This window comes from Euphorbia lathyris, chromosome 7 (assembly GCF_963576675.1).
Source record: "Euphorbia lathyris chromosome 7, ddEupLath1.1, whole genome shotgun sequence".
Classification (NCBI taxonomy): Eukaryota; Viridiplantae; Streptophyta; class Magnoliopsida; order Malpighiales; family Euphorbiaceae; genus Euphorbia; species Euphorbia lathyris.
In genome coordinates this window covers 37911416-37983504 of record NC_088916.1, presented here as the reverse complement: position 1 = coordinate 37983504, position 72089 = coordinate 37911416, and the positions used below count along the sequence as shown (strand labels likewise).

The 72089-nt window shown below is 38.4% G+C and overlaps 1 protein-coding gene and 1 non-coding gene across 2 annotated transcripts; one reads left to right on the top strand and one right to left on the bottom strand.

Annotated features, from left to right (window-relative positions):
* The first annotated feature begins 20528 nt into the window (after positions 1-20528).
* LOC136201726 (small nucleolar RNA R71) lies at positions 20529-20635 on the top strand. Its single transcript, XR_010674068.1, has one exon. It is a non-coding gene; the product is annotated as a small nucleolar RNA R71 (small nucleolar RNA).
* A 21266-nt stretch (positions 20636-41901) lies between these two features.
* LOC136234784 (ubiquitin carboxyl-terminal hydrolase 17) lies at positions 41902-49826 on the bottom strand. The gene is made up of 11 exons (XM_066024258.1): positions 49138-49826; positions 46846-48202; positions 46671-46759; positions 45827-45912; positions 45562-45724; positions 45332-45455; positions 45048-45205; positions 44346-44430; positions 44053-44265; positions 42857-42918; positions 41902-42779 (listed from the first exon to the last, which is right to left on the bottom strand). Exons 1-11 carry the CDS (start codon positions 49419-49421, stop codon positions 42143-42145), a joined length of 3258 nt encoding a protein of 1085 aa, XP_065880330.1. The 5' UTR covers positions 49422-49826; the 3' UTR covers positions 41902-42142.
* Between the last annotated feature and the right edge of the window lie 22263 nt (positions 49827-72089).

The window sequence follows — 72089 nt, the reverse complement described above, 5'->3', positions numbered from 1 at the left end:
AAATCATCCATAAAGACCTCCATGAATTTTTCTATCATATCAGAAAATATAGCTGTCATACAACTCTGAAACGTAGCAGGTGCATTGCATAACCCAAAGGCCATCCGTCTATATGCAAATGTCCCAAAAGGGCAAGTGAAAGTGGTCTTTTCTTGATCGTCAGGATCCACTGATATTTGCATGTAGCCCGAATACCTATCCACACAACAGAAGAAAAACTTACCTACCATGCGTTCAAGCATTTGATCAATGAACAGAAGAGGGAAATGATCCTTCCTGGTGGTGTCGTTCAATTTCCTGTAGTCCACGCACATTCGCCACCCGGTAGTTTTCCGCACTGGAATTAGTTCATTCTGAAGGAAAATAGGCAAACGTTTGGCAGCGGAAATATAAAAATTTTAACCTATTTCCTTTAAACCAAGATCCGTTAATCGTTATTTCATATAAAGAGGAATAGAAGAAAATACCTTTCTGAAGAACTATCTACTGTTGCTAGCGAAGTGCCCTCAACTCTAGATCCGAGTTCATGAGCACAAGACAAAAACACAAGACCAAATCAATTAGAATTTCAACCAATGAATAGCAACCAAAATAGATTGCCTCTAACAAATCAACACAAGATCAAGGATAAAGAGAAAGAGATGAAATCAATAGAATGGAAGCGAGCGGAGCAATTTCTTCCTCTACAATAGACTGGTCGAAATTCTCTCTCTATTAGTGGGATTAACCAAGTACACCTATAAAGGGGGATATATATAGCCTCTTGTATCTAAACCTTAGTTAGATAGAATTAAGTTACTTCTTTTGAGTTTTATTCTAAAATAAAACTTCATAAATATTATTTATGGTTTTTTTTTTTTTTGAAGTAATTATTTATGGTTTTTAGATAACTTCTTTAGAGTTTTATTCCAAAATAAAAACTTCATAAATATTATCTATAGTTTTAGATAACTTCTTTATAGTTCTCTTCTAAAATAAAAACTTAATAAATATTATCTATAGTTTTAGATAACTTCTTTATAGTTTTATTCTAAAATAAAAACTTCATAAATATTATCTAAAGTTATATCTAAATATAAAGATAATATTAGGTTGTTTGGTAGAATAATATTTAGAAGCAATTTAATCACTTTAAATCTTCTAACTTAATTATTCCATAATTAATTTATCCACAATTATAATCTAATCATAATTGACTAAAATAAATTAATTCTCACATGTATATATATATAATACATGTATTTCCCCCTTTTATTATTTGGGCCTTTATATTGGGCATCCATCTATTAATTAACATCCATTCCTCTTTTGGTTCCAAGTCTTATGTGTGGCCCATTAGGTTCTTATTGCTTCTAGTCGTATACAACTATTAAATTAATTTTCTCAGAATTATATTTAATCTTTGTATAACGGAATGAGTGCGCGAACTGTGATTGGCAGATCCGAAACATTCCCCCAGAGCTATAAGAAGACATGTTGATTCCGTCGTTGATCTTTCCGTATTAGTTACAGTATAATTCGATCCTTTGTCAACTACATCCTTGAACTGAATCTTATGACTATGGGCAATGTCAAGTCACATATAGCGAGACGTTCGTTTTACTTGTATAGGCCGAGTTAACTCCAATTAGATAGGTTAAGTGAAATCTGCATTTCAAGTCTTAAGCTATCACCTTGCAAAGAGTTAAGTCTTCCACAAGCGATCCTTGGACGTATCTCCCATTTATCAGGAGTGACAAATGCTCAATCCAATTATAACTATCCTGCAATTACTTCCTGTGATACCCAACATCTGCCGTACACACCCCAGAGTCATCCATGTTATGGATCGTGTTACAACAGGATCAAAGTATCACATTCCATAATTTAGAATCACTAATTAACATTCCTTTGAGTCTTAGGATTACTTATACCTATTAATACCAATGAGATGAACAAGTTACAAGGATAAATCTACCCATCCTGTTATCTCAAGTCGGGTCCCCAATCCTAATGAACTCCATTCATTGGATCCATGTAACTGTCCAGATATCTGCATATCTGAAGCTTGTGAGATCAGCTCTCTGTCTCGACTGAAAACATTGTTACATGCAAGTCTCAACAGTGTTATGTCAATCCCTATTCAAAACATATCACTTGACTTGGGGTGGCTTTAAGTTTATTAGTTTATTATAATGTTTCGTCTCACTTCATGCTTGTATGGACACTTTATAATCACTTTAAATAAACTCATAGATTTCCTTTTATTAGACTTATTTAGTTCTTTAAAGGAGGTTGCCTTTATACAGTTATGAAACCATATCTTATTAAAACAAATGATATAAAGAACAATTCATTTACATTAAGTTTATATCCTGGAACAATTGTCTATTGGACACTAAACCCTAACATACTCCCACTTGGACTAAAGCCAATTATTTCTACAACTTATCCCAGTAGAACTTAGATGACGATCATGTACTTTCTGGGTTAAGGGCTTTGTCAACAGATCTGCAACGTTGTCCTCTGTAGGTACTCTTTCTATTCTCACATCTCCTCTTGCAATAATCTCTCTTACAAGGTGGTATCGCTTAAGGTAATGCTTGGATGCATTATGAGACCGTGGTTCTTTTGCTTGTGCAATGGCTCCATTGTTATCACAGTACAGAGTAATGGGATTCATAATGTCAGGCACCACACCAAGTTCTGTAATGAACTTCTTAATCCAAACTGCTCCCTTTGCCACTTTCGCAGCAGCGATGTACTCTGACTCGGTCGTAGAAAAAGCAACGCTTCCCTGCTTGGAACTCTTCCAACTGACCGCGCCCCCATTCAAGATAAACAGGTATCCTGATTGGGATCTAAAATCGTTCTCATCTGTGAGATGACTGACATCTGAAAATCCTTCTATTTTCAGATCCCCTTCTCCGTATACTAGGAACATATCTTTAGTCCTTCTCAAGTACTTAAGAATGTTCTTGACGACATTCCAATGCTCGTCACCCGGATTACCTTTGACAACGACTCGTTATGCTTAACGTGAACGCTACGTCAGGTCTAGTGCAAAGCATAGCATACATAATCGAACCGATTGCGCTGGCGTATGGAATTACAGCCATGTGTTTCTTATCATCTTCGGTTTTAGGACATTGATGATTGCTTAACTTTATCCCATGTACCATGGGCAAGTTACCTCATTTCGATTCAAGCATGCTAAACCGCTTTAGCACCTTTTCAATGTATGTAGCCTGTGAAAGACCAGGCAGTCTTCTTGATCTATCTCTGTAGATCTTTATACCAAGTATATAAGCTGCTTCACGAAGGTCTTTCATGGAGAAGTTACCTAATAACCATACTTTCACCGACTATAGTAGAGCTATGTCATTTCCCATTAGTAATATATCGTCCACATATAATATGAGAAATGCAACTGAGCTCCCACTTTCTTTCTTGTAAATGCAAGCTTCTTCGCAATTTTGTTCGAAACCAAACTGTTTTATGGTTTCGTCAAAACGCTTGTTCCAGCTTCTAAATGCTTGCTTGAGTCCATAAATGGATCTCTGAAGTTTGCAAACCTTGGTTGCATCCTTTGATGTGAAACCTTCAGGCTGCGTCATATATACATCCTCAAGCAGGTTTCCGTTCAGGAAAGCTGTTTTCACATCCATTTGCCAAATCTCGTAATCGTAGTGAGCGGCAATAGCATTATTCTGATTGATTTGGACATGGCTACAGGAGAGAAAGTTTCGTCATAATCAATTCCTTGCTTCTGACGATATCCTTTCGCTACTAACCTAGCTTTGTAGGTACTAACCTTTCCATCCATGTCGGTCTTCTTCTTGAAGATCCACCTGCACCCAATGGGTTTTATCCCTTCGGGTGGACCAACCAAAGTCCACACTTGGTTAGTGTACATGGAATCCATTTTAGAATTCATAGCCTCAAGCCATGCTTTAGAATCTGGACTGGTGAGAGCCTTTTCGTAGTTTTCAGGTTCGTCGTCTAACACGGGAACCTCATCATCATCTCCCACTAGAAAACCGTATCTAACTGGGAGTTCACGAACTCTTTGTGATCTACGAGTAGGTGGTGGCACTTGAGTCTCATCTAATGGGACTGCTTCGGGTTCCTCAACCGCCTCTGTTGTTTCAGCAGGTGTTTCTTCTTCTTGAACTTCATCAAGTTCAATCGTGCTTCCCTTTTTTGTTTCTTCGAGAAACTCTTTCTCTAAGAAGGTTGCGTGCTTGGATACTATTACTTTCTGATCATCTGGATGATAGAAGTAATACCCCATAGTTTCCTTAGGGTATCCTATGAAGAAACATTTATCAGATTTTGAATCTAGTTTATCTGATGCTTGATGACTAGTGGAGAATTTCCGATTAGTTTCCGTCCCTGTGGGGGCGTCGTTGGGTTCGACGGGGGGAAGCTCCGATGCCAAAGTCAGTATCAAGTATGGGGGAATAAACTGAATTGACGAAGTAGGGTTTCAAGGATTGTGAGAATGTGTACCTTGATAGCTTGAGATGCAAGCTATATATAGTCATGAAGTTGTAACCCTTAGTAACTAGAAAGTCTCCATTAATGCTTCATTAATGGCGGTTACTGGTTTCCTTTAAGTATGTCCGTTAGCTTATTGATAGCTCATTAATTGCCTTTATTGAGGAATCGGCTCAGCTGTTCAGCTGGCGGATCGAATGGTGATAGCGGATCTAACGTAGGTTTGACTACGGATCTCGTGTGGCAGAGTCTCGGTGATCCGCCCATCGGATGTCTTTGCTTGATACGCAATGGCCTTCTTTGACCGGTTCAATACGCGGTCGTTTGGGTAAATATCTCCTTTGATCCCTTGTATAATATCTCGATGTTATCAGAAGCCCCCCTAAAGTTCCTTTAAAGTCCTTTAGGGCTTTTGAGCTTCTTCGCGCGTCGTCATGATGATTTGCATTGATGGCCACTCTGTTCAATGCCATTCGTTGGGTGACAGGTGTCATAGGCGCGCTGCTCAAGGGAAGAGAAAACACCTTCTTCCCTCTCCCTTTTCTCTTTCTACTTCATTTGCGTCTTTCTCCTTCGTCTTCCTTTGAGCTTTTTACAGAGCTTTTTCCCGAGTTGAGAATCCTCAAAGCCTTTAACTCTCATGTAAGTGAATCCTTTCGCTCCATTTTCTGAATGTTTAGGAGTTCTTCTTCTTCTGAGTCTACCTTCGAACTCTTTAATTTGACCACTTCCTCTAAAACTGTAATTAGTTGGACTACTTCTTCGGAAAATTCCGATTCTTCCGAAGGTACTCCCAGTTGCGACCTAGCCGAGTTGTGTAACTCGGTGTGTAGTAACTATAGAACTCGTTTAAGTAGGACTCAGAACCTTCCCGTCGCCGTTTCTCGCATTGCTCCGGCAATAGATTTTAGGCAGTTTTCTGGGATGGAGACTTCTTCTTCAGCTCCGTCTAGGAAAAAGGCGCCACGTGCGGAGTCCACTCCGTCTCGTATGAGCGCCGCAGATCTAGCGAATCTGGCGGATCGCTATCCATGGATTAAGAATTACGAGACTAAATTGGCGGCTGCTCATCAGCGACCCGCCTGTCCACCAAGTGGATATTTGTCTGTGTATAGTTGTCATGTAGAAAGAGGGTTCCGGCTTCCTCTTCCTAAGGTGATGGCGGACATCTTGGCGTACTTTGGAATCATTGTCTGCCAGCTGCATCCGAATGGTTGGTTAGATCTAGCTCTGGATTGTTATTTATCTTCAAACTTAGGGGTAGTATGGAACCCTCGTGTCTTTCGGTCTCTTCACAAACCGACGAAGCGAAAGGCCGAATCTTTCCTCACCTTCGCTAAATTCAAAACTTATTCGCCTTTCTGCGGTAAGATGTCAAATGTCCATCTTTGGGATGAAAATTTTTGCTTTGTAAAGATAAGAGAGGGCGAATCTCTAGGATTTCCGTCGGTTTGGAATGCCAAACCTTTGCATATGGCTGGAGACATGCGTATATTGACGGACAATGACGAGGAAGTGGCGGATCTCCTGAAAAGTGTCAAGGTGGATGCCTGGACATACGCTGATGCCTTGGACTTTATGATGAATGGCATTCCCTTGATCCGCCGGGAAGGGGACAAGATCACTTACGTGAAGTTTACACAACTTGATGAAGGTAACTTTGTTTTTCCTTGAACCTTGATTATTTTATTGTTCCCTTATCAGGGATTTGTCTGAGGCCAGTCGTGCCCTTGTAGAGATACGCAAGAAACAAAAGAAGGAGGAGGCTCAAAAGAAGGGGCAGGTAGCGGATCCCCGTAAGAGTTCTGAGAAGTGTCCTGCTGGTGATATGGTTGATCCTCCTCTCCCAAAGAAGAAGAAATCTGTGTCTAGCAGTGGAGGGAAGCTACTGGCGGATGCCATGAGAGCCGAGAAACCAATGGCGAGGCTTGAAGAGGTGCGTCTATCTTATCATTTTCTCTTCTCTTACTTGGATCTTATTTTCTGCTTTTTAATGTTTGTATAGGTGGTGAAGCCGGACTTAGGAGGTTACTGGTTCGCCAAATATGGTGACAAAGGATCGTTAAAGAATGAATCCGTCATCAATGATTTGGACGAAGCTCTTGGTCAACTAGGCGAGGTTCGGAAGAGCCAGAATAAGATCTCGGGATCAGCCCATGTCCAGATGGGAAAAACAGAGCTTCTTATGGTAAGTTTCTTCTATCCTTTTTTGCATTTTTGGATGAAAGAGTGATCTCCTTTAGGGAGAGTTTGCTGTTTATTCTTTTGTTTGAATTAGCTTTTGCTTTGATAGGTATACACTCGCATACGTGCTATGGAAGCGGATCTCCTTCAAGGAGTGACGGATAAGGCAACCATAGAAAGGTTGGAGAAAGAGGTCCCAATGCGAATGTTGCTTCCGTCGTTGCTCTTAATGAGAGTAAGGATGCCGAGATCCTTAGATTGAAGGAGAAGATAGATGCGGATGCTAAATAGCATAAGGCTGCCTTACTGGACACGGAGATCCTGGCAGGGGAACGAGCTTACTACTATGGCGAGTGGATCATGGCGTATGTTCAACTTGCTCACCCCGAGATTGATTTTACTGATCCGGAGTACGTGGTTCCTGACGTGGAGGTTTGCCTTAAGTATCGCAAAATTCCAAACGTCAAGGATTACATCCGTGACCACATTCGCAAAGTGATGAATGGATCCGTCGAAGAGAGTAAACCCCTTGTCGATCTTGAACCAGAGGACCTTGATGAAGTGTCCCAAAAGGCGGGTGATAGGAGTGAGGAGCTGATAACTGATTGTACCATTCCTCAGGAGGGTACTGTTTCTGTAGAGAAGGAAGCCCCACTGGAGGGCGCATCTGGTGTAAAAGATGCTAAGGAGGATGCTCCTTTAGATGTTTAGTTCTTTTGTAAAACTAAGTACAATTTTTAATCCTTGCTATAACCATTTATTTTTACTTTACGCTTTATGTTTTTCCGCAAGTAAATCTATAGGTTTTAGGATTGAGTTGAAGTAGGTGGCCAGCCATACCTCAGAGTGTGAGCCTTTGTGAAGGCTTGGAGCTTTTATTCCTTTAGAGGAAGTTAAGCTGCCTTAGGCGATCGATTGGCTTCCTGTCTTTGAGGTAAATCGATCCGCCACTAGGACTTTAGACTCTTTTTTGGAAAGAGTATATGAGAGTGGAAAGATCTCACGTCTGAGAAATGTTTTAACTCTATCTCTGATGGGGATCAATTTGTTTCCTATCTTTGAGGTAGATAGATCCGCCGTTGAGATTGTTCTCCTATCTTTGAGGAGAAAGTAGTGTATGCCATGATAGCATTATCCTATGTGTGGGAATGCGTTTGTTGGCCCCCCTTCTTTTTTAATCTGGAATATTTATATTGCTACAAGAAAATACTTAAAAAAGAATTGATAGGACAAAAGTTGCTTTTTATTGAATGGCAATGTGCCTTATTACAGCAAGTGGGTCTTACATGTGAGCCTCATTAAAACCTTTAATAAGAAAAACCTCATGGGATAAAAACTTACTAAAGGAAAAAGAGTACTCAAGACCTTGATTACATTCTATTCTCTGGTGAAATATTTGCGGAGGTTCTGGATGTTCCACGTACGTGGCAGTGTGTTCCCCTCCATGTCTTGAATTTTAAACGTGGCGGATCCAATCTTGGTGATTATTCTGTATGGACCTATCCAGGTGATCCCCAGCTTTCCTTTTCCTTCTACAGATTGGATTTTATCCGCCTTTCGGAGTACGAGATCTCCAACATTCAGATTTACAAGCTTTGCATTTTTATCATGATAAGCTGCGATCCGTTGCTTGTAGGCTGCCATGCGTACATACGCCTTCTCTCTTTTCTCCTCCACTTGATCGAGACTTTCTTTCAACCTTCGGCTATTTTCATCCTCGCAATAGAATGCAACTCTATCACTAGGGACCTGTATTTCAACAGGGATTACAGCTTCCACGCCGTGAGAAAGGGCGAATGGTGCCTCGCCCGTGGCCGTTCGTGGAGTGGTTCGGTACGCCCATAGGACGCTCATTAACTGATCCGCCCATTTTTTATCATGCTCCCCCAACCTTTTCTTTATTCCTTTAATGATCGTCCGATTTGTAACCTCGGTCATCCCATTAGATTGGGGATAGAAAACAGAGGCGAACCTGTTTTGAATGCCCAGCTTTTCACAGAAAATTTTGAACTCTCCACAATTGAATTGTGTCCCATTGTCTGTGATAATTGTGTGGGGAACCCCGTACCTTCCAACGATATTATCCTTGACGAACTCCACCATTCGTTCGGCGTTGATAGAGGAGACATCTTCGGCCTCTACCCATTTAGTAAAATGATCCACAGCCACCACTACCTACTTTCTTTGTCTTTTGGTAGGAGGAAAGGGACCAACGATATCAATTCCCCAAACTGCAAAGGGTCGACCTTCGATGATGGGCCTTTGAAGGTGTTTAGCTGTGTGGGATTCATTTGCATGCACCTGGCAATTATGACAAGATCCCACTAACTTTTGGGCATCAAGTTCCGCTGTGGGCCAATAAAATCCTGCTAACCTGGACTTCTTCAAAATGGTGGCAGACGCCTCATGGGCTCCACATTTGCCTTCATGCAACTCTTTGAGGATCTGTTGTCCCTCTTCTATCACGATGCATTTCAACCAGGGGTGGCTAAAAGACTTTCTGTATAAGCAATCATTTATCACGGAGAAATAGGCGGCCTTCCTTACCGTCCGTCGAGCCTCTTCTTTATCCTGGGGCAGAGTTCCATCTATCAGGTACTGGCGAATTGGTGACCTCCAATCACTTTCGACGGATGCAAGTAAGGATACCTCTTCTGAGGCGAATGCCGGGGCTGTCTTGACCTCGAACGGGCACTGTAGATCCGCCCAATGCTCCTTGCTTGAAGCCATTTTAGCTAGGTGATCAGCCTCGGCGTTAGATCCTCGGGGCACATGGATCAGTTCCCACTTGGTTTCTTTGGCTTCGAGGTGGTTCAGCAATTCCTTAACCTCTTCAACATATTTGGCCAGAATGTCATCTTTCACCTCAAAATTTTTGATTACCTGGTTGACCATTAATTTGGAATCACTGTAGATTACGATCCGCTTGGGAGTGATTTCCTTCAACAGGCGTAGTCCCAATATTAAGGCCCCGTACTCCGCTGCATTATTGGTTGCGAGGAAGTCCAATTTTGCTGCGTAATGCAGTTTTATATATTGGGGACCTTTGATCACGATGCCTATCCCTGCACCTTCCGCCGAAGAAGCCCCATCTGTATACATCGTCCATTCTTCGACCTTAGATTTGGGGAGATTCATACCTTTTTCAGTGAATTCATTTACAAAGTCTGCCAAAACTTGACTTTTCAGGGCAGATCGACTTTCGTAACGAACATCAAATTCGCCTAAGCGAATTGCCCACTCCATCAATCTCCCCGAAGTTTCTGGCTTTTGCAATACTTTCCTCATGGGTATGCTTGTGCGGACTATGACAGTGTGTGCCTGAAAGTAGGGCCTGAGACGTATTGAGGTGGTGACAACGGCCAGTGCCATTTTATCCAATTTGGAGTATCGGGTCTCGACGTCTTTTAACACTTTACTCACATAATAGATTAGATACTGCTGTCCATCCGCTTCCCTGATCATGACTGTGCAAACAGCTTTATCTGTAACTGAAACATACATGTAAAGATTCTCACCTTTCAAGGGCCGACTCATCAGAGGTGGTTCCGTGAGAAATCGCTTGATCCCTTCGAAGGCTTGCTTACAGTCCTCATTCCACTCGAATGTCTTTTGCTTTTTGATCACCTCATAGAAGGGTTGACATCTACGAGCCGAACAGGAGATGAACCTGCCCAAGGCCACGATACGCCCATTCAGACGTTGCACCTCTCTGATGTTCTGTGGTGTTTTCATATCCAGGACTGCTTTAACTTTATCCGGATTTGGGCTCACTCCTTTCTGGCTGATCATGAATCCCAAGAATTTTCCATATGTCGCCCCAAAGGTACATTTCTCTGGATTCAATTTAATGTTGTGATGCCGGAGTACACCTAGGATCTCTCTTATATCATCCGCGTGCTTTTCTATAGTGGAACTTTTGATGATCATATCATCCACGTAGACAGAAAAGTTATTACCTTTGCTTTCTTCGAATATTTTGTTCATCATCCGTTGATAGGTCACTCCTGCATTTTTAAGCCCAAAGGGCATGACCTTGAAGTAGTAGGTTGCTTGGTGCGTCACGAATGAAGTTTTGATTCTGTCAGAAGGCTCCATCGGGATCTGACGCGTTTAATGGTGTAAACGATGGTATGTATGCCGATTTTTTCTTAGAGCCTCTACGCCTGCCTCTGGATGACGAGTCAGGATGTTTGTCCTTCGCTTTATCCCGTCTACGAGATTCGCCTTTGTCCCTCCTAGGCGGAGATACTGACTCCCTGCGGATGTCATCCACCTCCATGAAATCCTTGCATCTTTCTATCAATTCTGTCATATCTCTAGGCTTCTTTCTGATCAGATCTTCCTGCAAGCTTTTACACGTGGTGTTTTTCACTAGAGCTTCCACCGCCATGGAGACATCCACATCAACAATTTGTTGAAATTGTCTACATATTCTCGAAGGGGTTCATTTGCTTTCTGTTTCAATTCAAAAAGCTTCCGCGATTTGACCACTGGAGGGATGCACCCGGCGAATTTTGCACAAAACTCTCTACTCAACTGATCCCAATTGTCTATTGATCTAGGAGGTAAAGATTGGAACCAATCATAAGCGGGTCCGCCAAGCGTGGTGATAAACATCCGACATAATACCGCTTCATTGGCTCGGTTAAGGCTGAGCAACATGCGGTACTTCCTGGCATGGGCTTCAGGATTGTCCACGCCCGTATAGACTGGGATATTAGGAATTTTAAAATGCCTATCCATTTCCTCAGCTTCGATCCATGCTGTAAAGGGCGAATCCCTATTGGCGAATGGATTATGTCTTATATTCTCTTCATTCTGGCGGCGCACCTCATCTCTAATTAGATCCGCTATATTCCCGGGATTCTCCCTAGAGCGTCCTCTACGTGGGGATCTGCTCGGAGAAGATGAAGAACTGGAATTAGATGAAGGATCCGATGGCGAACCACGCCCGTCACGTCCACTTGGTGGAGCCTGTCCATTAGCTCTTTGATTCGGAGGTGGGTGTTGCCTATCTTGACGAGGTTCCTCAACTGGCCGCTTACTTCTCCGACGCTCTGGGGGTGGAGGAGATCTACCTCGTTGGGAAGATCTATGCTTTAAGCGAGATGGATATTTAGATCGTCCCTTGTCATCCGTTTTCCTACGCTTTTTGTGTCTCCGACCCTCTGGTCCGCCCACTGGGGGGTTAGACCTGGCGTTATTAAGAGCTCGAGACCCGCCAATGTTAATCCTGGGGTTTGCAGATCCCTTAGGAAAAGTTTGATCATTCCTCCGACTCCCTTCTGCTCTGTCAGAAAACAGTCGCCGATTTATTACGGGTCACTGGCTGTCACGGGAGTAATCACCGTGGAATCTGCAGGGTGAGATTGAAAAAACGAAGAATCACGAGCGTTTGGTCCTATGGTTACATTTTGCCATTGGGATGTCGTAGGAGTTCGTGCCGTACGTCGAAGCGGGGGAATTAACATATACGACCTTAGGCGGCTTTCCATCTCAGGGCCAAACTCTCTTCCTATGGATCCCGCACATATTTCAAAAAATGAATCAGGTGACATACTTCCCTCACTATGTACCGTAGGAGCGTCAGGATCAACACGACCAGCGTTCGCAACAGGATTGGCTGATGGTGTTATTAATGGTGTTTCAATCCCTGTTGAGGGATTAGACCCTCCACTCGTCATATCTTACAATGTGAACGAAACCCTTATTTGGTTAGGGCTCCACGATCACCGCACCAATTGATGACTAGGGGAGAATTTCCGATTAGCTTCCGTCCCTGTGGGGGAGTCGTTGGGTTCGACGGGAGGAAGCTCCGATGCCAAAGTCAGTATCAAGTATGGGGGAATAAACTGAATTGACGAAGTAGGGTTTCAAGGATTGTGAGAATGTGTACCTTGATAGCTTGAGATGCAAGCTATATATAGTCATGAAGTTGTAACCCTTAGTAACTAGAAAGTCTCCATTAATGCTTCATTAATGGCGGTTACTGGTTTCCTTTAAGTATGTCCGTTAGCTTATTGATAGCTCTTTAATTGCCTTTATTAAGGAATCGGCTCAGCTGTTCAGCTGGCGGATCGAAGGGTGATAGCGGATCTAACGTAGGTTTGACTACGGATCTCGTGTGGTGGAGTCTCGGTGATCTGCCCATCGGATGTCTTTGCTTGATACGCCATGGCCTTCTTTGACCGGTTCAATACGCGGTCGTTTGGGTAAATATCTCCTTTGATCACTTGGATAATATCCCGATGTTATCAATGCTATTCGTTTTACAAATGCTGAACAACCCCATATTCTCATAAATGAGAAAGTAGGTTTCCTACTAATGAACAGTTCATATGGCGTGGAACTGGCGGATTTAGTTGGTACTCGATTTAGGGTGAAGAGGGCAGTTTCTAAGGCATAGCCCCAAAATGTCTTTGGAAGTAATGCTATGCTCATCATAGATCGTACCATATCTAGTAGGGTACGGTTCCTCCTTTCGGATACACCATTGTGTTGTGGTGTATAAGGAGGTGTCCATTGTGAGCATATCTCACATTCAGTTAGATAATTCAGAAAATCATCTGAAAGATATTCACCACCTCGATCGGATCGAAGTATCTTTATTTTCTTTCCTATTTGATTTTCTACTTCATTCTTGAAGCATTTGAATTTCTCAAAAGCTTCGGACTTGTGCTTCATCAAGTAAACATAACCATATTCGGTATGGTCGTCTATGAATCTTATAAAGTATCTGAATCCTCCTCTTGCTTAGACTGACATAGGACCGCATACATCTGAATGTATTAATCCTAGAGTGTTTGATACACGCTCGCCTTTATTGCTAAAGGGTGTCTTTGTCATTTTATCTTTTAAACAGGCTTCGCATGTTTCCAATGATTCAGAATCAATTGGATCTATAAGCCCATCATGATGTAGCTTAAGCATACGTCTTTTGTTTATATGGCCTAAACGACAATGCCACAAGTAAGTCGAATTATCTGGCTTATGTCTTTTGGTATCAATTGCGAATACAGAAATTTTATCATCTAACTCATAAATCCCATTTAGTGATATTCCAGAAAAATAGAAATCCCATCTTTATAAAACTCGCAATGTTTGTTCTTTATTGAAATATTAAAGCCGTCGTCAACAAGATAGCTAATAGAAATAATGTTTCTGGACATCTCTAGAACATACAAACAGTTCCTTAATTCTATTACAAGCCCAGAGGGCAAACTCAAAGAATAATCTCCAATGGCGAGTGCGGCAACTCTTGCTCCATTTCCTACTCGCAAGTTTATGCTTCCTTTCTTCAATTCCTTAGTCTGTTTTAGTCCCTGCATATCTATACAAATATGAGATCCACATCCGGTATCTAATACCTAAGATTCAAACTGTGAAATTGTATTTATTTCAATATAGAACATACCAGATGTTGAAGCACCGTCTTTACCCTTCTTGAGGGATGCTAGGTACTCCTTGCAATTCCTTCTCCAATGCCCATCTTTACCACAGAAGTGGCACTCTCCTTTGGGCTTCTTCACTTCCATCCCTTTTGCATTGGTGAGCATGGCCCCCTTGTCCTTCTTGGGATAGATAGGATTGGGAGGGTTCCCTTTCCTCTTCTCTGATCCCTCAATAGCAAGGGACGGTATTCCCTTGTTTTCCTTTATATTGGGCTCGACTGTCTCGAGCATATTTGCAAGTTCTTCAAGAGAGGTTTGCAAGTCATTCATCTAGTAGTTCATGATGAACTGTGAATAACTCTCGGGGAGGGATTGAAGAAGTAAGTCTACACTTAGTTCATGATCCATCGCATCTCCAATACTAGAAAACTTGGTAATAAGGCCAATCATCTTGACACAATGTGTCATTACAGATGTGCCCTCCTGCATCCTGCATCGATATAACTGCTTCGATCTCTCGTAGCGTTTGCACCGAGTTTGATTTCCAAACAACTCTTTCAGGTGCGCGACCATGGAATAGGCATCCATCGCCTCATGTTGCCTTTTCAATTCCGGTGTCATCGATGCAAGTATGATGCATCCCGCATGATCGTCATCAGCCTTATGCTTCCGGTAAGCATTGATCTCTTCGATGGGAGCATCACAAGCTGGGGTAGGGGGTATCGATGTATCAAGTACATACCCTATCTTATCGAACTTCAAAATGATTTTGAGGTTACAATACCAGTCGGTGAAGTTTGAACCGTTCAACTTGTTATCGGTAAGTATATTTTGCAGATTGGTTTTAGTCATGATTTTAGGAGTGTTTTAATTTAACCCGAGAGTGAGAAAGAGTAAACGTATGTTATTCATTTGTTTTAACGTGTATCAATCTAAAATTATAGGTCTTTAATTTATTTTAAATTGCTCCCACTATTTTGCCAAATTAATAGCCCTCCATATTAATTCGAAGAATTTCACAAATCCTTTAGTGAGCTAGGATCCTAACTCCTGAAATTTCACCTTGAGTTTACTCAACAAACTAGTCTCATTTGTTAGGTAGATTCATACATTCAATCACATCAAAAATGCGATTCCTAGGTTATTGGGTTACTAAGCACATTAGTAACTAATATGTCATTCATATTAATCCCAACCATATTGCCCATTAGTTTATGACAACATGAATTTACCCATCCAATTATCATAATCTAATTTAAGTATTACCCCATATTCATGAAAAAGCGATTTTCGATAATTCAGGTGTTACCATAACACCCCGAGCTTGAGTTTACTCAACAACCCAAAGGCCCCCAGTACTGCCTGCTGAATTATAATATTAGGGAGGGGCAACCGATTTTAATAACTTGCTTATTTACTTAACTTTTAATTAGTGAGGGATTTTTATTTTAAGTCTCATAATCTATCCTAGTCTTGATTTGCTTTAGTATACATCAGACACATACATTGGCGTTATGGACATATTATCTAAATTATTCTGTTGAGCCAGAAACGGAATAAAAGGTCAAACCTAGGGAAATACTAACTATTACATATTTCTCTTTAGGTCCTCCATCTTCTCCATGGCGCCTCGAAATTACATCAATATTAATTTCTATACTACTAAAGAAAACTTCAATTGACTTGAAGGGAATTAGATGAGAGGAGAAATTACAATAGATAGTAGATAGGCAGGACACGCAGACCCTATTTCAAAAATACCAAAAGACTAAACAGAGGGTCCAAATATGTCCATAACTCCAAACATGTATAGACTCAATTAAATAAATTTAATTAGTTGATTACATAAAATATTTATGTAATATTTAGGTTAATCACATTAACTTGTCAAATTAACTTTCATCCAATTTTAATTCTATCAGTTCTGTATCTTATATATTTAATCTAATTAAAATGTAACAATTACATGTTAGATTATACAACTATACAAAACTTTTGTTACGCATATCCCGGTTATTTTGTTTTAATTCATTTAACACTTTTGATTTACAAATAGGTAAAACAAACTTTTAAATAAATTCTTTTATTCGATAATCAAAATAGAAAACTATTAATTTCTGAAACATATATATATATATATAAACGATTTTCAGAAAAGAAGAAAATCCTTTAAAGATTTTCTGTTTTATCTTTAGAATCAATAAACTTAACTTTTATCAATTTAGCTATAAAACTAATAGATTTTGTTATACTGATTATCAATCAAAATAATTAGGAATATATGCATAATCAATTTTAATTAACTATTAATTAAAACTTATTTATCTTTTAGAATTAATTAATCAAAACAGTTTTGTTAATTAACCTAACAATAAATATTTATTCAATCTGATTGAAAAACCTTTTAATTTTCCTACATGAAATAACGGATTTAACGCAGACTCTGATACCACTGAAGGAAAATAGGCAAACGTTTGGCAGCGGAAATATAAAATTTTAACCTATTTCCTTTAAACCAAGATCCGTTAATCGTTATTTCATATAAAGAGGGATAAAAGGAAATACCTTTCTGAAGAACTATCTACTGTTGCTAGCGAAGTGCCCTCAACTCTAGATCCGAGTTCACGAGCACAAGACAAAAACACAAGATCAAATCAATTAGAATTTCAACCAATGAATAGCAACCAAAATAGATTGCCTCTAACAAATTAACACAAGATCAAGGATAAAGAGAAAGAGATGAAATCAATAGAATGGAAGCGAGCGGAGCAATTTCTTCCTCTACAATAGACTGGTCGAAATTCTCTCTCTATTAGTGGGATTAACCAAGTACACCTATAAAGGGGGATATATATAGCCTCTTGTATCTAAACCTTAGTTAGATAGAATTAAGTTACTTCTTTTGAGTTTTATTCTAAAATAAAACTTCATAAATATTTTCTATGGTTTTTAGATAACTTCTTTAGAGTTTTATTCCAAAATAAAAACTTCATAAATATTATCTATAGTTTTAGATAACTTCTTTACAGTTCTATTCTAAAATAAAAACTTCATAAATATTATCTATAGTTTTAGATAACTTCTTTATAGTTTTATTCTAAAATAAAAACTTCATAAATATTATCTAAAGTTATATCTAAATATAAAGATAATATTAGGTTGTTTGGTAGAATAATATTTAGAAGCAATTTAATCACTTTAAATCTTCTAACTTAATTATTCCATAATTAATTTATCCACAATTATAATCTAATCATAATTGACTAAAATAAATTAATTCTCATATGTATATATATAATACATGTATTTCCCCCTTTTATTATTTGGACCTTTATATTGGGCTTCCATCTATTAATTAACATTCATTCCTCTTTTGGTTCCAAGTCTTATATGTGACCCGTTAGGTTCTTATTGCTTCTATCCGTATACAACTATTAAATTAATTTTCTCAGAATTATATTTAATCTTTGTATAACGGAATGAGTGCGCAAACTGTGATTGGCAGATCCGAAACATTCCCCCAAAGCTATAAGAAGACAGGTTGATTCCGTCGTTGACCTTTCCGTATTAGTTACAGTATAATTCGATCCTTTGTCAACTACATCCTTGAACTGAATCTTATGACTATGGGCAATGTCAAGTCACATATAGCGAGACGTTCATTTTACTTGTACAGGCCGAGTTAACTCCAATTAGATAGGTTAAGTGAAATCTGCATTTCAAGTCTTAAGTTATCACCTTGCAAGGATTTAGAGTTAAGTCGTCCACAAGCGATCCTTGGACGTATCTCCCATTTATCAGGAGTGACAAATGCTCAATCCAATGTATAACTATCCTGTAATTACTTCCTGTGATACCCAACGTCTGCCGTACACACCCCAGAGTCATCCCTGTTATGGATCGTGTTACAACAGGATCAAAGTATCACATTCCATAATCCAGAATCACTAATTAACATTCCTTTGAGTCTTAGGATTACTTATACCTATTAATACCAATGAGATGAACAAGTGACAAGGATAAATCTACCCATCCTGTTATCTCAAGTCGGGTCCCCAATCCTAATGAACTCCATTCATTGGATCCATGTAACTGTCCAGATATCTGCATATCTGAAACTTGTGAGATCAGCTCTCTGTCTCGACAGAAAACATTGTTACATGCAAGTCTCAACAGTGTTATGTCAATCCCTATTCAAAACATATCACTTGACTTGGAGTGGCTTTAAGTTTATTAGTTTATTATAATGTTTCGTCTCACTTCATGCTTGTATGAACACTTTATAATCACTTTAAATAAACTCAGGGATTTCCTGTTAGTAGACTTATTTAGTTCTTTAAAGGAGGTTGCCTTTATACAGTTATGAAACCATATCTTATTAAAACAAATGATATAAAGAACAATTTATTTACATTGGGTTTATATCCTGGAACAATTATCTATAGGACACTAAACCCCAACACATTCTTCTCATTCAATGTCACTGTTGTGCCCCCCTTCTTCGGCACCATATGCACGGGACTCACCCACTGGCTGTCAAAGATTGGATAGATCATCCTTGCGTCAAGCAACTTAATTAACTCAGCCTTAACTACTTGCTTCATTTTTGGGTTGAGTCTTCTCTGTGGTTGAGCAGTCGGCTTCACCTTATCCTCCATATAGATCCGGTGTTCGTAGAGAGAAGGGTTGATTCCTTTGATGTCAGACATTTTCCATCCAAAGGCTCCCTTGTGCTTCCTCAGCACCTCCACCAAGCGATCTTCCTCAGGACCTGTAAGTTCAGCAGAAATAATTACAGGTAAGTGTACAGGAGGTGCTAAGAACACGTATTTTAAATGTGCAGGTAAGGGTTTCAGATCGAGGGTTGGTGGTTCTTCAATCGAGGTCTTAGGCCTTGTCTTGGTTTCTCTATCCAGGAGTTCGTTGTGCCGGGCCCAATGACAACCCTCTTTACTTTCTACCTCAATGTCTACATCCGACGGCTCTTCCTTTTCTAGTTCAATATTCAAATTCTTGTCTTCATTTTCCTGAAAAGTATTCTCAACCAAAGAGTCAGTTAGGCTCAGAAAATTACAACATTCATCATCAACAGGAAATTTCATAGATTTTAAAATATTGAATTCTACTTCCTCATTCTGCAATCGGAGAATTAATTTACCCCCTTCAACATCAATCAGTGTCCGCCCTGTGGCGAGGAAAGGCCTCCCTAGTAAGATAGGGACCTGATCATCTTCTTCGATATCCATTATCACAAAGTCAGCCGGGAAGATGAACTGATCTACCTTGACCAAGAGGTCTTCCACCACTCCTACCGGACGCCTTATCGACCTGTCAGCCAGCTGTATTGTGACTGATGTTGGTTTCGGATCTCCCATTCCCAATTTCCTGTAAATAGACAAAGGCATCAGATTAATGCTTGCACCATGATCACATAGAGCACGTTTAAAGTGAACTTTACCTATTGTACAGGGTATGCTAAAACTACCAGGATCCTTAGATTTTTTTGGAAGTGGATTTGTGAGCATTGCAGAACATTCCTGGCTTAGCATTACAGTCTCATTATCTCCTAATTTTCTCTTTTTAGAGATCAATTCTTTCAAAAAAATTCCATACACAGGCATATCCTCAAGAAGTTCAAGAAACGGAAGGTTAATCTCTATTTTCTTAAACACATTCAACATCTTGGAATAATCCTTGTCTAACTTAGCTCTTCTAGAAGTATGATAAGGCAAGGTCACTTGTGTTGGTGGTACAGCAGTGTCAGTTATCGAAGCTGGATCAGAAACACTTACTTGTGGAGCAGACGGGGTAGACAAGATATTACCAGGAATGGGGTCTGAGGCCTCGTCTCGTTGAGACACAAAATTTGGTCCACTTACCTGTGTTCCGCTCCTAAGCGTGATTGCTCGTGCTTCCTCCTCTACCAATTCACTGACCTGCGTTTGAAGTCTTTGGCAAAAAGCTTCATTATGTGCCAACCTACCTTCTATGGCACTCAGGATCTCTATCAGGACATCTATACTTCTCTCCAATTCAGTCTCAAAACCTGAACCTCGGTATATGTCCTGCTGCCAATGCGTGCTATTTGACCCATACTGTTTCAGATAATGGATCTGTTCAAGTACCATTGGGCACTCCACGCTCTTGTGCCCTCTGCTGCAAACCTCATATCTTGCTACTGGTTCTGGTGATTTCAGGTGACTTCCCAGCAGATCCACTTTTTCTGTAAGTGCTGCTATCTGAGGATTTGATTTTAAAGATGTTCCAAGGAACTCCTCGGCTGTTGTACCTCTTCTCGGAGCCGGCTTCTCAACTTGCCAACATGCACTCCGTTCAGCTAATTCTTTCACCAGATTGTAAGCTTGAACTGCAGTCTTGTTGAATAGATTTCCTCCCGCTGCTGCATCTAGAAAGGCGCGGCTGACAGGAGATATTCATGAATAGAACATGTCAACAAGATGGTACCGCTGGTAACCATGGTGGGGGCACCGTCTTAACAACCTCTCGAACCTCTCCCAGGCTAGATGCAGGTTCTCACTGTCGGACTGCCTAAACGAAGTGATTTCGCTTCTGAATTGTGCAGTCTTTGATGGAGGGAAGTACTTTGCTAGGAACGCTGATACTGTAGTGTCCCAGTCAGTGAGAGAGCCTGGCTCGACGGATTGTAGCCATTCTGCAGCTTCTTCTTTCAAATAAAATTTGAACAGCTTCTGGAAGATTTGTTCAGATGTGGCGTCTTCGCACTTGAAGGTGCTACAGTAATCCACGAATTTGTCAAGATGTGAGTTAGGATCTTCATAGTAATCCCCACCGAACTGTCCCGAGCTCTGAATCATCTGAATCATTGCTGGTCTGATTTCAAATGACATTGTTGTTATTACCGGGTCGAGGATGCCAGAGGTGCTTGTAGGCCACTTTGCCTTCAACAACTCCATGACCGAAAGATCTTCGGCCATTGTGTCCTCCTTTTATGTCCTACAAGAACAGTTTCAGCTTAAGAGTCAAGATGCAATGACCAGTGTGTTGGTCCCGTGTAACGTGACAAGATTAGTTCCAAGGGGGGGATAGGAACTATTCAAAAAATTTGTCCGTTACGACTGACTTCTTTTCTTTAAGAAAAGGTTTACACAGCAGTGCTGAGTAGTTTAAGACATAAGCTTAGTCAACTGGTGACTAAGTTTGTTTCTTTACTTGAGTCAGGAGATATCACTTGAGTCTATTCCTGAACTCAGCTTCTCAATGCACTTAACTCAGCGTAAGTTCGTTACTTGGTCAGTTTTATAGCAAGCAATATATAAAGGAGTTAAGGGTTAGAAATACGTTACTCAGCAGACATATCCTGGTTCGGCCTCTCCGCCTACGTCCAGTCCCTGGAACTCGTTCCGAGCTTTTTGAATCCTCTACTGAGCTCTTTAAAGGTAGAGCACGAAACCTTTTACAACAGAAGCTGAGTATACAAGAGTACCTTCCTCTATTCCTCTACTCACTCCTATTACTACCGCTGAGTACTATAACCGAGTACTCAGCTTCTCCTTTCTATACTTCTAGAAATGATAAGTGTTTGTCCTAAACAACAATTACTAAGACACTTTAGATGAATAAAATCACTCTAGACTTTTACACAAGATTAGAATTGGTGTAAGATTTGCTTTGCTTTTCTCACAGAACTTCAAGTATCAATTTGGTCATTGTTTCGACTTAATTGAAGATCTGCTTCGAATGAAGCATTTGAGAGGCCTATTTATAGTGACACTTCAAGCACCGGTGATTTCGAATTTCAAAATAACCATTGGAGGCAAACGGCTTCCTATCACTTTCACTCAGTACGTGCTTCGTGTCCTCGGCCAATCAAATTCTTGTATCTTTTGTCTTCGCCAGTGCTCAGCAGCTTTTCGACAGTGGAACAGAATGTTTCCACATTTATAGTAAAGTCTTCCAGACAGCTTCCTACATCTTCTGAGCTTTACCCAAAGTAGAAATACTTTGTCTTCAAGTTTACTCTGTTCTGCCGCTGACTCATACTTCTTGTCGTTCAACTCAGCAGCTTCATCTTGAAGAAATTGGTAGAAGGCTTCTCGATCCTTCTTCATGCTGGGCTGGCGTTTTTCTTAGAACGACTGTGTTTTGTCTCCCTGGGCCGTGAGATCTTGATCTGTTGACTTGGGCTTGACTTTCTCTTATGGGCCTTTAGGCTTTTTATCTTAATGTCTTATAGATCAAATAACTCAACATTGAACAAACACATTAGTGTAAATAAATCAAAGCATTTAAATTTAATGTGTTAGAATATTTTTATCATTTACATAAATAATTTTGTCAAATCAAAATCATGTGGAAAGGTGTTTCAACAAACTCCCCCATTTTGATGTTGGCAAAAAATTCAGTAAGGAACTTAGTGTTGAGCTCCCCCATGATAGTTGACCTTGTTTTTATCAAGAAACTCCCCCGTAAGGGTTGAGCTACTGACTTAGTTTTAATTTAAACATTTCAAGGTTTAATCAAGTAAGTCTAAGGTCAGTTTTCAGGATTAGGTCAGCTCATGGAACATATTCTTTTTACTCAGTTACGTTATGCGGAAGATTGAGTTTAGATATCAAAGTGCGCTGAGTGTATCTTAGTTCAATGAGGTTTAGTTAAGAAGTCATATAAAAGAGGTCAACGTTTAGATCAACACAGCAGACAATCATAAGGCAATGTGAACAAATAACACAGTTGATTTAATGAAGATACGTTAGTGTTTAACACAAGACATAAGTAAGCATCTCATATGATTAATCAATTTGGATAACAGATGCATAAATTTAGATTAATGGTCAGCACAACAAAATACGTCAGGAAGAGAATACAAGTCTTAAAAACTGACTCTAGCGAATCTAGTCACGCTATTTTTTTCTGTTGACTTGGGCAGAATGATCTTTGCCTTTTCCCTTTGATTTCTGCTGACTTCCAGATGCTTCTCCTGTATGCTGAGTTCTATCAGCTTGGTCTTTCTCCCCCGTTTTGCCAGCATCGGGCGGAGGAGGAATGAAGGTGTCGTTGAGAGAAGCACGAGTTAACCTTACAGAATACGCCTTAAGCTTTCGCGTGCTTTCATTGAGACCATCAAAAACTGGAACACCATCGTCCAAGACAGAACCAGGAACCCTGACCGAGGCACTGAGCATACTCAGAATATATTCTTGAGACTTTCCAATCTAGGTGATAGTATCAGTCAGCATGGCATAAGCTTGATGAAACATATTAAGCAGAGCCGAATCATAATACTGACGTTGAGCATTCGTGTGACGCGCATGTTTGAAGATGGATTGGGAGTATTGCAGAAGCTCATTTGTCTTGAGTTGGTCAGTTTCCATCTCTTCCTTACTCAAGTTGAGTAGACGAACAACCTCACTAATTTGCTCAATGGAGCATTGGGAGGTGGAAGAGAGTTTCTCGTTGGTTCTGGCTTGTTCAGAATAAAGCTGGGTAAAGAGGTGATGAACCTCAGCAAATGTTGCATACATTGAGTTCGCAGCTGACAGGTTTTGAAGTTGACCTTGGAGAGAGTTTATGTGATTTACCATAGTCAGCTGGAGTTCAGCCAGCTTTACTAGTGATTCCTGCTTGGGCTGTTGAGACTGGAGAGATGTCATAACACTCAGAAGATCCTTAAGACCTTTGATTTCGGTGAGAAGCTGAGTGACAGAGGAAAATTGAGTTTGCTCAACATGAACTGACCCAGCGGCTTCGACATTGGATTGATGAAGGTCCTAGAGTAGGGCTTGAGCTGAGTCAATGATTCTTCGACCAGACTCAGTTTGCTCAACATAAAACGTTTTTGTCTAATATTGCAAGAAATTATAAATCCCCGGCAACGGCGCCAAAAACTTGATGGCGTGCCGTCTAGTGGTCGTATTTCTATGACAAAATATGTATGATAAGTGCGCTATGACTATGGATGTGATCTTTCTAAGTGCTCTACCTTTACTAGACGTCACTACTTAGGGGCAAGTGTACCCCGTCGTATCAAGTAATAATCCGGTTAAGACCGGGTATCGAATCCACGGGATTTATAACTGCAAGTATTAAACGACTCGGTTTTATACGTTATTTAAGCGGTGAATACTTTGGGGTTGATGGGGTAACCAACTACAAACTACTCCTAACTACGGGTGAGACAAATTTATATAACTAAACTCTAAGAAATTATATGGATGGCGATAAGTTATAACTATGACAAATAACGACTCCTAATGCATATACGGTTGATGGTTTGCTCTTGCAAAGACGACTACGTGTAGTGTAACCGACCCGTGAGGTACTTAGACTACGTGGTTCCTAGTCAAGGCGTGTCTAATGCTTGGGACCAGAAATTAGGGCCCATAAGTTTCATGGCTTGTCAATTCCTACGGTTTCCGGAGTGTCACTTCCGGTAAGGCAACACCTATATGAATCCCTAAAGATAGCCCGAATGGCGTCGGAAGTCGCGTTCTCCTACACAATAATCAATTATGAATATCAAAACAAGTAACAAACATCAACACATATATAGAAAAAGAGATTATGAATCATAAATTATAAATGTGGAAAGTGTAAATATGAATTACAACCAAGCCTAGTACATAGGATGAGATCAAGCTAATTAGCAAGTGTAAGGGAAGAATCCACCCTCGGAACTAGCTAACCGGACTCAAAAGCCGTCTCTTAGGACTTGGATGGTGGAGCTTTCGAGCTTGGTGAACGGAGAAGGAACGGAACTTTGACGGAATGCCGGAATCAACGAACAAGCCCGAAAGGTGATAGAGTTTTGCTAAAATAAAATGAAATCTCAAACTATATAACAAGAACTTAATTTATACAAAAAGTTGTATATCAAAAGGGTTGTTCAAATGAGTGCTAGTCACTCTTATTTATACACATCAAGCTAGGGGCAAAATCATAATTCCACAAGATACAAGCATGGAGCAAAGCATGGAGCAACATGATTTTGTGCATATTTCCCATTCCTACAAGCATGGAGCAACATGATCATAATGACCCATTCCTTCAATAATTTCCTCCATGTGGACTTAATCCGGGTCTTGTTGTCTCAACCACGCCCCGCGTATAGTGATATACGCCGCGCGTGTTTGAGCTCCTGGCGTTTTATTGCTTGAAATACACCATTTACGCCTTGCGTATCCTAAAACACGCCTCGCGTACCGATGGTTGACTTAGGAGACAATGCAGTCTGACGTTTATGATTTGGCTCATCATTGCATCTATGCCCCGCGTAGATTGGGGTACGCCCCGCATATCAGTGGTTGGATCCCACGTGGAGTCTGCGGATAAGGCAATTATTTCTGACTAAGTGTTTCACGCCCCGCGTGAGGAGTGATACGCCCCGCGTATTTTGGTAGATTTCCACTCCTTGCTCGTACCTGAAATACAATTCTCGAAAGCCGAGTTAGCTTGATGTTTTTATTTCCTAAACTAATAAAAAACAAGGAGAATTAACCGAAAGTACGGAATTTATTATTATTTCATTATTTTATTAAAACACTCTATTTTTGTAATTAAACTTATTTATTTCTTCTAAAATTAACCCGTAAATCACGCTAAAAGATAGGGGTAAAATACCCCTATCACTTGTTCGTCAACCTGCTCAGTGTTGGTTATCTCATGTTGCTCAACATCTGCTGTCTCCTCAGCATCAAATTGTCCTCCGAGATAACCCAATTCTTCCTCATCTTAGTTAGTGGGGGTTTTCTCAAGATCAATGCCTTGACTTCTCATAAAATGTGAGTCTTCAGAGATGACGACATCAAGTGGGGGTGCATCAATAGGACTCAACACATAAGAGATCTTCTTCTTCTTTCTCAAAGGCTACTCAAGAGTGTCCTCTTTTTCTTCTTCCTCAGGCTCAGCTTGCCTTTTGAGGTTTTCTCCTGACTTGGGCCCAACCTGACCTTGTTCAACTTGAGGTTTTGTTCCTTTGGACACAAACCGTATTTTTTTTGGGGCAGCATCAGCGTCTTTGGAAGAGGTTTGAACAGCTTTCCTTTTTCTGTCTTGCTTATCAGCTTGAGCTTTCCTTACTTTCTTTCCTTCTCTAGTCAGCATCCCCTCTGTTTCCTTAACAGCAGCCCCTTTTCCTTTTTTAGGTACAATGGGTTGGTCATAGACCAAGCCGAACAATGCAGCTGCAGTAATCTCAGTCCCCCAGACATTAATTTCCTCAACCAAGCTCACCTGATAGCCTTTGAGGATTTTGGTGATAAGTGAGCCTAACCTAAGGGTTCCAGTGCTTCGTTGAAAACCACCGATGAGAAAGACTGGCATGTTGATCGGTTGGTAGGTCAGCATGTGCCAAATAAAGCACTGCTCGAAGTTAGATGCTGAAGATGTTGCGTTGATTTTAAGGAAGAGGAAGTTGGTCAGTATGTAATGAACCATCTTCTGGTTCTGTCCCATACAAGTGCTTGCGATCTCTCCCTTTTGAGTCTTGGGTTTACAGAATTCGACAGGATAATCAATCTTGCCGTGATCGGTGGTGGTCCTGAGTTTAGCACCTTCGGTTTTCAGCTTGAGCAGTTTGGCGTGGTAAGGAGGGTTGATAAAGATGTCCTTCCCTTTGACCTTGGTGACCATGTAGTCATGGTTATCATCAGCGGCTCTTAGGTTAGCGTAGAATTCCATCACCAACTCTGGGTAGGTGGCTTCCCGAATGGAGAATAGCTCTTTCCAGCCATTCTTGGAGATCCATTCGCAGAAGGGTTGCTCAGCTTCAACAAATCCCTTTGAGAACCAGCGGGAGTGGTCAACCTTATATCCCCTGACACTCTCGTAGACCAGTGTGTAGGTTCTCTCGTTTGGTTTATTCCCCTTGTCCTTCTGTTTCTTTGACGATGTAGCTTGGTCAGTCTGGGGTCCCTTGCTTGGGGTAACGACCTTAGAATGGTCACGCTGACTTTGTTCTTGAGACTTGGTGGGAGTCTCGCTATATTCCTGCTGAGTAGGAGATGGAGGGTTTTCATCGGAGCGGTTGCCATCATAACCATCACCGGAGATGTTCTGAGAATCATACATGATTTTCAGAGATTTTTGAGAGGTTTGGGAATTTTAGAGATGAGGATTTGAATACCAGAAACTTCTAAGCGTAAAGACGTACAAGTGAGAATTCGTTCACTATTTATAGAGGTGTCGAGTTGATCTGAAGCGTTGAGGTGGTGGTTTGACCTCGAGATACTCAACCGACAATGATTCTGGCATTTATGACACAATCGGCGCATGTGTTTTCTAATTATTGCGCTTACGTCATCCTAGGTGGCTATTTAATTCACGTGTTAGCATTAATTGTGCAACGGATCTTTACTCAGCGTTAAGAATTCTAACCGTTTGATGTTCTGAGTAGTCAGTTTTATGCAAAAGAATTATTCATGTGCTTAGTAGCTCAGCTTAAGATAATCACTCAGTGTGTACATCTACTCAGCATGGGAAATTTTTATATCATGTTATACTCATCATGCTATATTTACTAATTTATCACGAATCACTCAGCATGGTAATCACTCAACGTTTAATTTAAACATAGAATTTTATTGAAGAGGATTAAACATATTGATAGCTTCTCTAAGTATGTTGAATTGCTCACGAGCCAGTGGCTTTGTGAAGATATCAGCAAGCTGCTCATCCGTTGGGATGTAGGTCAGCTTGATCTCTCCCTTGAGTATATGGTCTCTGATGAAGTGATGTCTTATGCTGACGTGCTTCATCCTGATGTGCTGGATTGTGTTCTTTGATAGGTCAATGGCACTTTTGTTGTCACATTTGACTTCAATTATTTTAGTCTGAACACCATAATCTTCCAGCTGTTGCTTAATCTATAGGACTTGAGCAACACAGCTTCCAGCAGCAATGTACTCAGCTTCAGTGGTTGACAAGGCTACTGACGACTGCTTCTTACTGAACCAAGACACAAGATAGCTTCCAAGGAAATGACATCCTCCTGAGGTGCTTTTTCGTTCAAGCTTGTCTCGTCCGTAGTCAGCGTCAGTGTATCCAATGAGTGTGAAATCATAAGTATTGGGATACCATAAACCTGCATTCACTGAGCCTTGCAAATATCTAAGGATTCTTTTTACAGCTATGTAATGAGATTCCTTAGGGTTAGATTGATATCTAGCACAATAACATACTGAGAACTGAATGTCCGGCCTACTAGCAGTTAAGTAGAGTAGAGAGCCAATTATACCTCGGTACAGTTTGCTGTCTACTGACTTACCATTTTCGTCAGCGCAGAGGACAGTGTCAGTGCCCATTGGAGTAGATATTGACTTACAGTTCTCAAGTTCATACTTTTTCAATATCTCCTTAGCATACTTGGTTTGACTGATGAAGATGCCATTTTTCCCTTGTTTGATTTGAAGTCCAAGGAAGAAGTTGAGTTCTCCCATCATTGACATTTCAAACTCAGTCTGCATCTGCTTACTAAATTCCTTGCACATGGACTCATTAGTGGCACAAAAAATAATGTCATCAACATATATCTGAGCCAGTAGGGTATCTTTACCCTTCCTCTTAATGAATAAGGTTGTATCAGCTTTACCCCTAACATAATTTCTAGTCAGCAGGAAACTGGTCAGCCTCTCATACCAAGCACGTGGTGCTTGCTTGAGACCATACAGAGCCTTTTTGAGCTTATAAACGTGGTTTGGGAACTTAGGATCCTCAAACCCTGGAGGCTGATTAACATAGACTTCCTCGTTTATAACTCCATTAAGGAATGCACTCTTAACATCCATTTGAAATAACTTAAAGTTCATGTAACTAGCATATGCACATAAAATTCTTATAGCCTCTAGCCTTGCCACTGGGGCGAAGGTCTCACCGTAGTCAATACCTTCTTGCTGACTGTAGCCCTGAGCTACAAGTTTTGCTTTGTTCCTGACCACGTTCCCTTGTTCATCTAGCTTGTTGCAGAAGACCCATCTTGTTCCTATGGTCTTCTGGCTCCTTGGGTTTGCATTGCACCCATCCAGAACTCATCGTGCTCAGCTTCAGAGAAGTTCTTTGGTTCCAGAACTGAGACGAATGCTACATTGCTGAGGTATCTCCTGAGTTGATTTCTGGTCATCAGGGTGTTTTCAGCAGCATCAAGAATAGCACTCTCTGAGTGTCCTCTTGGTATTCTGATTTCCTTTGGTAGAGTGATGTCTTGAGCTGGTTGTGTTTCAACAATCTCTGCAGGTATAGATTGGTCAGTGAAGACAATTTAAGTTTCGCTTTTACCTTTGGTCAGCCCTTGAGGTAGTGACTCAGCGGCTGTTTCTTGGTCAGCAGGTGTTGAGTGTGGATCATCCTCAGTCAGCTGCTTGTCTTTTCCTGTAGGGTTAGTTTCATCGAACTCAACATGTACGGACTCTTCTAAGACCTGAGTTCGTTTATTGAAAACTATGTATGCTTTGCTGTTTGTTGAGTAGCCTAAAAAGATAGCTTCATCAGTTTTTGAATCAAACTTAGCAAGGCTGTCTTTAGTATTTAAAATGAAATATTTACAGCCGAAGGCACGAAAGTATCCAATGTTGGGTTTTCGTCCTTTCCAAAGTTCGTAGGGAGTCTTCTTTAATATGGGTCTGACTAGAGCCCTATTAAGTATGTAGCAAGCTGTGTTGACAGCTTCTCCCCAAAAGTACTTCGGAAGCCTATTCTCACTCAGCATTGTCTTGGCTATTTCAACCAAGGTTCTGTTTTTCCTCTCAACAACCCCATTCTGTTGAGGCGTTCTAGGAGCAGAAAAGTTATGGTCAATGCCGCTGGCTTCACAGAATTCAACAAACTGTTGATTTTTTAATTCTCCACCATTATCACTTCGGATGTGAGCTAACTTTAGGTCTTTATCATTTTCAAGTTTTCTTACTAATGTTGAGAACGTCTCAAAGGTTTCATCCTTGCTACTCAGCAAGATGATCCAAGTGTACCGAGAAAAGTCATCTACAATGACCAAGGAAAATCTCCTACCACCCAAGCTCAGCGGCTGGACTGGTCCGAAGAGATCCAAGTGTAGCAACTCTAGTGGACGCTTAGTTGAGACGATGTTTTTACTATGAAAAGATTTTTTGGTTTGTTTTCCTTGCTGACAAGCATTGCACAATTGATCTTTTTCGAACTTAAGTTCGGGCAGTCCCTCAACTAATTGCTTTCTTGCTAATTTGGCCAGGAGGTCCATGCTTACATGACCAAGTCTCATGTGCCAAAGCCAGGAATTTTCTTCCTTTGACACTAAGCATACATTTTTTGAAAATTTCTTTTTCAAATTCAGCATAAAGATATTATCCACACGAGGGGAAGTTAAAATTACTTCATTTGTTTTTCCCTCGAGTATTTTACATCCAGTGTTATCAAATATAACTTTTCTGCCGTTATCACATAGCTGAGCTACACTGAGTAAGTTATATTTAAGTCCACTGACTAGGGAGACTGGATCAATAGTAGGATTACCACCAACGGTTCCTGACCCTACTATCTTACCCTTTTTGTTGTCTCCGAAACTTACGCTTCCACCTCGTTTACGCACAAGTGTGATGAACTAAGTTTCATCACCGGTCATATGCCTCGAGCATGCGCTGTCAATGTACCACATTTTTTACTTCTCAGCACACCTCAGGCCTACCTGCAATATAGCTAGTTATCTTTAGGTACCCAAGTCTTTTTGGGTCCTTGTTTGTTAGGCTCAGCAGGTGAAACATCATATTTAATCTTATGACGACACACTTGGATAGTGTGCCCATTTTTCCCACAGAAGTCACAGCTGACCTTCCGTTGGGGATATCTCACTGGCTGGTCAGCACCCCAATGCTGAGCATGCCAACACACCTTTGTGGTGTGTCCTTTCTTCCCACAAAAGTCACACTGGACATTCCGCTGAGGATTCCATCTCTGCTAACTAGTACTTCGGTACTGAGTGTTCAGAGGAATGTTTCTTTTATTCGGAACCTTGAATTGGTTCTGAATAGATGTGATGTCCTTTCTCAGTTTCTTAGAGTCTGATTGGACCTCAGAGACAAACTTGTGCATAGTTTCTATGTTGCTATGCAAAGTTGAGTTGTCTTGGAGAAGATATCGAAGGTCACTGAGTTTGACCTCTTCAATCTCGTCACATCGCCTGCTGAGTGCTCTAACCTTCTTGTTACACTTTTTGATAAGTGTATAGAGGTCACTCAGGGCATTTATCATTTCATTTATGAGCAGGGGTAGTGAGATTACCCCAGTTGAGTGTGCCTCATCGTCAGATGCAATGGAGGGGTCAGCATGCTCAGAAACACAAGGCTCAGCAAGCTCATCAGTCATGAAGCAAATCTTTGCTGACTCAATGGCATCAGCTTCTGATGATGATGACTCATCACTGTCACTCCAGGTTGCCACCATTGCCTTCTTGCTGTTCTTCTTTTCCTTCCTCAAGGTAGGACAGTTTGATTTGATATGGCCAGTTTGATGACATTCAAAGCATGTGATGGGCTTTGAGCTGTCCTTCTTGTACTTGTTGTCGCTGGACTCAGCCTTGTACTTGTCAAACTTCTTGTAAGGCTTCTTGGAATATTTATCATTTTTTCTGAACAGCCTTTTCATTTTTCTAGTGAACATGGCCATTTCTTCATCGTCGGTTGAGCTCCCATCAGTGGAGTCAGCTTTCATCACAAGAGACTTTTGCTTCTTGTCCTCAGACTTCTCCTTCACCTCAAAGTTCTTCATTGAGATCTCATAGGTCAGCAGAGATCCAATGAGTTCATCATACTTGTAGGTGGTCAAATTTTGAGCTTCCTCAACCTCAGTTTTCTTGGCTTGCCAGCTTTTGGGAAGACTCCTCAGTATCTTCTTGACTTGCTCTTCCTCAGTAAAGATCTTGCCAAGTCTTTTGAGCTCGTTGATTATGTTTGTGAATCTTGAGTTCATTTCAGAGATTCCTTCATCATCGTTCATTTCAAACAGCTTGTACAACCTCATGTGCTGGTTCACCTTGGACTCCTTAACTTTGTTGGTTCCTTCATAGGTGACCTCCAGTTTCTTCCAGATTTCCTGTGCTGACTCACAACCTGAAATTTTGTTGTACTCTACAGCATCTAACGCATAGTGAATCATGTTTATAGCCGAAGCATGATTTTGTAGCTTCTTGAGGTCATCTTCTATCCACTTAGTCTCAGCTTTAACAACCGTTTGGCCGTCAACAGTTTCAACAGGAACAAATGGGCCTTGGACTATAGAAAGCCATGCACTCATATTTGTTGCCTGAATGAAGTTTTTCATTCTGTTCTTCCAAAAGGTGTAGTTAGACCCGAAGAACAGAGGAGGCCGAGTAATGGACAGTCCCTCAGGAAGAATCTGAGTTGTCTGATTTCCTGGGAGGAAACGAGTGTTATTCTCAGCCATTGTGGGGATCAGCTCAAGATAATTATATCTTGCTCAGTGAGCTTTTAAGCTCTGATACCACTTGTTGGTCCCGTGTAACGTGACAAGATTAGTTCCAAGGGGGGGATAGGAACTATTCAAAAAATTTGTCCGTTAAGGCTGACTTCTTTTCTTTAAGAAAAGGTTTACACAGCAGTGCTGAGTAGTTTAAGACACAAGCTTAGTTAACTGGTGACTAAGTTTGTTTCTTTACTTGAGTCATGAGATAGCACTTGAGTCTATTCCTGAACTCAGCTTCTCAATGCACTTAACTCAGCGTAAGTTCATTACTTGGTCAGTTTTATAGCAAGCAATATATAAAGGAGTTAAGGGTTAGAAATATGTTACTCAGCAGACATATCCTGGTTCGACCTCTCTGCCTACGTCTAGTCCCCGAAACTCGTTCCGAGCTTTTTAAATCCTCTACTGAGCTCTTTAAAGGTAGAGCACCAAACCTTTTACAACAGAAGCTGAGTATACAAGAGTACCTTCCTCTATTCCTCTACTCACTCCTATTACTACCGCTGAGTACTATAACCGAGTACTCAGCTTCTCCTTTATATACTTCTAGAAATGATAAGTGTTTGTCCTAAACAACAATATCTAAGACACTTTAGATGAATAAAATCACTCTAGACTTTTACACAAGATTGGAATTGGTGTAAGATTTGCTTTGCTTTTCTCACAGAACTTCAAGTATCAATTTGGTCAGCGTTTCGACTTAATTGAAGATCTGCTTCGAATGAAGCATTTGAGAGGCCTATTTATAGTGACATTTCAAGCACCGGTGATTTCGAATTTCGAAATAACCGTTGGAGGCAAACGGCTTCCTGTCGCTTTCACTCAGTACGTGCTCAGTGTCCTCGGCCAATCAAATTCTTGTATCTTCTGTCTTCGCCAGTGCTCAGCAGCTTTTCGACAGTGGAACAGAATGTTTCCACATTTATAGTAAAGTCTTCCAGACAGCTTCCTGCGTCTTCTGAGCTTTACCCAAAGTAGAAATACTTTGTCTTCAAGTTTACTCTGTTCTGCCGCTGACTCGTACTTCTTGTCATTCAACTCAGCAGCTTCATCTTGAAGCAATTGGTAGAAGGCTTCTCGATCCTTCTTCATGCTGGGCTGGCGTTTTTCTTAGAACGACTTCGTTTTGTCTCCCTGGGCCGTGAGATCTTGATCTATTGACTTGGGCTTGACTTTCTCTTATGGGCCTTTAGGCTTTTTATCTTAATGTCTTATAGATCACATAACTCAACACTGAACAAACACATTAGTGTGAATAAATCAAAGCATTTAAATTTAATGTGTTAGAATATTTTTATCATTTACATAAATAATTTTGTCAAATCAAAATCATGTGGAAAGGTGTTTCAACATCCGTAGATCCTCGGTTCTAGGAATTCCAAACAATTATATAAACCTCTCACTAAGAGTAAACTAGTTATAAACAAAAATAGTCCCCGACAACGGTGCCAAAAACTTGATGCTCGCAAAGTATATAGCAATAAATAGGACAAGTGTATCCTATCGCAACAAGTAGTATAGTGCTTAAGCACAAGATCGAACCACAGAGACTATTTGTCGCAACTAATTGGTCTCAGGAAGGAAACGCAATCATTTGGAAGGTTGAATATATTGTGGAGTGATTAAAGAGATAAATTTCTAAAACAAAAGATGAAAGCGGTTGAAAGGTAGGATTCGAATTAATTGATGAAATAATCTAAGATGGGGATGCTCTTAATTGGATTCCATGTATGACTAACTGGGATTCGGGTGTATATCCTAATGATAATTGACGGCAATCACCTAATTAACCACATGGATATGGTCAATCACATGTAGTCTATTCGCATGCAATCGGTTGACGGCTTGATTAGGCATATAACCTAGGGCATGCCAAGCATTAGGGTCTGTGGTGATTGAGGCTAAAGATGTAGCCCAGCCTTTAATCCGCACTCCTAGTGGTCTCTAGCGAGGTTAGATCATGCTAGTTCCGATTAGACAGTTCCTTGGTCAGGTAACTCCCTATCTGCGATCCTAAATTCATCAGATTCAATGCATTAGGTTCATTAATTTCGGGCTAGTTGGTCGTCATCGAGTCTCATTCTAGCAACGGTCCTATTTCTGATAAACCTAGGACATTAAGCATGCACAATCTAATCAATCGGAAGTGATTCCATACCCTTAAAACCCCAATTATACAAGGTTACACAATCAATTTCATCCCCATCCCAGATAGGATGGGGATTAGTTCATAACTAGACTAACCAAATGATTGATACACAATTCATCAACAAGAATCTCCATTAATTAAAGCAAGCAAAGAGTAAAAGACAGATTTAGGGATTAGAAATCTAAAACCCGGAGTGTCTGATTCTGATTACAACAATGGGGAGAGAACTCTCTCCTCTACCAGTCTTCAATGAATTCCCCATAAAATATGCTAAAACAAAACTATGGTTAAAATATGCTAAAAAGGAAGAGAGAGTGGAGAAGGAAAAGAAAAAAAAAAGGGAAAAAGAAGCCAACCCTAACAAAGGAGGCAAAATGTTCTATTTATAGCCCTCGGGATGTTTGGGGGCGATTTGGGAATTTTATAAGCTGAAATTCGCACCTGGTTTATGAGAAATCGCTGGGAAATCACTCCCCAGCGTCTCGTCTCGTCGAGACATGAGGTGTCTCGACGAGACGAGTTGGTGTCTCGACGAGACACAGTGTCTCGTCGAGACACCACGCGATGGTTCCCTTTTGGGAACCATCAGCCCGCCTTGTCTCGCCGAGACAGGCTATGTCTCGACGAGACGAGGGCCTATCTCTATGAGACAGGCAGTGTCTCGGCGAGACAGCCACTGAAATTGGCAGCTCCTCTCTGGAAAGTAACCGTTTCGATCCCTGGACTTCCGGAATTCGCTCCAATAGGCCCTGAATTGTCCGAAAATGCTTCAAAAGGCACGGGCCTGGTTCGGAAACGCTCAAATAGCCCTGGAAACACCTGAAAATACCGAAAAGACTATAAATAACTGAAATTACTAGTTTTAATTAAAAGATAACAAAATGATACTGAAATTAAAAGGAAATAAAGCAAAAACGAACTAAAAGGATACTGAAAACCCTATACAAATGGGAGCTATCAGAGAGAACGAGTTTATTTGTCCCTGTTGATGAATAAGCAAAGCCAGTTCCTAGGAAAGATGAATTGACCTATCGGTTTTGGAGAAATAAGGTTGGAAGGAGGGAAGTCTAAAAAATGCCTAAATGTCTCGTTTTACTTTTTACTTCATTTGCAAATTTCTGATGTATTCAATTTCCTGATGTAAATTACCTTGCAATTTTTACACTTGTAAATAAATACATACACCAAAAACATCACATAAGTCCTCACTTAGTGTGTCCATTCTAACACTTTGTTATGGCAGCCATTTTAGGACAAAGTCTTAAAGTTAGGTTATTATGTCCATAAATTGAGAACTAAAATCGGTCTTGTTTTGAAATATCCTTCGAGTCTGGAGGCATATCAAATATGTCATAGCATACACACATGTCTTTACCAAATATGATCTTCGAGTCATTTTCATTCAAGTCAATTAGGCATACCCTGAATGCCGCTAACGACTTATGATTCCTCGAGTCAATTATATGGAGACATTCAGAATGTCGCTTCATATGACTAATGCATTGTCGAACCCAAGGTTCACTCCATATTCGTGACAAGATTCCATGAATTTTGTCTTCTCCGTTCATGATTCATGGTATCAGTTTCGACTCTTGGTCTACCTAGTAGACTGTCAGTCCCATGGTGTTATATAAATTCCCCTGTCTTTCACAAGAGTCATTTCACTTGAGTCTCAGTCTGGTGTATCCAATACGCCAATTCTACACTTAACTTTGCAGAAGTGTGTTTTCTCTGTTTATCTTAGAGTCTGTGTCATCGGAGCACTGGTCTGATTATTCCACTTGCTTTCAGAGAGAGGAAAAGATTTAAGAGTAGCCAAGTAAACTGAGATGTCACCAAATTCTGGCGAAGCATCTACTGACTCAACAAACGGAGGAATGACATATACTCCACTGGAATTCCAAATGCCTCCAATCTTTGCTTACATGGGGACTGGGTAGGGGTGAGCAAAACCGAACCAAAAACCAAAAACCGAACCGAAAAACCTGAACCAAACTGAACCAAACAATAATTTGGTTTGATTCAGTTCTTATTTTTCAAGTGTTTCGGTTTTCGGTTTGGTTTGGTTTAATTTAAAACCGAACCAAACTTATATTCTATTTTTTTCCTTAAGTTTACTTGCATAGCTACATTACACAACCTTTTTTTCCACTACTTCTAATTTTGTATTGATAAAATAGATGGTTAATATCATATTAAAAAACACAATAATACAACAATTAATCCTACTTATTGGTAATTTGGGCAGTGCTTTTTTTTTTTTTTTTTTTGAAAGAGGCAGTGCTTTTCTATGCTTCTAAATGTAATATTTATTCACTGTTATTTATTTCTACCTTTTTTAATATTTATTCACTATTATGTCCACCTTATTTAGACATTTCCTGCTCTTTCTTTTCTGATGTTTGCAGGGGCTTTTTTGGAATTATGTTATTAAATGAGTTTACTCATAAAATCCAATTGGAGTACCTTATACAAATAAAAGAAAATTAAACAAATAATAATCACAACATATTGAAAGCTGATATATATATCAAACACCAACATTATTAATTAAACTTTTCAACTCAATTATAGACCTGTTGGATTTTTATTAATATTAATCACAAAATTATATAAATAATAATCAGCAACATTTGAGACTTCTATTATAAAGTGACAAATAGAATTTATAAGATTCTTATTTGGTTTTGACATGAACCAAACCAAACCAAACTGAATTAGTTTGGTTCGGTCCAGACCGAACCGAATTAAAATTCGGTTTGGTTTGGTTCGTAAAATTACTCTTATTTGGTTCGGTTCTATTCAGTTTGGTTTGGTTTTTGGACCAAACCGGACCATGCTCACCCTTAACTGGGAATCCATACGAACATATGAGGACATATCTGCGTAGGATGGCCACGGTAGCACTGAATTCTTCCCAAAATCCTTGACCGGGGAAGCCTTAACGTGGTATGATGAGCAACCACTTCATATTCGCCAAGATATTCATCTCATCATACCTGCTTTCATCCGGAGATTCAGGCATCTTGTTCCGTCTCCAATATGGTTATCCAAGCTTGTAGCTGTCATCCAGGATGACGACGAGTCATTCCAAAACTATTACAAAAGGTGGATGGGCATGTTGCAAAGTCTTCGAGACCCACCAGCTATGTCTACCTTGGTGGTTATCCTTTTATGTGGGGCACATCCAATGTTCCATGGGCTGATGAATCATGACACCCTTTGCTCGCTGGAAAGAGTCTGTCGGGTTGCAACCTGCATAGGGGTGTGTATCGATTCGGTTTAAACCGTATACCGAACCGAACCGAGTGAATTCGGTTTTTTGGTTTGGTTTTTTAACAATGCGGTTCGGTATCGGTTTTAATTTTAAGTATATTTCGGTATTCGATTCGGTTTGACAGAAAATGTAAAAAAACCGAACTGCACCGAATTACACATATTTTGCATTTATATATACACACACACATATTTGATTATACAAGTTTAATTTTTTTTATTATTGTTAAGATAATAACCCAATATAGATATATATTTTAGAAATATTTCAATTTTTTTTTGTTGTTGTTGAGATAAATTTAATGAGAAAATATAATGATTTTTATTTGTTATTTTTAACTTAATTCGGTTTGTTCGGTTTAAACCGAACTGAACCGTATTTTTCGGTTCGATTTTAATTCAGTTTTACCTATTATTCGGTTCGATATCGGTGTTAATTATTCTGATCATTTCGGTATTCGGTTTTGTGCCGATGCACATCCCTAAACCTACATGGAAAGGTTCATCGAAGAAGAGGAAGATGAAGCTGATCCAGAACTAGGGGTGGTAATGGGGCGGGAAAAATCTGAAAATCGTGGGGATCCGAACCGACAGGGTCGGGAAAAAATTGAAAATTTTAGGTACGGGGCTGGGGGTGGGGGAAATTTTTGCCCCGAACATTAAAATTGGGCGGGGTGGGTATTACTATCCCCGAACCGCGGGGATCCGCAAACCGCCCCCGAAAAACCAACCGTAAAATCCCCGAAAAATCCTCGCAAAATCCCCAAACAATAAAATAAAATATTATATCTATATCTAAGATAATTAGTATTTAAATGTGACTAAAAAAATAATCAGTATTGTCATAAGTTAACTAATACTATTATCTACATCTACAACAGTTTAATTTAGTTTTATTGCTGCTCTTGGTATATCAAATGTATTTAGATACATTGGTACTGAATGCTGAGTTTTTTATTATATCAGTAATTTAATTTTGTTTTATTGCTACTATTGGTATATCACATTTATTTAGATATATCAGTACTGAATTCTGAGTTTTTTTATTATATCAGTACTGATACTGAATGCTGAGTTTTTTTTTATTATATCAATACTTTAATTTTGTTTTATTGTTGCTCTAAAATTATATTTTATAATTTCGTTTTATTGCTGCTCTAAACTGATACTTTATACCAGTAACACGTGGTGAATTTTAAATTTGGGGATTGGGTAATTTTTTAATTTGGAGAATTTTTTAAATTTTATTTAGGGATGGGGGATTCCCCAAAACCCGTGAAGAACCGTGCGGGCGGGTGTGGGTGCCAAAAAATCTCCGAACATTTTTTTGGGGATTCCCCGAAACCGCTCCTGAAAATATTGGGGGCGGAATGGAGGATGCAAATCCGCCCCCACCCCGCCCCGTTGCCACCTCTATCCAGAACCTCCCGCTCCTGCAACTTGAAGTGCAGTTGTCTTATTTTTATTCTGTTATATGTATCTTTCCCTTCAGTAGTGTGCTTTACCTTTTCATGTAAATACGTACTATCGTGTCAGTCTTTTTTAATGAAAAATTCTGTGTGTTTCCATGTTATTTTGTTATTTCTTAGAGTCCAGTCTGTCGACTTGAGTTAATCCATTCAAACGATTTGGTTCTCGATTAAAAGAACATAAACATAACATAACGCATAAAGCATAGCATAACGCATCACAATACATATCATGCATAAAAGGTCTTAGGCAGCATCTGACAAGCATCGCCTGTCTCAGGATCGACAAAAAGTGCAATTTGGTCTTGACAAGGCAAAGGCCGCCTTAGCAGAAAATCAATATCCGAACTAGAGCCTCAGAATTTCTGTGAGGGTGTATCACCCAGTGATTCAGACGAAAGCTCAGAATCAAGTCAGGGCTTCACAGAACCAACCAAGGTGATGTCTGTTGAGGATATAAGACAGATGATGGAGGATATGCTTCAAGGGGACACCTTGAAGAAAGTAGTATCTGAGGTTGTCAAAGCTAATGTATCCACTTCTTCTGGTGGGGATATACCTGAGACTTCAAGGCCTAAACCCAAGAAGAAAGTTCATATCAAGTATGACGAGAGTGGAAATGAGATAGTTTCCTCTGATGATGAAGAATCAGAAAGGGATAAGAAGTTTAAGCAATAAATGGCTGAAATGCAGAAAATCCAATGTCGCTTCGAAGAAGAGGAGAAGAGCCTAACCAAAGAAGTTTGTATTGATGTTGATGCTCTTTATGTCAAAGGGACGGACACAATCTCTACTGGTTTTCAGATTCCAAGGTTGCCAACCTACTCTAGTAAGGGAGCACCTTCTTCTCACGTCAATTGCTACTCTCGGGTCATGATGAGAGCACACGCCTCTAAAAGTCAACTGATTAACCTATTCTCCACAACACTTGCTAATGGAGGTTTGCTTTGGTACAACAACCTTCCATAAGAAACCCAGAACGACTGGAAATCACTTTCAGATGCATTCCTGGATCATTACGGGGATCAAGCCCGGATTAAAGTCAGGTTGAGTGACCTGGATCTGATTAAACAGAAACACAATTAGCCTTTCGAGGATTATTACAACCAATGGATGGACAAAGAGCTCATAGTTAAGAACAACTACAGATACCCATCTGCAAATCAGCGAAACCACAGGGCATCTATATGTACTTAACCCTTGTATTAATAAAAGAAACACTAACAAAATTATTGGAACCTCTTTCTTACCCTTTCCCAAAACTCCTGAAACTTAAAAAGCGCAAAGAAATAGGAACCTATCATCATCAAATAGCAGGTGAGAGACACTAGATGCTCCCCCGCAAGATACTGCAGCCATGAAGCATGACATTCCCTTTAGCATTGTGAATAAGTTGAGGTAAAACTTTAGAACAAATGATAAACAGAAAAGATGACAAAGGGTCTCTTTGACGAAGACCTCACCCATAAGTTGACCATTAATAGAGTATGATCCAAGAAATCCACTATTAATTAAAATTCATACGAATCAAGACATCATGTAAAAAGTTTCAATCCACCTTATAATAGCCTTTACTAATATTAATCTTTAAAACAACATCATCACATAAGTCTCTATCTTCCTTTTCATACAGTGCAAAGATTCGAAAGCAATCTGGACATTATCAAAATGAGAAAACGGCCCAACACAAACGTAGACTGACTTTCATGAATAAAGGTGACACTAACTTTAGCATTTTAACAAGAAATTTAACAATAACTTTGTACAATACATAAGTATGAGATCTTTCATTAACTCACGATTATCACACTTAGAGATAAGGACACTAATCGTATCACTAAAAATAGGCATAACATCTATTTGGCTCCGCCAAACTAAAGCTTCAAAGTAAATTAGGAACTTAGACTATTAAAATCATCAATTGGGTCCCTAAACTAAGCAAAAATCATCCATTGAGTCTTCATCTTAAGCAAAAATCATTAATTGAGTTTTCATCGAAAATGATTCGATTGAACAGTTTCAGACCCTCTTCCCCAAATCCATTTTGAACCAACACAGATCATTATAGTTCCTGATCATTATAGTTGTCGAATAGTTACATTTTCTTATTTTAAGATAGGATGAGGATTCAATGGATGAGTTTTGCTTAGTTCAAGTACCTAATTGTTGATTTTGATAGTTTAAAGTCTTAATTCACTTCTAAATTTTAGTTTAAAGGTTCAAATGAGTGTTATGCCTTAAACATAACATTACACATAATAATTTTAGGTGTTTCTTTTAATTTTTTATTATTTAATATTTTATTTAAAATTTAAAAAAGAAATTAACATGAAATTTTAGGGCCAATTTTTTCAAAGGGCCGTCTAGGGCCGCATTGATCCACCTAGAAGCAGCATGAACAGTCAAAAATCGGTAAACCATTTTATACCACCCAACTTGAAAAATCGAAATGGTGTTCTAAAAACCACCTGTTCTGAATTTTAGAGCACTGCAACTTACTATTACTCAGTTCTAAGGGGAAAACAAGTACAGCAATACCTTTTGATTAATATAATGTTCTGGATTCAACAATTGATTGGGTACAAACCCCTCTAGAGACTCATTTTGGGCACTATACACTATAAACTTAGAACTTAGAATGGACAAAATGGTGATGGCTAATTTCTTTAAATAGAGCCAACAACAAGAGTACAATACATACAGCCCCTGTTTCCCAATTATTATTATTATTTACGCCTCTAATTAATAATTACCTGACAGAAAAATGCTTAATCTGTTCTTTCGCTCATCGATCTTCTAAAGGATACACCAGATTTTACAGGGTTAACCCATCCTAATCTTCTCGAGTCAGTCTCCCTATAACTAACACTAGTATCTAACTTTCTACATTGTTTGGTCGTGTCAGAGTGCAAAAACTTCACTTCCAAATCAACCACTCTGCTGGATTGCCTTTCCCATTCACCATGCTCCGTCACTGAATCAGTTCCAGACCTGCTTGTTTGTGGTGAATGCATCGAGGAGTACAATGGGGACGAAGAAGATGAACAAGTGTCAGAATCAGATGCGTTCCTCCAACCATTGTTCCAACCACCAAATATATATTCTGAAAGGTCCTCTGTGCTTGTAGAGTCTCGGGTACTCTCGGTACTGCATGAACCCTCATCTGAATTGCTGCTAGTAAAAGAGTAACTGTCACTTGATGAGTCCTCTTCTAAAATCCTTTGAAGACGCTGGAACCTCATATTGAATGATTCTACGCTTTCAGGACTCAATTGTGCAACATTTGATGTGGATCTTGAATTCAATGTCCAATTTCTTGCATTCATTCTCGATGGACTGTTGTTCACTTTTGGATCGATAGATGCTATTCCGCTCCTAATCAACCTCGGAGCCCTTGGTGAGCACCTGCAACAAAAATTTTGGTCAAAGACGAGCACTTACTTGCTAACATACAACAAAAAGAAGATTACAACATTTTTCACCTAGCATAAAGAAGCATGTAAGCCCCCTTTGTCAAGACCCTCTCAAGTTCCACAGGTGTTACCTGCTCAACCACCAACAAAGAGTTGTAGAAAATAATGTTTATCTGAAAGCTGCTAGGGAGGCATGAATTATATAAACTATAATTCAACAAGTATCCAAGGAGAAAACATTCGACTAGAAAATTTAGCCAGTACTCCTTGTGGCTGCTGAACAAGGCTGGGACCACATAGACCAACCAAGCAAGACATACAAATGAGCTTTTTTTTCCAAATTTCCTCAAGCTCTTTTCATACACTTCCCTAAAGAAGATGGTAAAATAAGTTTATCCGCAGTATAAGCATGCCAAGGTGAAAACTCAAAGGTCAGCCAGAAAAATAACAAACAAATCCCAAACTAAAAAGGACTGATTAAACTAGAGGCCTTTCTCGAAGGACCTATTTTTGAGACTCAATGGTGATTTATAAGAGAGTTCTTACTCGGGAAAACTACTAATTAAGAAAATTACTAGCATATCTCTTTTCCTAAAGTAAATACTACTGTCTGAAAAAAAAAAAAAAAGGGGCGGCCCGGTGCACTACGCGTCCCCACTTACGCGAGGCTCCGGGGAGGGATCCCACCACAAGGATGTACTGGGGGCAAGCCTTTTCCTTGCCCATTTTTTTGGCAAGAGGCCGCTCCTAAGACTCGAACCCGTGACAACAACGTTTACCGTTGCGCTAAATAAGATAATTCTGCCTAACTAATTATAATAAAACAAATCTGCCTAAATAATCGGAAAACACGTTGAACTTGATATCTTTCTATAACAAAGGGCTTTTGATACAGTTGTCCAAGCTCATGTGCTTGACTTAAGTTTCTAGCTCATCACATCACTCAGAAGACCCTACTTTCCACCAGAAGTATCTTATCTCCATTGTCATCATGCCAATTCAATTCTTGAAATTCCTAAAATATCAAACCACCAAAAAAATTGCAAACCAGGCACGATCTTGCCACTCCATCAAATTTACTTGTCACCGCAGACCCTCTAGCACGAGGGGACACTAAAAAATTCTCTCACGGTAACTGATGTTAAATTACGATTGCAATTGAACTCTTTAAACTGAAGATTAAGCAAAATCCAGTGATGTACATGAGGAAGTTTGGCTAAAGCACAAAACCAAAAGGATTTTATCTTCAGTATAACAGTACATACCATGCTATCATCAATCTTGAACCACTTATTCTGGATATTTTTAACGTAGCAGACATAGTGACCAGAAAATGAAGCATTCATGATATCCAAGTGAACAACCACACCGAAGAGTCTATATATTGGTGCTTTATCGCTTGTGCCACTCATGTATGGCGCTAAATCCAGGATTTCTGGGAATCGAATGGATTTATTGAGCTTTCCAAATTTACCAGACTGCAAAGTTGTACAAGGTACGGAAATAAGAATCTGAAGAAACTACAGGAGAAAAGTCACTGTTAGTAGGAAGAAACCACCTGAAAGCGCTTTAATGCAATTGTAAGCACATTGGGAGCCTCCAGTATTGTCAACTTCTTCTTCGCTTTCACATAAGATTTGCATCTGAGAAAAATACCAGTAAATGATGTTAGCAACCCAAAGCTACTGCCTCTGAGAACTTCCAAACTTGTCCATTCATTAGATGCATACACAAAAATTAACTTAAAAAGAGATAGAACTTGACAAAGAACGTGTGCACTACAAACAAATGCCATACAGAAAAAACATATGGCGTCAGGTTATGGAAGTACAAAGAACGTGGGCACTACAAACAAAAGTCATACAGAAAAAACATTTGACAAGTCAAGTTACAGAAGTAATTAACAATTCTATCCAAAATCTAATGTCAACTAAATCAAAATTGAGAATTTTAAATGGAAGAATGAAAATACCAAAGCAAAAATCTCATTCATTCATCAAATTTGTTGTAAATTATTTGCTATCTAAAATAAGTCATGATATATCCTGCATAACGTTCAAGGAAAAAAAAAACATGCTGTGGCTCAGCGCACGTTTTAAAAAATGGGAGTATATATCAAAACAATTACACTATCAGCTGCCTCCAGCAATAAAGAACGCTGTATTAAGATCAACAAATAAATCAACTTAGATTCTGCCCTAGAAATACAGGAAGATAATAAATTTCTCACAGGTTTCATTCATAGAAGTATATTCCGAACCTGCTACATTGGTATTTATTGTCATCATCCAGAATCTCAGTACCCGTGAACCTTCTAAGTGCATCTTCTAGCTTCTCTATATCCCCTTCTATTTCAACAGTAAGATCCATCATTTTCTCGTGTCTTTCTGACTTGTAATGGCACTTCATGCATTTTATCTGCATCGCATTTAAGTTCACAATTTAAATTTCGATTCAAAGTCTTCTAATAAATGGCCATGTAAGCTCAAGCAATTCCAAAGGACAACAATATTTTATGAGAGAGTTAAAAACTGCTGAAGATACCTTTGAGCGAAGGTAGCCCCCAAAAGTAAGACCCATTAGAGTGGTTTCTTCTTCAAAAGAATCCAATGCATTATTTACTCCAGCTTCTTTAAGGCAAACGGATTGCATTGTATCAATGGCATACCTATAAACTCAGTTTGATAATAACCTTTAGTAAAAGTACCCAAAAGTTGAAATCATAACACGAAAATATCACGATTCATTTGCATAAAACCTTATTATCAATTCACCTTAGGAATTCATGCGCATCTTCTTCCCTCCCATTGCCAAGATGACTTCCAATATTTTGCAGCTGAGATAGTATTCCAATAGGAGAAAGTGGAGTTTTCCCTTCCTTTGCCTTCAAAATTAAGCCCTCGAACTCACAAGTGAAGCACCATTCTTTATTTACACCTGACATGGAATCAAATCATGGCATCATGAGATACGGGACACAGTGCCCTTTCAAGAAAATCTATGTATAGAATTTAACAATAAGACTGATAAGTAACATACACTCTTTAGAGTGAAGCCCTTGAACAAAGTAAGCAGTCAAAGGAGGAGTAAATGCCAAGCATTGAAGGACAGCATTTGCATAACAGCTGCAGACATATAAACAGTATATGTGTAATCAACATCTCAAGAAAATATAATTTCACTAGAGTGAAAGCATAAAGCAAGCAAGTAATTGTTTCATTCCCATGCACTACCTCTGAGAATTTCAACTAAAATAAATTGTGCACAAACATGTTTCATCCAAAATAGTGATGAGAGATTTTTTCAGAACATTAATGTTTCTCTTTTGGTAGCCCAATTTTTAGGAGGAAAAATGATACTTGTATATTTGCATCTTACAAAAGTTACCTAGCAATATTATGTTGAGCAAATTGCAACAGTTCCACTGACATGAACATTAGGTGGCATCAAGTATATCAAGCACAACAAACAATAATTTTGAGAATAATTCTAGAAGAAAGTACCAAATTATCCGAGTTAAAAATCATATGTCCAATTATAGTATAAATTTGCAATGCCGCAATTCAAAGAAACAGCAAAGAAAGAAGCAAAACTGAATTTTCAGCAATACAGTAGAAGTTAAAGAAAAAGAAATGCATCCATGAACATTCTGCAATACTACTACACTATAAGTTTGGCGATGGCATCATATCATTCAATGCTACTACTTTGATAACAACTGTATAAAGAAGAAGGCAAGATAAAATCCTGGTATGATCAAATTATATCTGCTAATACAGGGTATATTACTTTAAACTAGACTTGGATGCATAAAATCCTAACTGTGATAGGACAACACTTGCTATTTTGATCATCTGCATATAGTAAGATCTGTTTGGTATACCTGTTTCCACAGTTCATCAGGCCACAAGGTCGCATTTCTACCTTGTTCGAAGTATATAGCTTTACAAATAGATCATAGGAAAAAAAGCCCTAGAAGGAAGAAAACACTCTAGTTAAATTCTAATCTTAGAAAAAATAGTTATAAATTCAAGCAGATTAAAACATTAAACTCAAACCTTATCACTGTATTTCCCAGACTTAGGTCCTCTGAGTTGGTCAACAACTTTCCGCACTGATGATTTCAGTCCACTAATAGAATTTGGAGAAGAACTGAGCACATGGGAGGAATTCAAACTGTCAGCTTGAACATTATCAACTTTTCCAGATTTTACAGTTGGAACTACATGCCCATTGACACTATAAGCCACGTGCCTTTGTGAAAAACTAGATGGTATGGTAGATCTAGATACATGTGAAGTGCTAGCACTATCACTGAAAGTACCATCTGATATATTAAAGTTTGAGGATGCAGGTTTACAATCATCAGACTTCAAACTATGTGAACCAACTGTATGTAGTACATCTCCGTTACTCAAAGGTATATGAACACATGAGGATGACGCAGATTTAAGATCACTGGGCTTTGATGCATTAGAATCTTGACGAGACTTTATACAGCTTGCAAATGTGGAACTCCTAGGCCTAGGAGTATTACCACCACCACAGCTTACTGATAAAGCTGCTCTATCAATAGGCCTACTATTAGCTGGTACTGAATCATCATATTGAATTCCCTTCACCCTTGAGCTTTGTGCATTTGACAAAGGAGCCTTACTTCTAGATAAATCAAACTTGAAATGTAGGAATGACTCCGAATTAGAACAGTTACCGACTCCACTAGAACTCGATAGACCTGGATCATTCTGGACAGAGTTGCTCGTAACTACATAGTCAATAGTTCTATCCCAGAAACCAAGTGAAACTTTACCAGGCTGAGTGATTGAACCCTCAAGTGTGCCACCAATTGAACATCGACTCTCTCCACCACTGCTGGCAGTTTTACTTCGATCTAACTCGGCGGAAACTTCTGAAGTATTTACTGAATCAACCAAACATGCAAACTTTGGAGAGATAGAAATGGTTCGATCCACCATATTCAACCCAGGCTCAAGCACATCTTGGACACTTTCACAAGATATTTGTCCATCAGATCCCTTAGCGTCCTTTGAACTGACACTCTCACCCACTGAAACATCATCAGATGATTCATCACCACTAGGTGAAGTTGAGAAGCCAGAAAATGAGGCATCTGATGCTGATGATTCAGAAACAGAAGATATTCTTTCTGCAACTTCATCATAATCAACTTTATAACCATTGCCCTTCACATGAGCAACTTCATGAGTGCCACTACAATTAGATAATGCAGGTCCCTCAAAGGACCTTACAACTGATGCATTTCCACATCTGTCTTGTTTTGCCACTTTTTGAGCAGAATTATATGTATTATCATCATTGTGATAAGTGTCAACCGGAGGTTGGCATTCTTCCTTGTGACCTTGTCGCCAGTGGATAATTTGACACTTACCAGTACTGAAACGAATTAAAATAAAAGCATAAAATAAGGAACTTAAGCATAGAAAAACAGGAAAAACAAACGGTCCCACTATTGAAGAAAGAAACCATCTCAATGTTACATGTAAGTATAAATAATCATTTAAGCAACGTCCTAATGATAAATCTTAGTACCAGTCAGCACTAATAACAGCTTCACCTAGAGAAAACTTTTAGATAATCTAAATCATCTTGCTATAGCATATAAAAAGACAAAAAAACAATAAGCCATTATCATTTTACCAACATGGGTTTCCATCCAAATGCATGCATTGGCCAGCTAAGTGTTCATTAGAGAGCCAGGATTCCCTAAAATGCCCAAAGCTCTCATAGTAGTGGTGATTATTCAAATAGCAGTTTTCCTCAAAAACATAGAAACCTTTCTATTGAGCAAGGCAAAACCTTCTAATTTCCTATACTTCAGACATTGGAAGGAGTAAGGAGGTACTATAACCCACACAAAAGAAAACACTAGGCTACTTATGTATGCGAACTTGACACTGCACATATTGTTACAATTGTCCAAACTTGTAACAATGTTGTTATCACCAGCTATACAGACAGAATCATTAATTGATTTATTTGAAGATCTGGACAACTTCTAAATTTTCTTTCCCTGACATGTTCAAAAGTTCGAATTGACGAATCCGGTTCTTAAAAAAAAATATCGAGCTTCCACTTTAACAAATTTTCTCAAAATTAACCTCGCAAATAGAAACTAAAATGCATTTCCACTCTGAAATTATGCACACACATTGGAAGAAAATGGCAGCAGAAGAATTAAGTTTCAATCGACCAATAGATGCACTTCACAAAATAAAACAACGGAGCAGCCCAAGTTCTATGCCAGCAAATGGTATACCCAGAAAACATTAGAAATAGACAAATCAAACTTGAAGTTGAAATTAGCGTACCAATATCTAACCGCTTTACACCGGGCACATCGCGTGGTAGTGGGACAGTAACAAACAGCACACTGATAAATATTACTCGGAAGAGAAACCGTGCTGTACGAAACCGTGGCCTCGAGCTCAGCCCTAGCTGCCTCTTCGGAAGCCAAAATCAGCAATCGTTTGATCTCCTCCTTCCTGGCCGCGGAAACCCGCCATTTCCGGCGAATTACAAAACCGATCACCGGGAACACCAGTGACAGGAGGAGAACCAGGCTCGAAAACCCTAGATCCCCAGCAACATGCATTTATCCTCCCGTACCCAACACGCATCCAGCGGAATTAACAATACCTGACCTCCTAATCTCACTCGAATACATAAGTAGCGGCGACGGCGAGGTCTATCATAACGACTGCGCATGCACGGAGATCAAGATCGGACACGCCAAAATTTACTTCGGCCGGCCCGTCACGGTCAGCAATGATTAGGGAATAAAACGACCACAGGAATGTCGTTGTGGATAGGGAAAGGGAATTATGACCTTTGAGGTTGTTAATAGTGTGAGCTCGTGGATTTCTAGACAAACAGATCGAAATTTTGGGCTCTGTTATTTTCTGGTTAGGGAGAGAGAGAAAGAAAGAAGAGAGGGAGAATTTTGGATGCGGAAAATATATATATTGAGTAGTAGTTAAATTGGAAATTCTAAATTCTTTTTTATATTATTAAAATAAGAAATTTTATGAGAGAGGGAAAGAATTTTGTGTTTCGAGAAGAGTGAATTCTTTCCTCAACAAATATTCGGATCCTTGGCCCCATCTTCAATTCAAGATGGAGGCATGATTGCGAGTCAGTAGGGTGGGCCTAATTACCAATGTGCCCATGGAGTGTGACTTGAATAAAAAGTGAGGAAGATTCGGATTTTCCAGGCAGACCGGCCAGGTGCAATGATGTGTTGAGCTAGAATTGTTGATGTATGTGCAACCTTCCCACAGTTTGGATGTTAGTTGAGTTGGTCCAATGCCGTATTCAAACAATGTTATTGACATAAAAGTAATGGTTCTAGGTTTGTCGGAGTACGTATTGATTAACAAGTTTGTCGTGGCAATATGTTAAGTCACTTTATTCTTCTAACTCGTTACCTTGGACCATCATTGGAGACTTCAATGACATGTTATCACATGCAGATAAAGTAGGGGTAATAGACATCCTCCGTCTTTACTCCGGAGGTTTGGTGAAACAATTGAGCATTGTAATCTATTTGAGATAAAGACTTTGGGGCATCGTTTTACTTAGGAAAGGAGTCGGGGTACTTCTCGGTGAATTAAAGAGAAGCTCGATTGAGTATTTACTTCGCCTGAGTGGTTTAATTTGTTCCCATCGGCTAAAGTGCTTCAAGATGATGCACACAGTTCCAACCATTCAGCTTTATATCTCAGTGTAGCTTATACAAGTTCATAACGATGACGAAAGTTCCATTTTGAAAATCTTTGGCTCACAGAGGAGGGAGTCCGTGAGAAAGTCACTACAGCTTGCGACAATAATGAAACTATTGTTCTAATTGTACGTCATCGGCAGTGCGGGGGGATCAAATTCCTAACAGATTCCAAACTCGAATTGATGAGTGTCGAGCTGAGCTGCATCAGTTGAAAAGGTTTATTGAGCATTCTTCTCAACGAGTGTTTTTACAAGCTCATGCACAATTGAAGGATCTGCTGCTTCAGAAAGAAATCTTCTAGTAGTAGCGTTCTCGGCAAATCTAGTTAGGTGATGGAGATCTAAACTCAAGGTTCTTTCATACTTCCATTATGAGTAGGTGCAAGAAGAACATTATCCACCAACTGCGGGATGAGGCTGGTCAATGGTATGATTGGGCTTGAGGATTGGATGATCATTTATTGAATTATTTTAATGTTATGTTTGCAACTAACAATTCTGATGCTATTACTCTTATTAATAATGTGTCTCCTAAAATTACTTCAGCAATGAATGAGTGATAAGCCCAAAATATACCTAAAATAACATCAATAATTACGTCAGTTTTGTATTGAAATCATGTTAATTATATTTATTTAGAATACTTTTACGTTTATATTTGTTTCTATTGTGCAAGGTACTTAATTATTTGGAAAAATCCAAATAGGAGCTAAAACGGAGCAAAAACGAGAGAGAAATCACATTTACAAGCTAAAAGGCACGTACGATTCAGAGGCCGTGGCGAAGGAATTGGGAACAGTCTTGGAACAGAGACAAAAGTCTCTGTCGCGACCGAGATTCCCAATATCTCAGTCGCGACACGCGTTTTCCAAGTAAGGAAACGTGAGTTCGTGCAGTATTCTACCTCAATCCAAAGACGCGACCGAGATTCTTGATATCTCGACAGAAACAGCAAAGTTTCAGCACATATTTTACATGTTTTTAATTCAAAACGATGCGTCTATTCATCCGGATAGAGACGACTCTTCACCAGCAGACACGACACTTCAAATAAGACTTTTCATCAATTATAAATAGAGCACACATTTCAGAATCAAGGGTTGGATATTTTGTTGATAATTTCTAATTCAGAAAAGAGTTAGATAGTTGGAGATTCTAGTTTACAATTTTGTAGAAGCAAACTTGTTGTACACAAGTTGTTCAATTAGTTTAGATACAAACACAGATTTTATAGTTTAAGTTCGAGAATTGTTTGAAGATGAGTTTACACTCTGTAGAAGATTCAATGATCTCTATTTCGAGGATTCAACGAGAAGAACCAGTGGGTGAAGCGCCTCAGGGTCTGACAAGCCTACGAAGTTTGAGGAAATGATTGACAACTCGGAACTCAAATTAGTTAAAATGCTATCCAAGCTTCTTCTTCTCTGTTAACTTGTGACGATTCACAATTCATTAATAAATTACCTTTTCAATACAATTTATTTCTATTGTTGTTATTTTTGAGTCTGATCTAGCAATATTCTTTAAAATAATAAACCGGCGTTTTCAATAAAAACCTTTTTACACAAATTACATTTCAATGGAAACTTTGTTGAACACTTAAAAGAGTTAGGATTTATGTTTGGTTTGATCGATAGGTCGGCTTATCAAACATAGAACACCAATTTGATTAAGGTAGCAATCTATTCCGATCCAGAAAGATTGTCTGCAGTTCGAAGCCCAGTAATTGCATTAATCGATAAATTGTTACACACTAATAATCTAGTCAAAGTTATAAGTTGTTTTCTTGCTTTGTGCGTGCAAGTCTTGAATTCTACTTGTTCTTAAACATAGTTCCTGTAATTGTAATCCAAACTGTTGACAGAATTGGATTCTGAATCACAACAATTTATTCCATTCAAACCAATAAAACGATTTTCTAATTAATGCTAGAGAAAGCGAATTTAATCAGAATTAAATAAGTTTTTATAAAATAAGTGTTCCCTGTGGGTTCGATATCTTTTATTACTACAAGCGAAAGCTGTGCACTTACGAAAATCGCTCAACAATGAGGATTTAATTTGTCAATTTAGTCTAGAGGAGGTGAAGAAGGCAGTTTTTAGTATGCACCCCGATAAAAAATACAGGCCCTTACAGTTTTAACCTGTGCTTCTATAAAGGATACTGGGATATTATGGGGGCTCGGGTTTCAGCGGCTTGTCTTGATTGGCTGAACTTAAGTTTGCTTCTTGATTCGATACATGATATTATTTTGGTACTCATCCCTAAGAAGTCTAAACCCGAATTGGTTTCTGATATGCATCATATTTCTCTTTGTAATGTGATGTGTAAAATTATTTCTAAGATGTTGGCCAACAAGTTAAAGCAGGCCCTTAATGTGATTATTTTACCGAATCAAAGTGCTTTTATACACGGATGTTTGATTTCTGATAATGTAATGCTAGCATTTGAGGCTAATCACTATCTAGATAGGAAAAACTCAAGGGAAGAATGGCTTCGTGTCACTGAAACTGGATATGGCTAAGGCATGTGATAGAGTGGAATGGGACTTCCTAGAAAGTATGATGAGGAAATTGGGATTCTATGAGGGATGGATTTCTCTTATTCTTCAATGTGTTTATAAGGCTCGGTATCATATTATTAATGGTGATCATATGCTAGGCCCGATTCTTCCTCGGAGTGGTTTGAGATAATATGACCATATTTCTCCTGACTTATTATTGTTTTGTGCAGAGGGACTCTCAGGTGCTCTAACTCAATTGGAGGTCCAAAGGGTGATCCACGGGTGCCGTATAGCAAGATCAGCTCCCTCTATTTCACATCTGTTCTTTATAGATGATACTTATCTATTTTTTAAGGCGAGTGTACATCCATCAAAGATTGTCTCCATAGGTATGAACAAGCTTCGGGGCAAAAAAGTTAATTTTAAGAAGTTCTCAATCTCTTTCAGTCGAAATTATGGTGCGGCAGATTGTGAGTCTCTATGGGATATTTTGGGGGTTTATCTAATCTCTAACTTGGAAAAATACATCGAGCTTCCTTATTTAATTGGGAGAAATAAAATACAAGTGTTTAATTTTTTGGAGGGTGCATTTTCTAAATGATTGAGAAGTTGGAAGGTGCATTTTCTCTCTCGAGCAGGCAAAGAGGTCCTTCTGAAATCAGTTCTCCAATCATTGTCATTCGATGTAATGAGCTTGTTTCTAATTCCACAAATTCTTTGTTCTGAGTTGTGTTTTATATTAATTACTACTCCAAATTGGAAACTGGTCTAGATTGACTATAAATTCCTATGAGTGGAATGGTAGTGATATGATAAAATGATTATTCAAACAATATTCAAGCGTCATTGTGAATCAGATTAATATTGCATAAACATAAAGAGATTGAACATGTTGGTCCCTTATGAGCACTATGTCATTTTCCCTTTCACATGACACAATATACATGACAGAGATTTGTTTTCGTGTCGTTTGATTATTTTTCGTGACAGTATATTAAAATTCTGTCATCTTAAAGCGTAAGTTTAAACTAACTCAATTTCATTGTGGCCTTCCGATGACACAAGTCTGTCATCTATAAAAAGCGCGCGTTTAAGTTAAAATTTACTTAATCATTAGATGACAGTCGTTATAAATAACTGTCATCATTTGCGGAAAACAAAAAAAAAAGTGGTAATGAAATTTTCACTTACGGGGCCAACGAAAACTTATCGCGCTCAATCTGTTTGACTGAAATTTTAGCTCATATATAAACCCTTCTCTCATTCCAAATCTCTAACTAGGTTTCGCGCAGCTCGTCTTCATCTCTCCCACCCCTCTCATTGGCTATCTCCGGCCAGTTTTTTTCTCACTGGGTCAAAACTAGGTAATGGTAAGCCATAATTACTTCATTCCTGGATGTAACATTACAGTTTCATTGTTCCTTACAATTCCTTTTCCTCATCTGATTTACTCATGTGTATGTTGATTTCAGCAGCTGGAAACGATATCTATTATATCATTGAAAAGGTTAGATCTTTGGTTTTTATATTTTTTAACCTAAGGCAATATATAGTTCGTGATGCTGACATAGGTAAATATTGCTCTTTTTATTTGCAGGGATAGTACGCAATAGTGCTGAAGTATATGGGACGGCTGATGGAAGAGATGGTTTCATGCCTACAACATATGGGAAGATTTCTTTAACTTGTTGAGTACATATATTGTTATGTTGGTTGCATGTATGATGTGGTTGTATGCCTTAGTCAGACATGAGTATGTGATAAACAATGGTTATGTATAGGAATTGCCATGTACTGAATTCGTTTATATATACAATAGTCAGACATGAGTATGTGATAAACTATGGTGTTGTGTATGTGTATTGTTAGAACTGACTATGAGTATGTTTATGAACATACTTAGTGCTACTTTATATATGTCTTGAGTACAGTGAATGTGTATCGTGTCACTTGGTTTGGTATGCTTATGGAAAAGCATTCAACATGGTGTTGTTTATGTGTATTACTATGAAGCTTATAGTTGATGTTCTGTTTAGGGAGCTAGAACTGACTATGAGTATGTGTAAGAGCATGCTTAGTGCTAGTTGTATGTAACATGCTTAGAACTGACTGTGAGTATGTGATAAACTATGGTGTTGTGTATGTGTATTGCTACGAAGCTTATGGTTGACGTTCTGTTTAGGGAGCTAGAACTGACTATGAGTATGTTTATGAACATGCTTAGTGCTACTTTGTATATGACTTGAGTACAGTGAATATGTATCGTGTCACTTGGCTTGGTATGCTTATGGAAAAGCATTCAACATGGTGTTGTTTATGTGTATTGCTATGAAGCTTATGGTTGATGTTCTATTTAGGGAGCTAGAACTGACTACGAGTATGTGTATGAACATGCTTAGTGCTAGTTGTATGTAACATGCTTAGAACTGATTGTGAGTATGTGATAAACTATGATGTTGTGTATGTGTATTGCTATGAAGCTTATGGTTTACGTTCTATTTAGGGAGCTAGAACTGACTATGAGTACGTTTATGAACATGTTTAGTGCTACTTTGTATATGGTTTGAGTACAGTGAATGTGTATCGTGTCACTTGGCTTGGTATGCTTATGGAAAAGCATTCAACATGGTGTTGTTTATGTGTATTGCTATGAAACTTATGGTTGATGTTCTATTTAGGGAGCTATAGAACTGACTCTGAGTATGTGTATGAACATGCTTAGTGCTAGTTGTATGTAACATGCTTAGAACTGACTCTGAGTATGTGATAAACTATGGAAAAGCATTCAACATGGTGTTGTTTATGTGTGTGAACATGCTTAGTGCTACTTGTATATAACTTAATCAGACATAAGTATGTGATAAACTATATGAAGCTTGCATGTACGAAGCATAGTTACCAAGTGAAACATAGTCATATGGTCGACTAAATCTTCATCACTATGTATCGTGTCACTTGGCTTGGTATGCTTATAGAAAAGTACTTAACATGGTGATGAAGTTGTATGATTCTAACAACATAAGAGTATAACCTGTTGTTATCTGTGTCACTTGAATATACATATAGCATGTTATGTGTCAGTGAAGTATAGTGATGGATTTATGATGCTATCAACACAAGTTTTATATCAATTAAGGAATAGACATGTATACACGAATAAGTTGTCTACTTGTTATATAGCATGTTTTGTGTCACTTGAATATACATATGTCTACTTGAATAAGTTGTCTACTTTCTATTACAAAAAATGGATAGCGTGCAAGGGGGGCATGATTATGTGACATACGAATAGCGTACGGGGGGGGGGGGGGGGGCGTGATGCGCGAATAGCAACAAAGGAGATTTGGATGCTAAACAAACACTAGAGTTGGATGGCATGCAATACTGGAGGGGCATGGAGCCAACATTGAAGATCATATCGATTACCAAGTAGATTTGTAATCAGTAATCATTCTGTTCTTTAAGATTTGCTCTATGCCCATCCAGTAGTCCACACCATCCAACTCTGTGTTTGTTTAGCATCAAAATCTCCTTGCTATTCACACATCACGCCCCCCTTGTATGCTATTCGCACGTCACATCATCATGCCCCCCTTTGCTTGCTATTCTCACATCATATATCCCCTGCATACTCTTCAGTCCATCTCCTGGCAGTTGCTTCATAACATGTCCTGTTGCTGAGGTATCGCTCAGCAATTCGCTCTCAGCCAGGAAATGGCTCCTTAATGAAGGGCTCTATCAGCATTCCATAAATATGCCACAGAAGCTAGAAAATGCATTTATAAATTAGACCCCAAACATATGAATAAATAAATTAGAACCCAAACATAGGCAAATGCAGATTTATAGCATCATCTTGACGTGGCAATACTATGGAAAGGGTGATCAAGTAGCTGGGGCATAGATACATGCCCCCAAAGGACCGATATTAGGATGATAAATTTTGGTCCTGAACATGAGCGGTGAATAATAGTAATGTCATGAATGTATGTGTAACATCCCCAAAACCCTAACATATGAGTCTTCCCACATTCATATATGTTTTCATGATTGAATACATACATTTTAGATTCATCTCAATGTCATTAGAAGTTTCGTATTCATAATGCGATTACCGTGCGATTAGGAGGCGATTAGTGTGTTGTTAAGATGTAATGATTGGTTAATTGAGTTTGGACTTAAATGAATGAATGCACATGTCCTTAATTGATTAAATTAGACTTATGGAGGGCTGGAAATGAAGTTGAGTAAGTAAGCACCTCACAAAGCATGAAGTCACCCAATAGTAAGACAAACTATGCCTCTTCACTTTTAAAAAGATGTACACAACTCATTCTTTATCTATTCTAGCCACAATTTCGACCAAAACTTGAGAAAACCTTCCTCTTACATAACCTAAACCTTTCAAAAGAAAACTCTTCCAATTTCTTCCATTTTCAAGCCAAACAAGTCAAGTTAGGAAGCATTCTAGGTGATTGACACAAGTTGAAGGTTAGTATGCTGTTTTAGCTTGTTTTCTATGAGTTTGAGATTCTGAAATACCTAGGTATGATCATAGGATTTGTTATGGATGAGTTGTGATTGAGTTTGTTGAGTTTTGGTGTTGTTTGAATTGGTTTTAGGCTGTCCAAATGAAAGATATGTATCAAGTGCCCTAAACAGAAATCTAGGGTACTGCTTTCAGTCATTTTGGAGCATGTTTTTCATATTGCTATTTTTCGAATTTGAAGATATATAAAGAATAAAATATGTTCCTATATGTGTTATGAAACCCTCTGTAAAATATGGGACTTTAATTCCATATATAGAGGAAGAAAACCTAGATGGATCATGACTGCCTCGAAATTGAATGTCATGTGAGGCAGCCATGTTGATGTAGCATTTTGAGGACCTTAGAGTCCGAATTTGAGAAAGTTTCTTTATACAAAAGTGTTCCTAACTACTTAAAGTATATTCCTGTAAACGTATTTGGCAATCCATTGTGTTTATTGTGAGCTAGGTTGAGTGCATTATGGTAGATGCAAAGCTGGGTAGTCTGTTTCTTGGCTGGAAACAGGACAGAATCATTTTGCATGCCATATATTGTGTAGAAGTGATATTAATGTGAATTTTGGGATATGTTATACCCATATATGTCTAGTTGCCGTAGGTTCAAGAAACAGGGCATTTGGATTTATATAGAGAGAGTTATGGTAGAATGTGTGCAAGTAGGTCATGTGATGATCTAAGACAAAAGAATTAGATTGCATGAACTTTGTGGAGTTAGTGTCTTGTAAATCATATAGAATTCATTAGTTTATATTTTTATTAAGTTTATGTTAAGGCTAATTGTATAAATGTTATGTGACATTAGGAGGGCAAGGTGCAATTGAATGCACACCCGATCGTGTTGAATAGATCGAACCAAGTGCGACGGTAAGCATATTGCTTATATATGTGTATGAATGTATTGTGCTTTATAACTTGTTGAGTGTGAGATGTGGTTGAATCTGATGTGAATGATGTGGATAATGTTTGAGTGTTTGTGATACATTATGATTGATACGAAAGTGATATGATTGAGTATGTTGCAGTGTTATGAGTAAATACGGCATGTTGAGCCTTGTGCACATACTGGAACTGGATAATGGTTGGATTATAAATGAATATGAGCTTGCTTAGATGGATATGTGAAATGGTCCAAGTTGAGAGTGCTATCCGAATATTGTGAGCCGGAAGCACATGTGTTGAGATATATGAGTACGTGAGTTGAGTTTAACTCCTCCGTAGCACAGATGATTGTATTCCGAATTTAGTGAGCCGGAATACAGATTGGGCCCAAGGACCATTTTATATATATTGTCTAAGTATAGCAAGACATTTCTAAAATAAGTATTACTATACTAAGTGAAACAAGTGAATATCTTTGTATTGAAAATTCTAACTTGGTACTGATGACATATTTTGATTTGTGCTCTTTACATTACTTTTGTATATACATATATGTGTAATATGTTCATTGAGTAGGCAGCTCACCCCTTGCCAACAGATTTTAGAGGTTAGGTGGAGTTCTTCTTGCTTAAGGTCGCACCGACAGTGTCAGTCCATTCTCATCTAGGCATTTTGGAGTTTTGTGATGTACTTTTGTTTTGTAAATCCTCTATGTAGGATAATGACTTAAACGTGTATTGTAAATTGTAAATGTTTTCTCTTATGTATAATATGTAAAGTTTATATGAGATTGAAGTTTATATGATTGAGAATTGAAAGTATGTCTATAATTGATATTGTGTGAGATATCATGTGATCCTAGTGAGGGGGTTACATTTAGTGGTATCAGAGCGGGTCTACTTTCCTAGGGATTAGGCTGTGTATGACTTGTTTTGGATTCCTAGGTTAAGACCACATAATCATGTTTTCTTATTCTAAATCATGTTGACATGGTCATGTTTCATGTAGGGTTATGGAGTCTGATGGTGAGAATGGACAATCCGGTAATATGTCTAGTCATGGTTCAGTTGGTCATGTTAATGTGTCTGGGGGCTCAGAACATATAGGAGCTTCAGGACATGCAGGTTATCCTCAGGGTTACAACTAGTTTGAACAGATGATGGGAATCTATTTGGCTCCAGGTCAGCCTCAGCCACGTGTTCAAGCCCGTCGAGATGCGCCAATCTTTGATAAAAATTTTGAGAGACTTAAAAAGATGGGTGCAACAGAGTTTGAGGGTAGCACGGATCCTGATATAGCTGATAAATGGTGGGCCAAGATTGAAGATGTACTTGAGAACACAGAATGTCGACTGGACTCAATGGTCAAATATGTTTCTAATCTTTTCACTGGTGAAGCTTTAGAATGGTGGAGATCTATAAAAAGGACAAGTATTAGAACTGAAATAACATGGGATATTTTCAAGAAGTTGTTCACTAATAAATACATGCCAATGATATATAAAGATAGGAAACAAACAGAGTTTTTAACCCTTATGCAGGAGGATATGTCTGTGGCTGAATACGAGCTTAGGTTTAACACCTTAGCCAAATATGCACCCGCAAATGTGGCTACAGAAGAAGCAAAATTTCGTAGGTTCGAACATGGTCTACACCTAGATGTTAGAATGGGAATTCATGCACATGAAACGAGCTTTAGATTGTTAATAGAATCTGCACTCAGAGCTGAGGAAATTGTGAAAGATAGAAAATAACTTTTTGTAACCAAAAGGGCTAGATTTGATACAGAGGGTCAGTCTAGCAAGCCATCAAAGAGAGGTGGATTCTCAGTTTCTTCTAGAGGCTATTCTCAACAATTTAGAGGTAGTAGTGGTATCCATCGTGGTGGGACTAGATCACGGGGCAGATTTGGAGATGTTTTGAGTAGTGCTCCATCTGTTGGTAGTAACAGATTTTCAGGTGGTCGGTTTAATAGTGGGTATAGAGGAGGAGCGAGAACAACATCTTTTCCAGCTTGTCAGACATGTGGACGGGTACACAGAGGTGAGTGTTGGGGACCTTCCCTGGTTTATGGCAGATGTGGCCGATCTCACACAAGAGAGTGTTATGGTTCATTTAGAAAGGGTACATGTTTTGAGTGTGGAGAAACAGGCCATTATCGTAATGATTGTCCCTTATTAGTTGATAGAGGAGAGAGAGTTCAACCTCAGTCTAATATAGCAGGTGGTGCAACTAGAGTGGATAGAGGCAGAGGCAGAGGTTGAGGAGGAGGTAGAGGGGGTAGACATGATGCTCCTATGGGTGGACAGACACAAAATTTACCACGAAATAGAGCCTTTAATATGACGAGGGGTGAAGCTCAAATAGCACCAGAGGTTATATCCGGTACAATTTCTATCCTTGATACCTTAACTTTTGTTTTGATTGACCCTGGATCCACTCATTCATACATAACACCTGCGTTTATATTGAAAATAAATGGGAAGGTAGAACCATTAGGATATGATGTGGGAGTTATCCTACCAGTTGGGAATAATGTTATTGTAAATCAGGTTCTGAGAGATTGTCCTATAAAAGTGAGGGGAAGTGAGTTCCCTATCGATTTAGTATTTATGGGGTTTAGAGAATTTGATATAATTTTAGGGATGGATTGGCTGTGTAAATATGAAGCTAAAGTTGATTGTTGTTCAAAGGAAGTTGTGTTACATTTTAATTCAGAATCAACTGTGTTATTTGTTGGGGAGAGAAATGTTGTGCCGTCTTGATTAATATCTGCAATTCAAGCAATCAGATGGATTAGAAATGGGTGTGAGGCATATTTAGCTCATGTTGTGGACACTAGGGAGGATGGAGGCAAATTGGAGAATATTCCAGTGGTGAGAGATTTTGCAGATGTATTCGTAGATGAACTACCAGGATTACCACCTCATAGGGAGATTGATTTTCCTATTGAGACCATGCTAGGAGTATGTCCTATATCAATTGCTCCATATAGAATGGCTCCAATGGAATTACAAGAATTGAAGAAACAAATAGAAGAACTACTTGAGAAGGGGTTTATACGACCCAGTACTTCACCGTGGGGAGCACCTGTATTATTTGTGAAGAAGAAAGATGGTAGTATGCGATTGTGTATTGATTACAGACAACTGAACAGAATGACAGTGAAAAACAAGTATCCATTGCCTCGGATTGATGATTTGCTAGATCAACTTAGAGGAGCTCGTCATTTTTCAAAGATTGACCTAAGATCGGGCTATTGGCAGTTGAGAGTTGCAGAAGCTGACATACCTAAAACTGTTTTTCGCACAAGGTATGGTCATTTTGAGTTTCTTGTGATGCCGTTTGGCTTGACTAATGCTCCTGCAGCTTTCATGGAATTAATGAACAAGACTTTTCAGCCATATCTAGATAAGTTTGTTGTGGTGTTCATTGATGATATCCTAGTGTATTCAAGGACTGTGGGTGAGCATGAACAACATTTGAGAATTGTTTTGAAAATTTTAAGAGATAATCAGATGTATGCAAAGCTGAGCAAATGTGAATTTTGGATGGATGAAGTTGTATTCCTTGGTCATATGGTGTCAGGTGAAGGGGTTCAACCCGACCCTTCCAAAATTAAAGCTATTGATGAGTGGGAACCGCCAAAGAACGTTATAGAGCTTAGGAGTTTTCTTGGGTTAGCTGGTTATTACAGGAGATTTGTATAGGGGTTTTCTCTGATTGCAGGTCCATTAACTAAATTGCTAAGAAAAGGAGTTGTATTCCAATGGAATGATAAATGTCACCAAAGCTTTGAGGAACTAAAGAAGAGATTGACTTCTGCACCAGTGTTAGTGTTACCTTCTGAAGGTGGTGGCTTTATTGTTTATACAGATGCCTCGGGACAAGGTTTGGGATGTGTTCTAATGCAAAATGGGAAAGTCATTGCATATGCTTCTAGGCAACTGAGACCTCATGAGATGAATTACCCCACACACGACTTAGAGTTGGCAGCAGTCATCCATGCATTGAAGGTATGGAGACATTACCTATATGGGGAGACATTTCAGATTATCACTGATCACAAGAGTTTGAAGTACATCTTTACACAAAAGGAGCTGAACCTAAGACAAAGGAGATGGATTGAGCTATTAAAAGATTATGATTGTACAATAGATTACCATCCAGGAAAGGCTAATGTGGCTGCAGATGCTTTGAGTAGAAAGAGTGTTGATATTGTGGCTAGTATGAAGAGTTATAGTTTAAATTCACTAGTAGAGATGCGAGCCATGGATGTGCAGTTAGAAGTAAATGAAGTAACAGGTTTGATGGCTACACTACGGGTAAAACCAGATTTGAAAGAAAGGATCCAAGAAGCACAATGGCATGATCCTTATTTACAGAAAATGCGAGATCGTGTACAACAAGGTAAAAGACATGATATTTCTGTGGAAGATGATGGGACAATGATGATAGGTAGTCGATTATGTGTTCCAGATGTAGCAGATTTAAGATCAGAAATTCTACAGGAAGCACATAATTCTCCTTATGATATGCACCCAGGAATGACAAAGATGTACAGAAATTTGAGACCTTTTTACTGGTGGCCTATAATGAAGAAAGATGTATCTGATTTTGCTTCCAAATGTTTGACATGTCAACAGGTTAAAGCTGAACATCAAGCTCCCATGGGAAAACTAAAACCTTTAACCATACCAGAGTGGAAATGGGAGAGGATCACTATGGATTTTGTGATGGGATTACCAAGAACAAGGCGTAGACACGATAGTATATGGGTGATAGTGGATAGACTTACAAAATCTGCTCACTTTCTACCGGTTCAACAGACAGACTCGATGGATAAATTGGCTAGACTTTATGTGGAACAAATTGTGAGGTTGCATGGAGTACCTATATCTATTGTTTCAGATCGTGATCCTAGATTTACATCTAGATTTTGGGGCAGTTTACAGCACTCCTTGGGAACAAAATTGCATTTCAGTACAGCTTTTCATCCACAGACAGATGGAGAATCAGAAAGAACTATTCAGACTTTAGAGGATATGATGAGAGCTTGTGTTCTTAATTTCCAAGGTGAGTGGGATATACATTTACCTCTTATGGAGTTTTCTTATAATAATGGTTATCATTCGAGTATAAGCATGGCACCTTATGAGGCATTATATGGAAGACCGTGTAGAAGCCCTATATATTGGGATGTTGAAGGAATGAGGCAATTAGAAGGACCTGAGTTAGTCCAGGAAACGGTTGAGAAGATCAATGTCATAAAGAAGTATTTAAAAGCTACACAGGAACGTCAAAAAGCTTATATGGATCAGCACTGAAGGGAAATGGAATATAAAGTTGGAGATAAAGTATTTTTAAAAATATCCCCATGGAAAGGAATAGTTCGTTTTGGCAGAAGAGGGAAGTTGAATCCAAGATATATCGGGCCTTATGAGATCATTGGGAGAGTTGGACCATTGGCTTATAGGTTAGCTTTACCACCAGAATTGTCTTTAATACATGATGTATTTCATGTGTCAGTATTAAGAAGATATAGATCAGACCCAAGTCATATGATTCCTGAACCTGAGATTGCAATAGTGAACACAGACTTGACTATTCGTGAGCAACCTTTAGAGATTTTGGGACGAGAAATGAAACGACTCGAAAACTGTGAAATTCCGATGGTTAAGGTGAGATGGAGTCATAATCAAACACTTGATGAGGCAACTTGGGAGGCAGAAGAAAATATGAGGACACAATATCCTTACCTATTTGAAGTTTCTGGTAAGTGAATTTCGGGGACGAAATTCTTTAAGGGGGGAAGAACTGTAACATCCCCAAAACCCTAACATATGAGTCTTCCCACATTCATATATGTTTTCATGATTGAATACATACATTTTAGATTCATCTCAATGTCATTAGAAGTTTCGTATTCATAATGCAATTACCGTGCGATTAGGAGGCGATTAGTGTGTCGTTAAGATGTAATGATTAGTTAATTGAGTTTGGACTTAAATGAATGAATGCACATGTCCTTAATTGATTAAATTAGACTTAAGGAGGGCTGGAAATGAAGTTGTGTAAGTAAGCACCTCACAAAGCATGAAGTCACCCAATAGTAAGACAAAGTATGCCTCTTCACTTTTAAAAAGATGTACACAACTCATTCTTTATCTATTCCAGCCACAATTTCGACCAAAACTTGAGAAAACCTTCCTCTTACATAACCTAAACCTTTCAAAAGAAAACTCTTCCAATTTCTTCCATTTTCAAGCCAAACAAGTCAAGTTAGGAAGCATTCTAGGTGATTGACACAAGTTGAAGGTTAATATGCTGTTTTAGCTTGTTTTCTATGAGTTTGAGATTCTGAAATACCTAGGTATGATCATAGGATTTTTTGTGGGTGAGTTGTGATTGAGTTTGTTGAGTTTTGGTGTTGTTTGAATTGGTTTTAGGCTGTCCAAATGAAAGATATGTATCAAGTGCCCTAAACAGAAATCTAGGGTACTGCTTTCAGTCATTTTGGAGCATGTTTTTCATATTGCTATTGTTCGAATTTGAAGATATATAAAGAATAAAATATGTTCCTATATGTGTTATGAAACCCTCTGTAAAATATGGGACTTTAATTCCATATATAGATGAAGAAAACCTAGATGGATCATGACTGCCTCGAAATTGAATGTCATGTGAGGCAGCCATGTTAATGTAGCATTTTGAGGACCTTAGAGTCCGAATTTGAGAAAGTTTCTCTATAAAAAAGTTTTCCTAAATACTAAAGTATATGCCTGTAAAAGTATTTGGCAATCCATTGTGTTTATTGTGAGCTAGGTTGAGTGCATTATGGTAGATGCAAAGCTGGGTAGTCTGTTTCTTGGCTGGAAACAAGACAGAATCATTTTGCATGCCATATATTGTGCAGAAGTGATATTAATGTGAATTTTGGATATGTTATACCCATATATGTCTAGTTTCCGTAGGTTCAAGAAACATGGCATTTGGATTTATATAGAGAGAGTTATGGCAAAATGTGTGCAAGTAGGTCATGTGATGATCTAAGACAAAAGGATTAGATTGCATGAACTTTGTGGAGTTAGTGTCTTGTAAATCATATAGCATTCATTAGTTTATATTTTTATTAAGTTTATGTTAAGGCTAATTGTATAAATGTTATGTGACATTAGGAGGGCAAGGTGCAATTGAACGCACACCCGATCGTGTTGAATAGATCGAACCAAGTGCGACGGTAAGCATATTGCTTATATATGTGTATCAATGTATTGTGCTTTGTAACTTGTTGAGTGTGAGATGTGGTTGAATATGATGTGAATGATGTGGATAATGTTTGAGTGTTTGTGATATATTATGATTGATACGAAAGTGATATGATCGAGTATGTTGCAGTGTTATGAGTAAATACGACATGTTGAGCCTTGTGCAATACTGGAACTGGATAATGGTTGGATTATAAATGAATATGAGCTTGCTTAGATGGATATGTGAAATGGTCCAAGTTGAGAGTGCTATCCGAATATTGTGAGCCGGAAGCACATGTGTTGAGATATATGAGTACGTGAGTTGAGTTTAACTTCTCCGTAGCACAGATGATTGTATTCCGAATTTAGTGAGCCGGAATACAGATTGGGCCCAATGGCCATTTTATATATATTGTCTAAGTATAGCAAGGCCTTTCTAAAATAAGTATTACTATACTAAGTGAAACAAGTGAATATCTTTCTATTGAAAATTCTAACTTGGTACTGATGACATATTTTGATTTGTGCTCTTTACATTACTTTTGTATATACATATATGTGTAATATGTTCATTGAGTAGGCAGCTCACCCCTTGCCAACAGATTTTACAGGTTAGGTGGAGTTCTTCTTGCTTAAGGTCGCACCGGCAGTGTCAGTCCATTCTCAGCTAGGCATTTTGGAGTTTTGTGATGTACTTTTGTTTTGTAAATCCTCTATGTAGGATAATGACTTAAACGTGTATTGTAAATTGTAAATGCTTTCTCTTATGTATAATATGTAAAGTTTATATAAGATTGAAGTTTATATGATTGAGAATTGAAAGCATGTCTATAACTGATATTATGTGAGATATCATGTGATCCTAGTGAGGGGGTTACAGTATGCATATATATATACTTCTTAGTATGTGTTAATAAGTTCATGTTCTTACAACTGGAGGTGTACGGGAGGGGAAATCGACAGAGAAGTACATATGGACTATGAATACACCTCCTTCACAAGGGGTGTTTGGAGGGCCCTTCATCACGAAAGTCCATTGCTGACGGTCAGGACCTGCATAACTATTGATGAGCCACCTAGGTGCCTCATGCCGGAGTAGGGAAATCTGTGCCTCAACACGAGTATAGAGGTCCCTTATACGTCTATCCATGATCGATATAACCAGAGTAAGTATAGTGTTGGGTTGTGGACTCTTGAGAACTGGTAAAAGCTTCATATTTATACTGCGGGTAAGTGAAAGGTCTAGGAAGGCGAAAAGGTAAATGAGAGTTATTAGGTCTATCTGTATACGGTACGTGATTAATGAGCATCAGTTGGATTTACAGATATCAAGACTTGGGGATTCTAGGCCTAATAATGACTTATAGATATATGCAGATCAAGTTAGATTTTTCTTCCAACACCACGCTTTTGAAAGATTGACAGATTTGGAGATGTATTACTTGCTTGTTGTTTTTACCTTTACATACATTCAAAAATTTGTCTAGTTCAAATGTAAACAGATTATGAGCATTAGTCTGGTTCAAATGTAAACAGATTGGCAAATTTAAAATCATTGATATACATAAATTCTTGTTCATTTGATTATGTTTCAATAACTAGATTCATTCGAAGAAGAAGGCAAAGAGTGATATTTACGTTAAAAAAATATTATCTAAACAACAATACAAAGACATTAAAATAAACAAATCTGTCATCTGAAAATAAATCCATTGACATGATTGATCAAGACCTATGTCATCTGAAACAAGCTACAATGGCATAAATTATTATAAAAATTGTCATCGCGAATACCAATATGCCAATTTCCCATATATCTACTTGACATTTTTAATTATTAGTATGTCATGTGATGACATTAAAGGTGACGTTAATAATAAAAAAGCTGCATCGTAACAAGATTAATATGACAGTACGAAACTAGGCTTATGTCATGCATCATATCTTCACATGACAGAACCTAACCGTCGTCTGAAGGTGCAACAGACGGCAGCGAGCCCTGTGACAGATTTATATCATGCGGGACGACGGTTTTTAACCGTCATCTGAATGGGGGTTTTGGCGTAGTGGAGGTTAAATTAGTTCCAAATGAGGGGTGAATGGAACTATTGGTTAATTTTAACCTTTTTTAATTTTTCTCACTTAAAGTTTAATAGCAGAGCATAAAAGCAATACTTTGGAATCAGAGGCAAGTTCTATTTATTGAGTTAATCAGTCAACAGAACTTGATTCTGCTTCTGACTTTTGCTTAAGGAAGACAGCTCGCCCAAAGGGGCTTCTGTATAGACTTTAAGGTTAACGATCTATTGATGCACAATAGTCAGAGCTTTATACATATATACATATATATATAGGGGTGAGATCCAGTGTGACAAGGGGTTAGGATGTGACAATGATCTTATTGTGTGACATAACAAAACTACGTAGTTTTGATGATAATTAAAAAGGGTAAGGTGGCAAATTTGTAAATAAAATGAAAGAGATGATAAAGAAAATTGTTTTATTTCTTTTCTTTAAAATACATTTTTCCGACATCTCTAACATCGTTTTTCGAAATTTTTTATACTATTAGACTCGTCTAAATTAGACGGTCATTTTAAGATCCCCGAAGCTCAAGTAAAAAAAATTCCGGTGAACGGAATCCGGGTGGGCGTTTTCCGGCAATAAAAAAAGTGTCCAGAAAATTCTTAAAAAATTTCAGAAAATGTAAAACATTATTCTAAGAAACTTTAATTCTTGGGTCGAAGCATAATTTCTTAGGTTTAGTCCCAATAAATTTTTTTTCTTAATTTTATCCACTTTACATGCTTCAACAATTTGTTGGGTCAAAACTGTAAAGAATCTCGCTTTGAGCCAAGAATTAAAGTTTCTTAAAATGATGTTTTACATGTTTTAAAATTTTTTGATAATTTTTTGGGCACGTTTTTTGTCCTACTTACATTGTTCCAAATCGGTGTACCATTTGTTCCAACATAATACTTATATTGTTCCAACAGAAAAATGTTTTATTTCTTTTCTTTAAAATACATTTTCCTGACATTTCTAATCTCGTTTTTCAAAAAAATTTATACTATTAGACTCGTCAAAATTAGACGGTCATTTTAAGATCCCTGAAGTTCAAGAAAAAAACATTCTGGTGAACGGAATCCGGGTGGGCGTTTTTTGGCGAGAAAAAAAGTGCCCACAAAATTCTCAAAAAATTTCAAAAAATATAAAACATTATTCTAAGAAACTTTAATGCTTGTGTCGAAGCGGGATTTCTTACGGTTTTGACCCAATAAATTGTTGAAGGATGTAAAATGGATAAAATTAAGGAAAAAGTTTTATTGGGACTAAACTGTAAGAAATCCCACTTCGACTCAAGAATTAAAGTTTATCCAAATAATGTTTTACATTTTCTGAAATTTTTTGAAAATTTTCTGAGTACTTTCGGGGTTTTTTATCGGAAAACGCCCATCTAACCGCTGGATTCCGTTGATTTGGGACTAAAACGTAAGGAATCTCACTTTGAGTCAAGAATTAAAGTTTCTCATAATAATATTTTACATTTTCTGGAATTTTTTTGAGAATTTTCTGGACATTGTTTTCTCACAGAAAAACAGATCGTCGGATTCCGTTTACCGGAAATTTTTTACCCGAGCTTCTGGGATCTTAAAATGACGGTCTAATTAAGATGAGTCCAACGGTATAATTTTTTTTGAAAAACGAGGTTGGAAAAGTTGGGAAAATGCATTTTAAAGAAAAAAAATAAAACAATTTTCTCTTTCCTTTTATTTACAAATTTGCCACCTCCTTTTGGTTAATTACAAAATTGGTTATTGTCACACAATAAAGCTTGTCACACCATAAGAAATGTGTCACACCTGATCTCATCTATATATATATATATATAATTATCAATAGAGCATGCAATATCAGAAGTAAGTAAATGTAGAGATAGAAAGGGTTACTCAGTTCTTTATAATGGTTCGACCTCCTGCCTACATCTAGTCCTCACAATACCTTCTTCTGAGTTTTAATCCACTACTGAACTCTTTACTGTTAGAGCACAAACCTTTATAATAGATACAGATGTTCTGTAAAGTACATTTCTTTACAATTCACACTCGGTTATCTATATCTCTACATGTTCACTTATAACTCAAGCAAACAGAAGAGCTTCTGATCTTTTTATAATAGATGATTTTGTTCAATCTAGAACACACGTGAAGAACTATCTCTCAATTAAATTACACAAGTATGAACTATAAATGTGTATTATACCTTTTGCTCTTTTTCACTTAAATGTTTGAATCCTTTTTTTGCGTTTATGATCAGTAGCAAAAATGCGCTTTGTGCTTGGCTTTTATAGTGGAAGTTTTGAGGCAGAGATGTTTGAATTTGAACTTGTCTGTTAGAAGGAAAGCTTCAAATGACTTTTGTCTTCTGTCTTCGCTTCTGATTTTCAAAGGCCATAATACACAAATAAGGAAAGAGATGTTGATGAAATCAATCTTCTATTTGGTGTTGACCAACAGGTCAATGGCAACTTCTGATTTCTTAGCATGGCAAACGTCTATTCTTTCCCAAAATGGTGATGTGAGAGAGATATTTGGCTGATATTAGCTTTTGTATTCTATCTTCTTTGCCAATTCTGGAAATGCCTGGATGATGACTTTGATTCTCTTGAATCTTATCTTATGGCTTCTGATTTTGGATCCATAATTATGTTGTTGGGCCTTTGATATTTTTAGGGCCTTCTACGGCTATTGGGCCTTTGTCATTTATACTTGAGTTTATATTTCAACACTTAGCAAACCCATTAGTATAAAATAAAAACTAAATTTAATTCTTCAAATTAAATATAGGGAAAAGTACGAAAAAAATGTATGTGGTTTACCTATTTTACAAACAGAGGTATGTGGTTTAAAAGTTTACAAATAAAGGTCTGTGGTATGTTTTATTTACAAAACAAAGTATTACATTTACACAATTAAGTTGTGATTACAACTAAAGACATTTTTATTTAAAAAAAATATATTATTACATATCAGCAAAACATAACCCCCGAAAAAAAAAACTTCCTAAATCGAAATAATAAATAATATAGTGGAATTTTATGTTTTTTACTAATCTGACAGTTTATGACTAAATTGATATTTAAATTCATTTTACACCTTTTCAATTTGATTTTGGGATCTTTATTTTGTCAATATATAAATATAATTGGAAAAAACTAAAAAATGCTCTTATTGTCATCAATTACTTAAAAGTTTAATTTTAAATACTTTGTTTTATAAAAAAAGCATACCACATACCTCTATTTGCAAACTTTTAAACCACGGCCCTCTATTTGCAAATAAGGTGAACCACGAGCATTTTTTTCGTACTTTGCACTTAAATATATATGAGAATTTAAATCTTTAAATGTGATATTTGTCATAATTAAAAATTTAGTGGTAATTGTGTTTCAACCATCTCACCATTTTTTATGATGAAAAAAAAATTCAGAGAAGGAATTAAATTAACTTATTCCCCTATAATATAGACTTACTTTTTTGTCTGGATACTCTCTCATAAGGATTGAACTTCTGAATTTTTGTTAGGCTTAAGAATTACTTGGAATAGATGGTTAATTCAATAGCATAAATTTTTCAGAGCTTAAATATAAGTATCAGAGGCAATATACAACGGAAGCATAGATGTTGAATGTGTTATGCAAAGATGGATGTAAGTTCAAGTTTTAAATAGTCTGATTTATACTTAGTAATTTTATCGTTTAAGCATGTGAGAAATCATAGGCAATTAAAACATCAGTAAGTTATTTATAGTTCAAAAGTAAAGACGTTTATGTAGAACTATTAGAGGCAATTATCATTCAGAGTTAAAAAAAGATAACGGAAGTGAAATGTAACTCATAGGCAAGCAATTCAAATAATATAAACTTAAGCAGTTTCCTTGAACAATAGATAATTGAATAATAAAAGATATGTTATATATATAACTCAGAAGCAAACCTAACATAAATTACAATAGCAAGCAATGGATAAAGCTGTATGAGATTTGCATTTAACGTAGATCCTACTTAGGCTTAATGCTTCATGTGGAATTGTAATTTATTCTTTTTGTGATGTTGAGGGAGTCTGCTAGCTTTTTCTTCTCAGCTTTTCTTCTATGCACTTTTTTCCTCCTTTTTGTTATCATCAGAGGAGAAGTAGAGCCAGAGGCAGACATTTGATAGAGCTGAGTTGTATGCTGAGATAAATGCTCAACGCTCTAAATCAAATTGTTGCTGATATTTTTCACTTCAGTTTGACCATTTAGGGAGAGAGAGAGAGAGAGCCATTTCTGCTCATTTCAATCAGAATTACTTGTAAATC

Coding starts and splice junctions, on each gene's coding strand:
- LOC136234784 (XM_066024258.1), bottom strand. CDS start 49,421: ATGCATGTTGCTGGGGATCTAGGGTTTTCGAGCCTGGTTCTCCTCCTG. Junction 48,203..49,137: donor TGTAAAGCGGTTAGATATTG/GTACGCTAATTT, acceptor AATTCGTTTCAG/TACTGGTAAGTGTCAAATTA. Junction 44,266..44,345: donor TTGCATTAAAGCGCTTTCAG/GTGGTTTCTTCC, acceptor ACAACTTTGCAG/TCTGGTAAATTTGGAAAGCT.